Here is a 71,827-nt window from a genome sequence, read left to right as displayed (position 1 = left end):
CCCAGAGTTTTTACTTTTCATGCTTTTTAGCTGAATTGGGTTGTCATTATGTCACGGGCAATCTTTTCTGTGGCATCCTGAGACTAAGTGAAGTCTTGGTTCTCAATATTTCCATTTGTACAGCGAAATTTAAAATAAAGAACACATACATTAAAAAACTGGTCTCGAAATGATGGATTTTGACAATAAAAGTGAAACCACTCTATTACTAACATTTGAGAGATGGGATTAAGAACAATTCCAATGGTGGTTACTTTTCAAGTGAATTTCCTGTGGTTTTATTTACCTGAGTGCTGGAGGACCAACTTCTCAGGAGTCCCAGACTGTGGATATGCTACCACTGAATTAAGTCCTTCAGCTGGTTCACTTCCCCAGTCACCCAGAGGTCACGCCGCCTGGCAATCCATCAGTTACTGAATCATCAGTCCTTTTGTTGGCAATGAACTCATATTTGCTTTCTGTTTGATTGATTTCTTAGGCCAAGGCCATTGAGAAAACAAAACACTCTAAAACAGTAGATTCCCTGAAACACGCATAGGTGTGGCCAAAAGCCTCACTTCCTCTCTTTCCAGTTTATCTTTGATCATCTGTAAACAGTGGTGGAGCACATTATCTGTGATCTGAACTGTCCTATTAATAAATGACGCAAAGAAAGGCTGAGGCATGTTTTTTCTAGTCTGATGCCTCAGGTACCACAATAATGACAGGAGCAAACCTTCCTTCTGCCAACAGTCCATTTCTGTTCCAACTCTTCCTTACATGAGGTCCAAGCAGAAGATCACTGTCCTGTGATAGCCCGCAGGCTGAATATGAAAGAGGTCCTTAGGGAGAACCTTCCCAGACTCAGGGAAAAACCTGGGTTGGTGCAGAGCTCTCTCTGCAGTTTACCAGTTGCTGGAGTAGCTCTCCTCCCAAGGAGAAGCCAGTGGCTGGGGACAACCGATGTTTGTGTTCCCTGCCACAGTGTCACAGCCTTAACCTTTGGTGGTGTGCTGTCTGCCTCAAGTTCGCAGGTTTGTCCTCGCAAGGCTTGATTTTCTGAGGTTACCTGATTCATCCTAGATTTGAAGTCTACAATTCAGCCAAGTTATTGGCAGGCAAGGAGTGGTCTAGACCAGGAGTTAGCAAACTTCTTCTGTAAAGGACCTAATAGTAAATATTTTCAGCTTTGTGGAAATACAGCTTCTGTCACAACTCTTCAGTTCTGCAGTTGTAGTGTGTAAGTAGACACACACATCGAATGAGTGTAGCTGTGTTGCAATTAATTTTATTTGCAAAAATAGGCAGTGGGCTGGATTGGGCCCATGGGAGATGGTTTGCTAAGCCCTGCTCTATAGAAGTTGTCTCTAATGCTCTTGATTTTGTATGCTATCAGTTCAAACAATGCAAAACACACATTAAAACCCGAAACACTTTAAAATATATACCCACAGTAAATTTTTATTTATGTATAAATTATATACAAGGACAAATGTGCTAATATATTTTGTATATTATAAAACATATACAGGGGGTTTCCCTGGTGGTGCAGTGGTTAAGAATCTGCCTGCCAATGCAGGGGACACGGGTTTGAGTCCTGGTCTGGGAAGATCCCACATGCCGAGGAGCAACTAAGCCCGTGAGCAACAACTACTGAGCCTGAGCTCTAGAGCCCATGAGCCACAACTACTGAAGCCCATGCACCTAGAGCCCATGCTCCACAACAAGAGAAGCCACCACAATGAGAAGCCCTCGCACCGCAACAAAGAGTAGACCCCTCTCGCCACAACTAGAGAAAGCCTGCACGCAGCAACGAAGACCCAACACAGCCAAAAACAAATAAATAAGATAAATAAATTTATAAAACAAAACAAACAAACAAAAGCATACACAGGGACTTCCCTGGTGGTCTAGTGGGTAAGACTCTGTGCTCCCAATGTGGGGGGCCCGGGTTCAATCCCTGGTTGGGGAACTAGATCCCGCATGCATGCCTCAACTCAGAGTCCTCATGCTGCAGGTAAACAGCCTGCATGCTGGCGCAATGATCCCATGTACCGCAACTAAGACCTGGCACGGCCAGAATAAATAAATAAATAAATAATAAGTAAACAAATAAATATTTTTAAAAAATAAAACATATACAAAAATAGAACTTTGAAAAATGAGATATAGATACAATAGTGCTTTCAAGTATAATTTTAATTGTGATGACTTCATACTATCATTAGCTAAGATCTAAAAGTACACTATATACTGAGGGCTAGGTTCACAGTTAATGACAGTGGATTTAAATCCATAATTTAATTGGTCTTCCTGGTAATTTCAAGATTGTTTGGCTAACTTTTTATTAGACCCAAATAGATCTTTATTTATGTCTTGTAATGTTACTGGCAAAGAATTCAAACTATTTTTCATTTGAACAAGCTCATATTGTTTGCACTCTGCTAAGCGCTCTCCTAAGTGCTCCAGAAATGTTATTTAATTCTCATAAAAGCCCTGTGGGGTGAGTACCACCATTACCCATTTTTACACAGAGAGTTTAGGTAAATTGCCTAAAGCCACACATTTGCTAGGTGGCTGGCTCCAGAATCCTTGTTCTTATCCACTGAACTAGGCTGCCTCTCCCACTTTTTTGCTATTCCCTTAAACTTTCACTATTATAATTAAACTTCAGTCCACACTTTCTTTTTAGGAATATTTGAAAGATACTTGTCTATTTAGGGTATGGTGACCTTAGGTAAAACTAAGTAATATGGTCCAAAACTCCACTTAACTAGATGCATGCAATATACTAGAGTATATTGCCATCTGATGAATGGGACAAAGTGAATGAGGGCTACCCTGTTAAACCCCTCACCTTATGGAATTCCCACTTTCCTTCCAGGAAGCCAGAGAAATGTGTCCATTGACAGATGGACTAACCAAAGATGCCAGGGTCTATTTGCATATTAAGGATTAATTCTTTTTTTTTTTTTTTAAGATATGTAAGTCCTAACATATTCTTTCAGTCCCCGAATGGAAGATCTTGCACACCTCCAAGAATATGCCACCTCTGCTTGTCTAAAAGAATGGCTCTATGTCCTAATTACATTATACTATGTCCCTAATAAAATATTGACCTTGTTTATACTAATAAACGTGATAAAGGCTAATCTATAATAACGATGATTGCCATTATATTACAATAATTTGATAGACAAAGATACAGTTAGATGCTATTGCACTAATTTTCAGCTGTTATTAATCATTCTGTTAACTTAAAACTCTTCTTCTTTGTTCTGACTTAAAGAGAAAATAATCTTCAAAGCTCTGCACTTCACTTCTGGTCAAAAGCTTGTTGTGAAATGCCCCACTCAGTGATATTCCTCTAACCTTTAACTTCTCAGTTTGTGAACTGATGCTAAGCGCTCTCTACATCAGTGGTTCCCAAACTTTCATGCACATCAGGATCACCTGGAGGGCTTATTATAGCACAGATTGCTGGGCTTTGGCCTCAAATTTCTCATTCAGTTGGTCTGGGGTGGGGCCTGGGAATTTGCATTTCTAATACCTGGGACCAGCTGCTGCTGGCCCAGGAAATGACTGCTCTGGATAACTGTTGGTCTTGCTCTTTCCAGGAAGCAGAAATTGGCTTTCTGTTGTGCATGTGGTTGCCTATGCCATATGACTTTGCTATTACCCAGAAATCTTTTGTTTGTTGGTTTGTTTGTTTTTGTGTTACGCAGGCCTCTCACTGTTGTGGCCTCTCCCGTTGCGGAGCACAGGCTCCAGACGCGCAGGCTCAGCGGCCACGGCTCACGGGCCCAGCCGCTCCGCGGCATGTGGGATCTTCCCGGATCGGGGCACGAATCCGTGTCCCCTGCATCGGCAGGCGGACTCTCAACCACTGCGCCACCAGGGCAGCCCTACCCAGAAATCTTGATGCTGCAATCCAACCCCATATACCTAGCTAGACCACTTAGGGCTTATCCTTGGTGTCAGCTTTTATCCCACGCCAATTCTGCTTCAGTCCTTACTCAATAACTATGTACCACCAAACCCACCCTCAATAATTCTTGGCCTGTCCTGGAACAGAGGCTGGCATTAATTATGAGAAGAATTATACAGGGTTGTATCCTTTTCCTTCTTTTTACTCTATGTTCTTTCTCTGACCAATTTCATATGGTCACTCCCATGTCACCTTAAGACGATGATTTTTCAACCACACGTCTATAGCGCTGACCTCTCTCCTGAGCTGCAGACCAGCACCCCTCGGCTGCCCATTGGACATCTCTACCTTGATGGGACATAGGTATCTGAAACTCACTGTTGTAAGTTGAACTGAGTTCCCTAAAAAGATATGTTGAAGTCCTAACCTCCAGTATGTGTAAATGTGACCTTATTGGGAAATAGGGTCATTATAGATACCATTAGTTCAGATGAGACCATACTGGAGTAGGTTGGGCCCTCAATCCAATTGTCTGGTGTCCTTATAAGAGGAGAAGAGACATAGACACACAGGAAGAAGACAACTTTGTGATAATGGAAGTGAATATTGGAGTGATGAGGTTACAAGACCAGGTATGCCAAGGATTGCCAGCAAATGCCAAAAGCTAGAAGAATCAAGGAAGGGTTATCCCCAACAGGTGTCAGAGGGAGCACAGATCTGCTGACATTTGATTTCAGACTTCTAGTCTTCAGAACTATGAGATAATAAATTTCTGTTGTTTTTAAGCCACGTAATTTGTGGTACTTTGTTTCAGCAGCCCTAGGAAACGGATGCATTCATCACGTCCAAAACTGAACAGAATGCCCCCTTTCATCCCCAGTAACCCAAACTTGCTTCTTCTCCTAACTTCCTTTTTCAAATAATAGCATTACAGTCTACAGTCTTGCTCATCCAAACTAGAAAGTTGGATTCATTTTATGCTCTTCTTCACCCTTAACGTCCTATAAGCCACCATGTTTTGTTAACTCTATCCCTTATCTGACCTTTCCTTTAACAGTTTGGCCATTGCAACAACTTCCAAAAAAAAGTCTTTTTGTTTCCTTTACCTTTCCTGTATTTCTAATTAATATCTGCTATAATGATCTATCATATTAAAGTACTTATAATAATAATAGCTACCCTTTATTGAGAGCTTATATTACGTCTAGAAATGTACTAAGTTCTTTCACTTGCATTGATCTTCACAACTTTAGCTGGTAACTACTGTTATTACCTTCATTTTATGGATCAAAAAACTGTTGCTTGAGTGCACGAAGCTATCAAATATCAGAGTTACCCACTCTGCTAGTCTTACCCACTCTGCTAGTCTCCTTGTAGCCCATCACGGCACCTCCTTAAAATAGAAAGTATGGAATGGCACTCAGGCCCCAGAGCCATGTCTACAGCCTTGTTTCCCTATGTATTTCTCTACAACCCTCTGCTCCAGGCTACTCATCATTCCCTGGCTTTACTTTCCTGCCCTTATGGCTTTGGTCATGCAGTTCCCTCAATCTAAAAATCCAACAAATTTTCACCACCAAAAACCTTTCACATTGGACTTCCCTGGTGTTGCAGTGGTTAAGAATCTGCCTTCCAATGAAGGGAATATGGGTTTGAGCCCCAGTCTGGGAAGATCCCACATGCCACAGAGCAACTAAGCCCATGAGCCACAACTACCGAGCCTGCACTCTAGAGCTCGGGAGCCACAACTACTGAGCCCGTGCGTCACAACTACTGAAGCCCGTGCGCCTGGAGCCTGTGCTCCGCAGCAAGAGAAGCCACCACAATGAGAAGCCCGTGCACTGCAACGAAGAGTAGCCCCTGCTTGCCCCAACTAGAGAAAGCCTGCGTGTAGCAGCGAAGACCCAACGCAGCCAAAAATAAAAATAAATAAAATATAAATTAAAAACAAAAACCTTTCACATACCTCAGTACCAAGCTTAAGTATGGCCTCTTTCACCAGCACCCCAAGTCGGAATGACCTGTTCCTTCCTCTATGTGGCCTACTTAGAACTTAGGCCATTCCACCCTGCTTTCTTTCTAGCCATTTATATGTTTATTTCCACATGGTCATGCTGGCCTCCTAATTCAAGGGCCGGCCATGCCGTTTAATTTTTCCTTTATTTTCCTCCCATCTTTTCTAACAGTGTTTCAATGATTTGAATTGTTAATAGTAGCAATAGTAATCATGGTAGGAATGTTAGCAGACCTTTGCTATCATTAACACTCAACAGTTTCAGTACTATTTGAAAACTAAAGTCATATTTAAAAACATCGTATCAATTTTTCTTTTCCACAACTGAAATTTCTTAATCTATTAACCTATTTTGATATAATATGAGAACTTCCTTTGAAATACCTATTTCTATTCAATTTGATGTTTCACGTGATAGACTCGTTTATTGTGTGGTAACGTCAAAATCTGTCCATTACCCTTTAGAAATAAAACGCTTCCAAAGGAGGCCAGGGGTGGGGTCGGAGGGTGACCACTTTGTTTTCTACTCTCCAGAAGATATTCTCTTTGCTCCTTGATCTTGAAGCAGGTCTGCTTTGTTAGTGATTTTAGGTTATGTCCCGGCCAGTTCAGAGCTAACCTAGGACTCAATTAGATTTCATGATAGGGAATCAGTATGTGCGTCTTACTGCCCTCACCATTTATGAAGCTTAAACCCAGCCCTCATTTATTTTGCAGTCTCAGAGAACTGGCATAAGGTCAAATTCCACACTTCTGGGCAAGCAGAAGGAACCCCAAAGAGGAAAACAGAGAAGAAACTAACTGAGCTCCGTGGGACATCAAGCCGGGGTGGACATTCAGTCCAAGTGGCAGAATAACTTTCTGTTTAAATGAAAAACGATTTAGAAGTCAGTCACGTGCGAATGATGAACCAAAGTGGTTATAAATGGAGGTGCTTTGATAAGGAACTGAAGAATATTTAATAAAGACTTAAGAACACTTAATGAGGATGGAAGAAAACGATTAGGAAATAATTAAAAGGAAAACAATATATTCTACAAAGCAGAGAAATGGATTGAAAAATAAAGTGATCACTCTTCACCCTTGGGCTTTTAAATTTTTTTCCAAGCTGGAAAAATATTCCTGTTTCTGCCCTTTTTTTTTTTTGCGATACGCGGGCCTCTCACTCTTGGAGCCTCTCCTGTTGCGGAGCCCAGGCTCCGGATGCGCAGGCTCAGCGGCCATGGCTCACGGGCCCAGCAGCTCCGCGGCATGTGGGATCTTCCCGGACCGGGGCACGAACCCGTGTCCCCTGCATCGGCAGGTGGACTCTCAACCACTGCACCACCAGGGAAGCTCTTCTGGCCATATTTTGAAATATCTAGAACATTGAATTTATTGATGGAAAGTGTACTTACCATCTAATCAGAGAAATCCTAAAGGGAAAAGAGTGCTCTACACATCAGAGGTACCCTAGAGACTAGACTGTTCATAACTCTGCATGAACAGGGGGAAAAGTGCTATATTCCCATTAAAGAGCAACACAGTTGGTTAAAGAATGAACAAAAAGCAACATTTCTTCATTAGTGTCATTGCAGGAAGCTGATGCTCTGAAAGCTGGAGGCCATCAAATGGGATATTGCAACAATAAAACAGAATGAAAAAATGAAATGCTCCATTCTCTTGTCAATCTCATATGTTTGTCTCTTTCTTTTTAATATTCTTGGCACTACCCTGGTAAGCTAATGCATATTTGCAGTTTCGTTTTGTGCTTGGTAATTGTGCTATGGCCACTTATTCATTTGACAGACTTTGCTTTAAATGAAGGAAACTGGCAGGTTGGAAGAAAAAAACCAATGTTGCCAAATCACCAATTAAGGAAACTGCTGGAGGGAAAACTGGTCCTGAGACTGGTATCCATAAAAATGATATAGCGATGCTGCACTTCAAAAGACATTTTGAAGAGACACTTAATGAAGGACATAACAGAGGGGATTATAGGCTGGCTAACGTATATGACTGCCAAATTTAGACCATGAAGATAGATACAATGGGGTGCAATCATTTTTACAAACATCTGGACATCGAAACAACAAATATATCAAATTGTGATGCAGTTGACAGGTAGGCTGATTCTCCCTCCATGACTGGAGGAAGTCAGCCTCATGATCAATTCTGTTCAAAACCCCCTGTGAAGAGATGTCATCTTGGGAGGCAGTAGACATGAGAATGAAGAGGCCATAGTCCTGGCCCTCCTTCTTGGATCTCATAATCTAGCAAAGGAATAGGCAGACACATGGGCTAGCTGGATGTAGCTCCAAAGGCTGAAGCAGAGCATTCCTCTGCTTCTCCCACTGAGTCACCTGCCAGGATCAGGCTGACCGTTCTTCCTCCAGTCTCCCTCACTGTTCTTCCCTACAGCATCCTCGATTTTGTTCGATTTCTCCAATTTCCCCCAATACCCAGCTCCACCTGGAGAGACAGAATCAAATCCAGCATGTCTTGAAATTGCTGAAGAGGCTTTTATCCATTCCTTCCTTCACATTCTTAAATAAATACACCTTTCCTCTCTTGCTGATATGATTGCTTCTTATGGATTAATTTCAATGAACTATTATGACCCACATCCTTGTCTCTTCACTCTATTTTATCAAAGACCCTCTCCCAAAAAAGTGTGAAGGAGAAAAAGATGTGGGAAGAAAGCCCCATCTTGCCCCAGATAACAGGCACCAAAATCATGGTATGAACACAGTCCTGTGAAATGACTGAGAACCTGGAGGTGGCATCATGGGAGATTTCATGGAAGAGGCGAGGCTTGTTGAGTGGGATATTTGTGCTCAATACTGTGCTATATACAGTCAGGTTACCTAATGTAAGCTATGGCTGCCGTCCTGAAAATGTTCTGAATCTAGCCAAGGAGATAAGAGAAACATAAATAAAAAAGACAAGACAACCTATAGTTACATGTGTGATACAAATGCACTGACATTTTTGGAACTGAAATTTATTTTCCTGTTTCTGTGCTACGTAGGCCTGGGACTAGACAAAAGCAACTTAGCTACTTATTCCAGGAGAGACTGGTTTCTGGAAGTTAGTACTGAACAACTAAAATAGCTCACTTGGTGGATGGACCTAGAGACTGTCATACAGAGTGAAGTAAGTCAGAAAGAGAAAGACAAATACCATATGCTAACACATATATATGGAATCTAAAAAAAAAAAAAAATGGCTCTGAAGAACCTAGGGGCAGGACAGGAATAAAGACACAGACATAGAGAATGGACTTGAGGACATGGGGAGGGGGAAGGGTAACCTGGGACGAAGTGAGAGAGTGACATGGGCATATATATACACTACCAAATGTAAAATAGTTGGCTGGTGGGAAGCAGCCACATAGCACAGGGAGATCAGCTCGGTGCTTTGTGTCCACGCAGAGGGATGGGATAGGGAGGGTGGGAGGGAGACGCAAGAGGGAGGGGATATGGTGATATATGTACAGGTATAGCTGATTCACTTTGTTATACAGCAGAACTAACACACCACTGTAAAGCAATTATACTCCAATAAAGATGTTTAAACATAAATTAACTAACTAAATAACTAAATAAAATAGCTCACTTGTCAAGATTAACAGCTTGCCTGTTGATACTCTAAGACCCTTGACTTGTGGGGTCATCAGTCCAGAGCTCTCATGTCATTAACTCTGCTCAATCCAAACTAGTTCTCTGCCTTGCAAGACCGGCCGTAAATCATCCAGCCCTGGCCCTGAAACACTGAAAATATCCTTTCCCAATTTCCCCGCTCTGAGTTACGACTAAGACACTCAAGGTGGCACTCTCCTTTATTGCAGTGAGTTCAATAAACTTAGTTTTGCTTGATCGGAAGTTTTTTCCAGTCGTTTTTTTGGGGGATTGACAGAACAATTTAATAATTTTCCATAAAGACAGGTGTCTGGGCTACCTGGTCATTTCTGTAGCCACACAAATTTGTGTATAAATACTTCCTTTATCTCAGTGTGTCTGAGGATGAGGCCTAGAAATAAAGCAATAGCTGTGACTAAAATGCCATACATCTAAAACACTAATAAAGCATTGGATTGCAGGAAAGCATTCATCTCAGCAGTGGCCAGAGACTGGTGGGGGTGGTACTTTTGCTTCCTGGTGGCACTGAAGATGTGATGACCTGGAGCTGAGATTTGGACTACAGTTTTGGGTGAGGTTTAATTCGCTTATTTATTTATATTTTTTAATTTATGGTTGAGGTTTTCTTGCCTTATTCCCTAAGCTCTAATAGTCAAGGTTCCTCCTGGAAAAAAAAGGCCTAAATCATGTCAATGCCTGGGAATCAGATACACACTGAATTGTCTGACAAACTAGGGATGGAAGGACTCTCTAAGGGATCCAACTTCCAGATAAAGGTAGGGCACAGAATTCATTGTGAAAGCATGCACACATGCATAGCCCTTGGTTCTTGGACTTAGCCAGGCCCTGTCATCCTAGGAGTGCTCGTACACTCTTGGAAGTGCTTGTAACTACAAGCCATCTTACTGGACTCAGCAACACCTTGGGGCCCAAGCAACTCTGTTGTGGTGAAACAGACGGAGGGGATGTTTCTCCATCCCAGCTCTTGGCAGATCAGGGGGCTTGAGTCTCAGACAGCTGGGAGCAATGGGGGCTGAGCATCTTTACCTCAGCAGGGCAGAGGCCCACAGAGAGGGCACAAGTCAGAGCAAGAGAGGCTAGAGAGGCTGGCCCTAAAACATGAACACATGTAATACAACCCACTGCCACCCCCAAGTCTTTCAGAAGGGTTTTGGGGCTACGATCTGACAAAGAACCAGAATTACAGGGCTTCCCTGGTGGCGTAGTGGTTAAGAATCTGCCTGCCAATGCAGGAGACACGGGATCGAGCCCTGGGCCGGGAAGATCCCACATGCCGCGGAGCAACTAAGCCCGTGTGCCACAACTACTGAGCCTGTGCTCTAGAGCCCATGAGCCACAACTACTGAGCCCGTGTGCCACAATGACTGAAACCTGTGCGGCTAGAGCCCGTGCTCCACAACAAGAGAAGCCACCGCAATGAGAAGCCAGTGCTCCACAACGAAGAGTAGCCCCCGCTCACCGCAACTAGACAAAGCCTGCGTGCAGTAACAAAGACCCAATGCAGCCAAAAATAAATAAATAAATAAATTTATTTTAAAAACCCACCAGAATTACTTTTATGAGTCATCAAAGCCAAGAATTACAAGATTTATGTATGAAACCTAAGGAAAGCCAAGCTTGAGCCCACAGGCTGGTGATACTTGGAGAGATCTGAGTCACACTACACAACATCGCTGATTTCCTGTAGGCATCCCGGCAGGAGGCAGGTGGCTGATGGCTGTGTGCACCAATGCAGGAGATGGCCGAGCGGAATTGCTTCAATCTGGGTCTCTTTTGCCCATTGAATTCACACTCTCCACAGACTGATCGTATTGGGGAAGCCGGCAATCAAGAGCATGAGGTACTCCGGGCTAACGGAAGCCAGTGGAACAGGAATGGCCACAGAAAAACCTTTGTGGCAAAGGTAGCTAACCTGAGAAGGTGGGTAAAGACACTGTCTGATTCTCTATGTCCGCTCACATCCACTCTCGGGGGGCTGAGACCCCAGCAGGCAGAGCACTTATGACCTCAGAGTCTTTGTGCTTGAGAGTCAGGAAGGAAGGCAGAGGAGCTGGATACAGTTCTGTCACTAGCTAGCATTCACCCCGATGGCTGCATATATTGATGTTAATTACACACCCTAGCTTTTTGGGGCAGCGCTAATTTCAAATGATCTGTCCCACTGTCCTGGGAGAGCAGTAGGGATAAAGGAAAGAACTGAAGAGCCCAAAACTACCAATGCTATTGCTCCAGCGCTGCCTTTAACCAGTTGCGCGCCTTTGAGGAAGTTTCTCTCTCTCAATCTGTTTCCTCGTCTGTAGGAAAAGGAACTGGTACCAATCTTATGGAAGGATGACACAGCCTTCTGTCTTTCATTTCTCCCTTTTTACAGAGTAATGGAAGTGTAGCAAGGTACAAGGTTGAGCTGCTAGTTGGCCTTTCACCACCTTCTGTGCAGATGTGACTACGTTCTCTCCAGTAATGTGCGACAGGAGTGATGTGTCCCACTCCCAGCCACCATGGTGCCTTGAGACCAGACCAGGCGAGGTCGTATGCTTTCCCCTTTCCATTGGCTGCACCCCAGATAAGGTGCCCACTCAAAACTAGACAAAGAAACAAGATGGAGAGGACCCAGGGCCCAGAATAATTGCAGGGAGGCAAGCAGCCTGCTAAGCTGGTCTGTTTATGTGGGGAAGAAACAGGTGTCTCGCCTGAGCTATTGCATTTCTGGGATCCCTAAAGTTTAACCTTATCCAAGTTGTGTAGATCTCACAGAACTGTCAAAAGCCAAAGAAAATAGAGGATGTGACATCCCCTTGTGAACTCAAGTGATTTACAAACAGATTACAGTGGCCACATAATTGAATGAGCCATCAACAGAAGAATTCTGAAAAACTGAAAGTACTCCAAACTCAGAAAAACTGCCAAACTGGATTATCCAGTCTGATCTTCCTACACGGAGCAAGTTAAACAAGGGTAACAGACACAAGGTTGCTGTCTGGGTGTCGCATATCGGATCCTGTCTTCCTGTTAACACCAAATCTCTCTTGGAGTCTTGGAGGTAGTGGCCACAAAGCCTGAGGGGCCACATCCCCTCTTTCTGCTTCTGCGTACACTCAGCCTCATAGGAGGATGGCCAGAGTTCACGTCCATCCCTCTGCAAAATGGCCGCAGCAAACCAGACCTCACCTGGGCCTGCCCTTTACTGCCAAGAACCTGGGCTGATGCCCTGGGCAGTTGTCAGCTCTCCACACCAGAGCTTACTCACAGACACAATTTAAGCAATTAAACAATATCTATCTTGAGAATCTACCGGTTCCCTTCGTTACAACCCTTCACGAACCTTCCCAACATCCCTGAGAAAGTGGAAAGCAGGTGCGGCTTTCCTAACATGACAGCAAGCAGATGTTTGAGGACGGAATGAGCCAGCCCACAGGGGGACCTACGGGGAAAAAAACAGAACTTGCACAGCTGCCCTGGGCAACTGCATCTGACCAAGGGTGCTGGGCCCACTGTCTACCTAAAAAGAGTGTCTTTTCTGCCCAGTCTTGGGCCAAGGTACTTGGCATTTCAACTGTCAGAAATTAAAGACTCATTTCTTTGTACTTCTTAGGAATTCTCTTTTTGGAATATGCAACAAGCCCTGGGGGAGGGGCCCCATGTGTTTCATTATCACCTGAGCTGATGAATAACAATGGAGGCTTTGAGCCCTTGGAGGGGGGACACACAGAACTCCCAGCTACAAATGACGGAAATGGGAGTGGAACCCACTTCTCTCCCACCCTAAAGTCCAGGCAGGCTCTTGCCATCTTATCACACTTGGTCCCCAGAGCTGAGGAGGACACAAGTCAAGAACATTAATTGGGTCCAATTTCTGAAACCCCCTTTGTTAACTGCAACTTAACCTCCCGAGAAACGGAGTTTTGCTTCAGAGGCTTCTCTGTCTTATTTTCCCTGTTTCATTGTCTCTTCGTCAGGTCTTCCTGTTTGTCACCGAGCTGTACAAATGACAGACTCTTTTCCAGTAGCCCCAGCAATGTGAAAGAGCTAAAGAGAAAAAAGAATGCAGACCTCTGAATGCAGTAAAAGACCAGCATGTCTCTGATCCGGGCACTTCACCATTGTTGCTCCCTCTAAAAAACTTCACCTTTGATTCACATTCCATCTACCTACTGACAAATTTATACCAAACAAGGCACAGTCTGAATGCTTTAGACTGGTTTTGGAGGCAGAAATCTTTTTCTTTCCCTCCAACTTTCAATTTGACACACTCATGTTGGCTTCTGATCTTTCTTTAAATTCTCCCCCTGCTGTAGGCCTTGATTCTCCTAAAGACCAGTTTCTCCTCCTAGCCTATGATCACTTGACCTTTCTTTGAGGCAAAAGTTATTTACCTCTTTAGAGGGGAAAGGAAGATCTAAAAGCCTATTTCTACCTCATACTTTCACCTTATTCTATATCAAGATAGAAACTTCCTTATCAAAAGACCACACTAATCAGACAGGCTCCTGCTTTGACTTTAGGTAGGTGCCTTGAAGGAGAAATTCTGGGAAAGCAGAACCTGAAACAAGATCCACAGTAGATAGACCTGGGTCCGGAGCCAGGGCTTGGCCACTCACTAGCTGTGACAGCATGGGCTAATTACTTCATGATTCAGTTTCCTGCTATGTAAAATGGAGCTAAAAAGCCCTTTCTTGGGGGCTTGGTGTCATAATTAAAAGATATAACACGTGTTAAGTGTCCAGCACTCAATAATTATTAATTTCCCTCATCTTCCAACATCCTGTAGGTAAAGAATTTGGAGGGAGTAGTACCATTCAGACAAACAACACTGTGGTTTCTTGAATTATGGTCCAGGACTGCTTCCATTATAAAATACAAAGCGGCATTACAGGCAATTCCCTGGCGGTCCAGTGGTTAGGACTCCACGCTTTCACTGCTGAGGGCCTGCATTCGATCCCTGTTAGGGAACTAAGATTCCCACAAGCCATGTGGCGTGGGAAAAAAAAAAAAAAGGTGGCATTACAGAAGAGATCAAACTCTCTCCCACTTTCCCCTTCAGCACTGGGCTTCATGCAGTGAGATGTTGTAGTCTCAGTGGGGTCTGATCACATGAAAACAACATAGTGATAACAGGAGAAGAGATTCAAAGCATAGATGAGGTAGACTTGGTATTGACTGAAGGTGGTAGAGAGAGAAGGTGTCAAAAATGACTCTCAGGTTTCTGATATGAGCAGTGGATTCGACAGTGGTGGTAACCTGCCTCGAAGATGGCCCTGTTGATCCTTGTCTCCTGGTATGCACACCCTTGTGTAGTACCCTTCCACACTGAATCGTGGCTAGAATACTGAGAACCTGATGGTGTTTGCCTTATGAGGCTAAGTCATGATGGATATAACAGCTTTCTCCTTGTTCTCTTTTGGATCACCTTGCTCTGGAGGAAGCCAGCCTCTCTGTGGCGCCCAGAGGAAGGCCTGTGTGGGGAGGAACTGATGTCTCCCACCAAAAGACAGCATCAACTTGCCAGTCATATGAGTGAGCCATCTTGGAAGGGGATCTTCCATCCCCATTCAACCCTCGGATGACTGCTTCCCTGGCCAACATCTTGACTGCAAATTCATGAGAGACTTTGAGCCAGAATCACCCAGCTAAGCTAACCCCAAATCCTTGACCCATTGCAACTGTGAGCTCATCAGTGTTTATTGTTGTTTTAAGCCACTAGATTTTGCGGTAATCTTTTTCACAGCAGTAGATAACTAATTCAACATTAGTGCCCAGTTGGGGTTTTTTTGAAGGAAGGATGATAAGTTTGGTTTGGGCATATTTTGTTTAAGATGCCATCTAAGTGGAGATATTGACTAAACAACTATATATAAATGTCTGAAACTCAGAAGAGAGCTGGGCTGGAGATTTAAATTTGGGGGTCCTTAGCATAGGGATGGTATTTGAAACCAAGAAAGAATGTGAAGAAGACAAGAGAACAAGAAAGGCTTCTGGGAGGAAGGGATAGCTGAACTAAATGTTGGTATGGGACTGGGAGTTAGTCTGGAAAAGGAGCTGGGGATGTGAACTGAACTGGGCAGGGGGAGGAGGGAGGAATTCCAGGGACTTCAGGAATTTAGGGTGTAAATAAACTACTTGTGGAAACTGGTATCTGTTTGAATTGAGGCCATGTGTATTTCTAAGTATCTCCTGAGTGAATGATAACGTTATCAGTCCATACAGGCACCCCCTCCAAAGGCCATTCCTGGTATTAAAGGATAAATGAAATTGAAACATAAATATAAATAAAATGTGTGCGGTTAATAAAAGACACACATGCAACAAAGGAGTCTGTTTTGCAGAGGGGAAAAATTAGAATTATCGATAACAAAGGAATTGGTAACATATTCTGTACCTCCTCAAGCCCTTTTTCACAAGCCAAGTGGTTTGAAAATAGGTAGTCTACCCAGCTAACTCATTCATTTCTATGTGTCCTGGTTGCTACACTGAGTCTATACTAAAATAAAGTTTTGACATTTATATATGGAATGATATATAGAAAGTGGCATAGAAAATATCTAGAAAGATTTTAGATATGGGTTAGATAATAAGACTCAAGTGTGAAGTACAGAAGTAATAATCAGAAAAAAATGTATAGATATTTACAGGTACTCTATACTATTAGATTAGCCCAAATGACAAGGGTCTATGTACACAATCCCTGTGTTCAGTAGAAAAGAGGAACATGTTTTCTTCTCTGGCCATAAACATGTGAGAAAGGATTAACTCAGCTACCTGACTTTTGAAATTTAATGGATGTATTTATGGAAGAATATTAGAGGTGACTGGTCTTGGTTCAAAAACGCTAAATTTCCTGAACCTGGACTATGTTTTCTAAAATTCAAGATGCATTTAGCAAAGCAAGGAAAAATAAATTCAGGCTGCTAGCTTGGCAGCTGGTCTGGATGCAGTATTTTGCTCTGTTTACTCTGTCAGGAAGCCAGTTACATTTGATTAAATTTTGAAATTAGAATGCATGCATTCTGGAAGATACCAAGCAGTTTCATGCTTTTACCCGTATGGAAAATGTGATTAAGGAAATGAACTCAACGGCTGTAGCATCCGAAGAGATCAATGCAACAGCTGTATTCAACTAGGCTCAATGGGCTAGACCTTTACTTTATTAAAATGGATGGCGTTAGCATAGAAACTGTGTCCACATCACATAACTGCTGTATTGCTCTGAACTCAGGCCGAGAAAGGAGCCAAGTGGAACTGCCATCCAGTATTATGGCAGCAGTACAAAATGCAGAGCCACTCTCACACCACGAAGCTAAAATTAAGCCAAAAGGAGAGATAATTAAAGAATTTATATGCACAGTCTTCCCACATCAACATATTGGATTATTTTCAAAATTGCTGGTATGCCCTAATTTGGCAAGATTTACAGAATTCCCCCACAACAATCTGAAAATTCTTTGTGCTATGGCAACATCTTTTGCTTTACACGAAAGGAAGTAGGCTATGAATAATAATTTATATGTGAAATACTGTCAGAGGTCAGGTACAACCAGATAACCCAGGCAAAAAATACCTCGTTGTGTTCATTTACTCAGTTAATAAGAGGTAAATGGTAGGATTTTATTGGAATGTACTTAAATTGGCACCTGTGATTGCCAAGTCTTCGCTTTGGACATATAGGCTTGTTAATAGTTTGAAAAATGGAGATAGAATTGAGTATTATCTAATTGAAGCTGTGAAGCACAGAAGGGAGTGTGAAGGGACTGTGATCTAAGAGATGCTGACCCAGAGGAGTGTCTAGATAAGACTTCCTAGAAACAGCAGTACATTGATATGGACCTCACGTTCTAGGATCTAATCTTCAGCTTCATAATCAAGGAAATCTGTGTAAGGGTCTCCAAATGTAATTAGATTCTCTGGGCTGTTTCATGCTAACCAAACCCACAAAAAGTAAACGCGTAAAGCAGAGTGCCAATAATCACAGGACCTTGTAAAGCTCAGGTGAGCTGATGAATACATTCTCTTTCTAAAGACATGCTACATAGATGTTTGCTTGGTCAGCTTGGAGCCAGAGCAAGGAGAGCTAATGGATCTCACTTGTCAGTTTTATCTGGCTTCGTCTTCTTCTCTATGGATCAGATATTCATGTTCTTACATTGGCGGACACTCTTCCTTTCATAGGAGAAAGCGAAGCAACTTCTTACCTATTGAACTGCTTTTTTAGAAATACCACGTAGGCTATCCTTTCTGTTCACGCAATCTTTGTTTGATATGGTTTAAGACAAACGATTCAGCAGAGCTAATACAGTTGTTCATTACCCTGGAGTATCCCTTGTACCTGGTTATCATCCATGATTATGTTGAAATGATCTACCGGGAGAACAATGCAGGAATTGATTGATTGATGTCTTGTAGTTAAAAATATGAACATAACCTAATTGAAGTTAACATGATTAAACAATAAAGAGACTAATAATGTCTTTATTAAAATACTTTACAGATTATTTAAATTTAAGCAATTTTTTGATAAAAATTAACAACTATTTTGTAAATTCAGAAAAACAGAATCAGCATATATTATACAAAATGTCATCACCCAAAAATCACATTTTGGCACAATTATTCCTAGCCTTTTCTCTATAAATTTTGTTTATATAGGTTAGAGCATATCATATATACAATTTTACATCCAGCTTTTGTCATATATAACATAAATGTCATTACACAAATAAATTCCTATGTTATCTAAAACTTCATATTTGAACAGATAAATGGAATGCCATCTTAAATCAGAGGTTGCAAGCTCAAATGGTATAAGGGGCCAGGTAGGTAAGTAAAATATGTGAAATGTAAGGGTATAAGACATAGGGAGTAACTGAAAACATATATCCCACCAAAGGTATTCAAATTTAGTTTTATTTTTAAATATATGACAGCAAAATCAAGTGGAGAAAATAAGCAAGCCACAGAAGAATATGTACAGTATAATACCATTTATATTGTTTTAAAACAGGTAAAACAATTCTGTGTTACACTTAGAGATACACTAGACATGCACATGTGATGAAGGTAGTTCTAAAAAGTAAAGCAGGGAATGCAAAACGCGAAATTCAGGACAGTGATTATGGCAGGTGGGAGGAAGTGATGTGAGCACAAGGTTATCAAAGCGAGATAAACAGAAGAGATTTTTAAGAGCAGGGCAATATTTAAAGTTGAGTAGTAAGCACCCAGGTGTTGACTGAAAAAAATGCACATCCTAAAAGTTGAGAATTGTTTCATTTGGCAGACTTTCTGAGGACTTCAAGCCCCAGAGGCAGCCTCTCAGATAGCTCTGAGGGACTGCTCTGAAGAAGTAAGGGAGGAGCGAGGATATGTAGGAGTTTTGCAATAAAGACCAAGTAGTTAGAACATCAAAAGATTATTGTTAATTAAAGAAAACCAGGTATCTCAAGTTAGTGAATTTAGCGCTTTTCTATGTATAGGAAGATGTAAGAGTCTGGGCTCACTGAAAACATTCCTTTGATATGCACCTAGGCTATCTAGGGCCAGTATCCCGTGCTTTCCCATCCTGAGGCTCCTCTGGGTGCACCGTTAGGGGGCTGCAATGGCTAAAGACTTGGCAGTAGACAGCTGGGTTGTCCCCACCCTGAGTTCCCTTAGGGCTCACTGTTCAGTGTGGCTGCAGTGACCTGATGGCCGCAACATCCTTTGTTTACTGATATGATAGGCAACGTTTTTCATTCACATGGGTATTGGTTGCATTTTACTTACACTGTCTTGTACATATTATTGTATATTTTAAAGGAGAAAAAAGGCCCAAACTGCTAGCTAAAGAAAACTTCCCTCTGGATTTGGCCACCAGCTGCTAACTGACTACCTTAGCACAAGTAGTATAGCATAGTCACCAAGAGTATGGGCTGTGAGGCCAGGCTGCCTGGTCAAACTTGAATCTCCACTCTACCACTAAACAGTTTTGTGCCCTTGGGCGGTTACTAAAATTCTCTGCAAACTAAGGCTCAAAGATCAAACCCAGCCCTTTGCCAATTTTTATAGAACCTTCCAGCTAAGAATGGATTGTACATTTTTAAGTGGTTAGAAGAACTGCCCTAGACCACTGTTATCGAACTGTAAATGGCTTTGGAAATCAGCTTTTGCCACAGGCTTGATAATGTTTCTCAATGAATTAAACGTAAAGCTGTAAAGCCAAACAGCACTTCTACACCATACCTATACTGTGGTAGACTCATTTCAACAACTAACCTTGTTTGAATCACATGCAACCTCAAGCTGGTTTATATACTTTACTATGCTGTTAAGAAGTAAGATCTCCATATCCAAACAAATTTGCAGTAGATATATTTTCTGAGTTCAGACTACCGTTCAACAGTCCTTTGGGACCTAGATCTAAGTGCAAAGAAAACGCCCGTATTTCCAAATCCATTTAACTGTACAGCTGAGGAGCTTCCACCTAAACTTCAATTGAAAGCAGTTAATCTACAATGTAATGACGTGCTTAAAGGCAAACATCAGAAGAATTTAATACAATTGTATAAATGCCTTCCAAGCAATGAATATGCTCAATTAAAACCATATGTTCATGGACCGATATCAGTATTTGGCAGTACCCATGAAAAGAAAATTTCAAAGATAAAATACATAAAATTCATTAAAAATCAGCATTTTCAGATGAGCATTTGCTATTGATTTTGATGATAGGGAATACCAACTTTGAATTCCAGTTAAGCAAAAAGAATTCCATCTTCTCCCTCACCGTATTAGTGTTACTGAACCAAACTTGGGTCCACTCGCCAGTGCGCAGTAAAGCCAATCTACTGACGCTGGATTACGATGAAGGGAAGTGCAGCGTTTATCGTAAATGCGCTAATACAAGCAGGACGGTGGCTTGTGCTCTAAAACCCCAAACTCCCCAAAGGGTTTCAGCAAAGCATTTTTAAAGGCCAGGTGAGGGGCGGGGGGGTGATCACAGGGTATGTGGTCAGCTCATGCACCATGCTCTGATTGGTTGATGATGTGGTAACAGGGCTGTGTCACAGGGGTTAACGTTATCAATCCTTAGGTTCCAGTGGGTCTGGGGCTCAGGATCATCAAGTAGTTAATTTCTTCCATTTGTTGGTGGTTTTAGCATCTGTAAAACAACTCAGGAAGTGTGCATCAGTTACTATTATCTAGGTATTTCAGAGAGGATCTAAAGCAGAGGATATGGGGGAGGAGTCTGTCCTGGGAAGGCCCCATAGGGTCCTGCCCGGTTACATTAGCATTACAAAAAATTGTATCAATTATTATATTTTGAAATTCATCAATACAAATTTTGCAGAAATTTTTCTTGTTACATAAATACCTACATAATAGCCTCAATTTTTCCTCTTGGATTACAAAGTCTAAAATATTTACTACCTGGCTTTTTATAGAAAGTTTGCCAATCTCTGTCATAGAATGACTGTGAGGATTAAATAAAATAATCCTTGTGGAAATAATCAGTAGCAACCTGGCATGTAGTAAGCACTCTTTTTTTTTTTCTTTTTTTTCCTTTACCTGTCATCTATTTTGGACACGTAGTTTCCCTATTTTAAAAATTATAGGTAGGGGGGCTTCCCTGGTGGTGCAGTGGTTAAGAATCTGCCTGCCAGTGCAGGGGGACATGGGTTCGAGCCCTGGTCCAGGAAGATCCCACATGCCACGGAGCAACTAAGCCCGTGTGCCACAACTACTGAGCCCATGCGCCTAGAACCTGTGCTCCACAACAATAGAAGCCACTGCAATGAGAAGCCCACATGGCAACGAAGAGTAGTCCCCTGCTCGTAGCAACTAGAGAAAGCCCACATGCAGTAACGAAGACCCAACGCAGCCAAAAATAAATAAATTTTAAAATTAATTAATTAAAAAAATTATAGGTAGGGAAAAAATTTAATACATTAAATATTTATGTGCATAAATATTTGTCCACATCTTGGATCAGGTTATGTTCCTAGAGGCAGGTTGATTTCAAATCGAACACACTTTTAAACAAAACTTATTACTTTTTTACTTATAAACTGGGATGTTTAGTTAATATAGTGAAAAATTAGAACAATACTAAATACTCAGCTCTTGGAGAATGGTTAAATAAATGGTATAGTTATAGGTCAGAATAATATTCACATTTGGCCTCCAATTAAAATACAGAAAGTGAAAAGAGTGTAGTTCTCACTCTAACAAGAAAAAACCAGGTAAGCTACAAAGGCATGGCTTTTTTTTTTAATTGAAGAAAGCTTCTTTTATCTTATCACAATTACTCTTATTCCTGCACTTGCCTTCCTGGAATGTTCCATTTTGCGATTTTGATTCCAAGGAGAAATAGCCTATCTGTGAAGTGCATTCATTCATTTAACAGGCATTTATGAAATAGCTACTCTTTGGGCACTTAATAGGTACGAATAAATACAGAGATAAATTTAGGCAAGTTGTCTGCCCTCAGACAATGTAGTAGGGGAGGTAAGAAATAGATTATACCTCTATCCCTGGAGTTAGGTGTGAAGCCTCACCCCAAATACATGAACAGAGGATGAGGCAGAAGCTTCCAAGGAAAGGAAAAACCAAGGTGCTCCTATGGATGAAGGATAACTAGTTGTTAGGTAGACAGAATATCAGAAGTCACCACACTTTACCAGTTCTGTGAGTCAATACAGTCCATTTTTTGCCTAACCTGGTTAAAAAGGGTGTGTCCTTTGCAACAGTAAAAACTTTAACCAATCTGGATGCATAAAAATTTAACTGGCAGGAAATGAGAAGGACAAGCAACTTAGTTAAAAGGTCTAGGATAGGCATAGACACAGAGGCAGAAAAGAGCAGCAGCCACCCGGGGGAATTAAGAACATGAAAGAAGGCTGGCAATATAGCTTGGTCAGATTATGGAAAGTCTTAAAAGTCTGTTTATAGAGTGTATAGTTTTTAAAGCTGCACTGCTTCAGTTACTTTCAGGTCTCTGGGAAGATGAAGACAATTATTTTTCCCCTCTGATTCAGAAGAAGTGTATTTTGAAGTAGGGCTGCCTTCAGATATTCCAGTGAAATAAAAGCCAAGTAAACAATTATTTTTTTAACATTACACTATTAGCATATTTAATAACTGCACCTACCCGTATTCATCAGGGGAAGTTCCTAACGCCTTTCCTTAGTAACAAAGCCAGTCTTGATCCTCAGTGGCTGGGAATCTGCAGCTGCACGCTTGCCTCCATCCTCCCACCCAATCACCAAGGACATAGACAGGTACCAGAAACCATGTGGAATAAATATGGGGTTGAACTTTGTCAAATCATGAGTGAGGAAACCAACCCACTTGCATAACTCATAACATTCTGGAAACTTATTAAATTCTGCCACATCATATAAAAATCCATTTCTAATACCTGACGTGGGGAGCCAATGGAGCTTCTTAGGTATGCAGCATTTCTAATTGTTTCTGTAGAACTGAGGCTCCTCAGGAAGATAGGTAGTATGCAAAAAATTTTAATTTATGGACAAATACATTTGTGAATCATTGGTTAAAATGAAGTTACCCAGGTTTCCTTTTCTAAAGGAATTATCAGACCCTTTAACATGTTATTACACATTGTGGCACCCTAAGAAGGTGATAAAACATGCATTTGTCAATTTTATCGACCTCGTCTTTTTTCCAAAGAGTACCTTGTATTTCTAGTAGAGATTCTATGGAATATACTACGGGAAACACGGGAAGAGTTTATGGTACTATAAAGTTATAGTTTAACTATGCGATCAGAGAGATATGCTTTGGGCTTATTGATCTGGAGCTATAGATATTTAGGATGCAGAGAGACAGAAGCAAAAAAACGAGATAGATGTCCAGGTAAATACAGTCCAGGTGATGAAAGTATATATGGAAACATAACATAAATACATTGTGAACATAAAATGAGCAGGACTTTGCAATCGAATTGACACAGGCAATAAAGATAGGAAATAGGTGGTATGAAGTCGTAGATACTCAAACTTACACATTTGGTTGGCTAGGAAAATGAGAGTACTTTTCATGGAAATTAGGAAGACAAAAGCTGCACCTAAGTGGGCTCTAGATAGGTTCATCAAAGGGATAAAAGACACAATTTTGTTCGAAATACAGTTGAGCCTCACCATTAAGTCTACCTGCTCTTCCCTCCCATAGGACTTTCCTCCATTTCTTTCTTTTCTTCCTGCTGAGTTACCCCTCTTAGAATTAGCACCAAATCTGGCTATTAAGGGAAAATCTGCTTGGCCTCCTTTTTTTCTATACCCCAATGGGCATTCTTTTTAAGAGTTTTAGAGCTGATGAATAGAGGAAGTAAATATACTAATAGGACTTCCCTTTGACACATAATAGTCAGTTGCTTAGTATGATATAAAAAACAATGGCCAATTAGAACAAAAAGGAAGTTTCCATGGCTTTTTAAAAACTTATAGAAGTATTAATTTGGGGGACTATTTTTTGTCTTAGAAAATTCATCTATTTTAGAATGACAACATGCTATACTTAAGCAGTGATATTACATTAAAAGTAATTTTGTACACTAACATATGGATTTTTAATAACATGGACTACTCTTGGGAAAACTTAGTTGTTTCATTTAAAGAGGTTTATGTTGTTCCTTGCTTCCACAACAGTCTTTGTGACTCTAGGCAGATGCTGTAACTTGGACACCAGTGCAGATGTTAAGAACAAGGAGAATTTAGACATCCATCGGCTCAGATTTAAAATTATGGAGCATCGGGACTTCCCTGGCGGCCCAGTAGTTAAGATTTCGTACTCTCACTGTAGGGGGCGAGGGCTCGATCCCAGTCCAGGGCACTAAGATCCCACATGCCGCGTGGTGCAGCCAAAAAAAAATAAAATAATGGAGCATTAATGTGAACAAGGTTCTCCTCTTATCAAACATTTTTTTCATATCATTTTCTTTCTGGCACATATACACTGTTTATTATTCAATCAAAGCCCTACTCCTGATGACCCTATGTGAGAACAAACAGAAATCAAGTCACTCCCACTGGATCCTCTTCCTCTTGTGTGCTTTTGTGCACATTCATGCCAAACTTTTGCTCCTTTGTTTACAAATCTCAGCCTCCTTGCCCTGAAGCTAAGGAATATGGCTTCAAAGGTGTATTTAATGTTGCACCATCTCCTAGGGTGATACGATCCAACGTGGCTGCCCTATTTATGCCTATTGCCTAAGCATAATTAATTGATAGCCCCCCTTCCCCTCTCAAATGCCCTGGTTTACACAGTAAATATGGTCATCCTATGTATTGGATGTATACATCCTATACAAAAATGTATACCTCACTTTTCACTTCTCACCCCCTCCAATTCTCCATTTTCAATTTTAATCAAGTTCATGATTTAAAGTATAGAATTAAAGATTAAATGGGAAAGAACTGAAGAAGTCATTTATGACTTTTCATCTTATAAAATAAGTCTTATTTCATACTTGACAGAATTTAGCCTCTACGTGAACTTTGGAGAGTTAATTTATTACCCTGTGAGGTGGTATTTTCCACCATCAGGCATCTCTAAGTTTTATGAAAATTCTTCTTACCTTCAGCCTTAATTTTATTATTCTTTCCCAATCTAAAATTCTTAGCATGTAGGTTTGGGATTCTTTCTCAACCACACCCAGCCTAAGGAATCCATATATTATGAATTAACTTCTTTTCAGATATCTATTGATAGAATAGCATTAGTTAGCTACTATCTTTGCGAGAATTGAGAAAATAGTCACTCAAGTCATTTTTGGTGTTTCGTGATTCAAATGAGGAACCTGGGTTGAATGGCTACAAGGCTCTATCTAGCTGTATGACCTTGGAAAGTTTACCTCATCTCTTTGTGCCTTGGTTTCTTGGCAAAAAAATGAAAGCATAATACTTTTGTTATGGGCTGTTGTGAGAACTAGATGACATACATAAAGCTCCGTAAGAGCAGAGACCATATCCATCTTGTTCACCACTTTATTCTAAGTGCCTAACATAGTTACTAGCAGGCACAGTTACTAGCAGGCACAGAGTAAGTGCTCAATAAATATCTGAATAAACAATGAATAATCGCGTCTAGCACATTGCCTTGCACATATTACACATAGCTACTATCCTTTCAAACGATTTTCTTATGACCTGGTTTCCAGACCTCTCACTGTACTGATCACTCTTACAGAAGCTCTCTGGTTTGTCAATATTCTTCTTAAAATGTAGTTCTCACAATTCAGTTGTTTGGTGTGTGGTAATTTTGCTTTATCTGAACGTAATTACAGACCAGAGTCCGCTGGGAAAAAGTTACACTGCCTGCTTACATAAAGAGTTGCCACTTACAAAACCCACTAGATTTCTCCCAATACCACCCTTTAAACCTTGGAGAATGTCTGCTTAAGACAAAATTATGAGCAGATAAGGAGCGATCAGCCAGATAAGGGAAGAACCAGGATAGTGCAGTATTACGGAGAGCCATGGCAACCAAGGTTTATTTTCATCACTGCACCTAATGAACAGTCCAGTGTGGTGACTTATTAGCCTCTCCATCTTGAGTACACTCCTTGATCTCCTGGATAGCAGGGCTATGTAAAGTTCATCCACAGTGCTTAGCACTGAGAAGATCTTCAAATACTATTTAATAGTGGAATGGCCAAAGACAAACGAGAAAGTTTAAGGAAGATGCTAGACTGAACAGATGAGCAGCTTCCTAAGAGAAAACTGTAAGATGAAGGTTTCCAATTTTTGTATAGTTTGGGACAAGATTCAGATTAAGGAAGCTGGGATTGAATGTGAGCAATAAAGTGACAAATATAAGTGTAAAAATTCATTTGGAACTTTTGGCAAATAAAGAAATGTAAATTGGCTTATTAATTTGAGAGAGTAGCAAGGTTTAGGTTTTGCTTTTGTTGTTTTAGTAGAGACTGGTTTGTAGATATTCCTTAAGAAAAAGAGGAGGGGAATGGAAGAAGTCTTAAGGACAAGATGATAGAAGTGTTGGGCCATAGGTGGGAGGATACGCCACAGTAATAAACCAACAGAAGTAAAGGCAGAGGGAATAATCTGAGGTAGAAAGGTAGGCATGTAAGGAAACTCGGAATTTCAAAGTAGGAGAATCTGCCAGGGAGGAGGTGTAAGACTTGTGGAAAGCAAGACAAATTTGGATCCATTGTTGGGAGGATAAAAGGATTACTGACCTCTGGGAAGGATGATCCCATCCTTTGTGACTACCTCAAAAAAAATCTCTGCTGCTCCTCCCTTCCGATCTAATCATCATGGCTGTTTAAAACCATCTGAATCAAGTAGCTGTAAACATTTTACTTTGCGCTAGGCTAGAGTAACAGGACTACCACGCACTTTTATATTAAACTGAAAAGACGTCCCTCTAAAAATAAGACTTCGGTTGCACCAAGAAAGTATTTTAGAGAAGCCTTGTTCACAAGCTGAGGGGCGGAGAGAGGTATTCATTTTAAGCTGAAAGACGGGCTGCGCTAACACCTCTAAGTGCCACCAGACGCTGTTGCAGGACACTTCTTAGGAGGTCGAGTTTAACCGCACGGCCCGAGTAAGGTGAAAATCTGGCTTGGCGGCTTCGGCTCCGCGCCTCCTGCTCCCTTCCCTCTATAAAGCGGGTCGGGCTCCCGCCGCCACCAGGCGCCCAACGGCTCTCGGTCCGGAAGTTCAGCCGCACAGTGGACCGAAGAATAGGTTCTGGAAGAATCTCCTCGGGACTGGTAACGAGGAAGCCGTCTCCAGAGACCATCGCCAACGCTAAGGCCGACGAGCTGAGGTCGCCGTGGGAAGAGCGGTAGGCCACCAGGCCTCTTCGATCACCGGCAGACAGGGACACATAGTTCAGGGCCATCTTCAAACACTGCCCGCAGTATCTGTGTTACGTCCCACGGTCAAGGCAGACTCTTCGCGGCTCCACTGATCAGTCCAGCCGGTCTCGAACACTGAGACCGACTTCATCGGAAGCCATCACCTGAGCGTCTGCGGATCAAGGACCCACTTTAACCCAGCGCCCTCCTCCCGAGCATGCGCAGTCCGCCAGCGCACGTTGACGCCGCTGAGAGCCGACGTGATTGACGTTTACGTCTGTGACGCCTGGGAGCGCGAGGACGTGGGGTTTCTGAGAGTGCGCAGTGGGTGCGTCGGCGGCGACCCTTCGGCCTTTTTCGGGAGGGGGCGATGCTGAGATGGGGGCGGCGGCAGCGGAAGCGGATCGTACTCTCTTTGTGGGCAACCTTGAAACGAAAGTGACAGAGGAGCTCCTTTTCGAGCTTTTCCACCAGGTAAGCGGCTGGGATCAGCCTTTCCCTTTCGTTTTCCGGCCCGGGTAGGGCCCGGCCCAATGGCCATCCTCGCTTTCCTGGCTCAAGTGGCACGGTTCGTCCCGGCACCGGACAGGTGGGCGGGCTGGAGGTGGGGGTCGCGCTTAGAAAGGGAGGCGCTCGCTACGTGTCGCTTTATTAGAAGGATCCTGGTTAGTTCAGGCCGAAGTAACGACTAAAGGTGGTGGAGGGTCCTCTGTCGGGCATTCACGTGGTAAAGAGTCAGTGCTCTTAAGCGACCTCGTACGCGTGGGTCCTTCGTTGAGCTGTGCTTTTCCTCTTCCTGCTTTTCTCATCTTCCGCTTGTAAATTTTATTTCAATTTCTTTCTTAGTATCCGTTTTCCACTTAAGTTTCTTACGAAGTTGCAGCAAAGACAGACTCATAAATACTCTGTAGGAGAGCGGCACTGTAGTGTTTATGTATTAAAATCTGTATCAAGATGCGTTAAACCTGTTCCCTCCAGTTCTGTCTTTCAACAACTGGTAATGTTTGATTAGTCGATACAAAAGTGAATTTTTAGTCCAAGAAAACTACTTTCTCTTACTCTTGATAAAGGTTAATTTCCACGCAGTGGGATAATGATGGATGTTGGTAGCCTTGTTAAAGTCATAAAGTGCTGTGAAATGTAAATTCAGTCGGTGATTGGGTTTCCGGTTCCTTATGGGCTCCCTCCCTCCAAGTAAGTTAATCTAATTTTCGGTCATATCTATAGGATCTTTAACCGAGATGGAAATCCGAGTGTATCCATTTTAAAAATTAGAGTCCCTGCTTACATTTTTGAATTTTTTAAACTTTGTAAAATTTGATTATTTTCCTGAAACTGCCTTACTGAAATTCTAAAAACTTTTTTTGTCTGTAGGCTGGGCCAGTAATAAAAGTGAAAATTCCAAAAGATAAGGATGGTAAACCAAAGCAGTTTGCGTTTGTGAATTTCAAACATGAAGTATCTGTTCCTTATGCCATGAATCTGCTTAACGGAATCAAACTTTTTGGAAGGCCCATCAAAATTCAGTTTAGATCAGGTAACTATTCACTGATGATGTTTAGGAGAGAGATTGCCGCTTTGTTTTTAATTCTTTTATTTAAAGAACCTATTTTTGGATGAAAATGCTTTAAGCTTTATGAATAGTAAACTTTATATATCCCTGAAAATGGGTAACATTGACAGTATGGATTTTGCAAGCTTGTAATTTTAAAATGAGAGTTAAAATTTCAGTTTGGGTTTGTGAAAAGAACATAAACCTTATTATTAAAATGACTGAGTTTGGGTTCACACTCTAAAAGCACAAGGATTATTTCCTAAAAATACTTTTCCTGACTGCTTTGTAATTTACTTTTACAAATTTTGATGTGTGATCATGTAAGGATGAAACTTTCCTTGTAGTCATTCTTACAATTTAGTGTGGGGATCAGAATACTATGGCCAGATTGGGTATTTATACATTGGAAAGTACCTTATTTGGAACCCTTTGCTTTGGCTATATTTGGTATTAAACACTTAACAATTTTCACTCTGATGAACTATAAAGCAATTTACTGAAATTTGAGGTTTTCACTTTTAGCCTGTGTCTACCTTTTTCGGAGTGATTGGGCTGAGGGATACAAAATTTCAAATTAAGTTTTTTATCAATAAGAACTTCTCAAATTGTTTCATTTTAGGAAGTAGCCATGCCTCACAGGAGGTCAGTTCGTCATATCCCCAGCATCATGTTGGAAGTTCAAGCCCTACTTCCACATCTCCTAGCAGGTAATATTTCTCACCTATTTTTAAAATCATTTATCAGGAATTTTTTTAGGCAGTGACTTCAAAATGCATAATGAGTGATTGGTTTCTTTCTTTATGCTCCTACCTCTTTATCCTTCTGCTATATTTGCTATGTTGGATTATAGTTATATATGTATCTATTTTAAGGGGACTATAGGCCCATTATATATAGTTCCCTTAAAATAGATACGTACATAACTATATTTATGTTCATTTGTAAAGACATACCCACACCCACATACATGTATATAACTGAGACGAAATTTCTCAAAACATTACTTAGCCTTACTACTTGTAGTATCCTCTATTTTCTATTTTATTTTATTTTTCAAAAAATCACATTAGTTTTATGACCACTAAATGGTTGTTGCTTTCAGTTTAAAAATACCTGTTAGTAAACAGACTACTGGACTAAGAGTTCATAGAATCGGATTCTGGATCTGTCTCTACCAATTGTGTAATCTTGAGCTAGTCTATGTCCCTGTCTTTCCATTTGTAAGGAAAAGAAGTTGATTTGAATGATCTCTGAAATACCTCTTAGCTACTGAGGATTGGAAGAGGTACCATATTTATATTTACTAATCATTTTCTTCGGGGAGGCTGATATTTTGCCAGGGACGGTTTCTTCCCGGTATGTCCATAGAGCTATTTATCAATTTATGGCTTCATTCAAGAAAGAGTTAACAAATACCTGTCACCTATCAGGTTCTTCACCAAGTCCTTTGCACCTATGATCTCATTTATTCCTCACAGTAGATTTATGAGGCAAGGATTATTATTATCTCTACCTTATGTATGAAGAAAATGAAGGTTGGGGGTTAACTTGCTCAAGCGTGAACTGCTCATAAGAAGTGGGCTTGTTTTCAAACCCAGGCAGTGTGATTGAGCACACCCACCATGATACGAGTAGAAAGTTTCTAGAAAGTTTTAACAAGGAGAGGTAAGTGAATGAGGACTTGAAAGAGGGCAGTGTACCTAGATCATAATGAATAGAAAATGGAGAGTAGTAGATGATACTGTTGAAGTAGATAGAGGCAGATGATACAGGGTCTTTCTTATAGGCCATAATTAGGATTTTGGAATTTCGCCCTAAGAACAGTAGGAAGACACTGAAACGTTTTCAGTAGGGTAGTAAGAGGAACAGGTTTGTATTGTAATGAGTTAGTTGGTTGTACTGGGAGAGAATGGATTGAAGAGGACAAGGGTGACTAGGAAGCTGTTGGTAGCAAGGTATTGGTGTTAGTAGCAAGGAAGCCATGGGAGTGAGGTTGGGGCTTTGGATTAGGGTGGTGCCAGGAGCTGGAGAGAAGTGGGCGGATATGAAAAGAGTTTGGAAGGTGAAAATTGTAAGAGAGCAGTAACGTGGAAAGGGTACCCTCTTAGAGTCTTTTCTTGCCAGCTGAAGTTAATTGTGTTTAAATGCTTTTCAGTGTAGTTGGAATTTGAAGCATCTCTAACCACTTTTATGGACTCTTGAAAGGTATCTTAGGTGGAGGGAAAAAAAAGAGTTTTTAACCCTTCTTAGAAATTCTTGGGGAAAGAAATATGCAAGTAAATACTGTAGTTTTAATCAAACACTAGAGTGTACCTGATTTTTATACTCTCTGTAAGTAAAATTATACTTTTTACCCCCTTAGCATACAGGTACGTAATCCGATTTAAGAAAACCCAAAATATGGCACTTCCCTGGCGGTCCAGTGGTTAAGTCTCCGTACTTCTACTGCAGGGGGCACAGGTTTATTTTTATATATATATTTTTATATACATATATATAAAGAATAAAAGTTCTTTTTAAAAAAGGTAGCTTTCTTTACAGCATACAAATAAAATCAGTTCTGCTTAAAAAAAAGAAGAAAACCCAAAATAAAAAGATCTAAACTGTAAGATAAATCTTGGTGATTTGATTCTTGGTGATTTAATTCCAAATCTTGGTGATTTGCTTCCAAAGGCATATTTTAAAATAAAATTAAAACCTTTCTGAGTTTTTCTGTAGAGCAAGTTACCTCTATAGGAAGAGAGGAATAAGGTTTAAGTCCTTAAGATTAATATTCTTTTTATGTTACAGAACTCCTTACTCCCCCAAACCTATTATTCCTTCTTCATATCTCAGTAAAGGTCTACCTAATTGCTCAAGCCAATAATCTAGATTTTTATCTTTTAGTTCTTCTGGTTCCCTCACCTGTTATGTCTAATTGATTAAATCCTTTTCATTTTAGTTCCCAGTCTAGGCCTTTGCATTACTGGTCCAGGTATTGACAATTTTTTTTCTATAAATTGACACAATTTTTTTTTTTCTATAAAGGACTCGTTTCTTCTGCCATTGTAGCACCAGACAGATAATACCAAAACAAAAGAGCCTGGCTAAGTTCTAGTAAAACTTTGTTTACACAAACTGAGTTTGGCACACAGGCTATAGTTTGCTTCTCCCTGCATTAGTCCTTCCCTCAGCTGGAGTGTGTTGCCTCCAGGTAATCTTGTTCAGCTGTAACTTCAAATGTCTCCTTTTTAGGAAGGCCAGTCCTGACCAGTCAAGCTAAAATAGAACCGCCTATCTCTCTCACCTCAACTTGCTCTTTAGTCATTTATTACTATGTCTTTATAACCATGTGAAGTTGTCTTGTCTGAATCCTTACCCCAGCTCCATGAGAACAGATACCTTGTTGGTCTTGTTCATTCCTGTCTTTGAAGACTGTGTCTTGCTCAGGATTGGTATGTAGTAAACATTTACTGAATGAATGATTATATGTTGGTTTTCTTACTTTTCACAGGTACGAAAGGACAGTGGATAACATGACTCCATCAACACCAATAATTCAAAGATCTTTTTCTTCTTCAGAAAATTTTCAGAGACAAGCAGTGGTAAGCTGATTGTTCAACTCGAGTTGCTAAAAAACTCGTACTTAGTTAAAACATTCATTCTTAATTCTTAAGTTTATTTCTTAAATTTTAGTTAGACTAGCATGATCTTTGTAGATCACTCATTTTAGTTTTCACTGGGCTGAACTATATATTTAAAAGATTGAAGATAAAAAGAACTGCTTTGTCACATTTGTATTTTTCTTTAACCATTGTTGGTGTGATGTGTGTGTGTGTTGCAAATATTGGATACTCATTCTCTGATGTTCTTGCAACCTGTGCCGAGTAACTTCTCATCATGTACTGTCTTTAATACTTAATACGTTAATATACTACAATCTTCTAGACCACCTCCCTTGTGAACATGCCATTTTTTTCTGTAATAGTATCACCAATGATAAAATCTTAAGTATCTTTTGCTGTTGCATCTTTGTCTTTGATCAGTCTCAGATCCTTCATTCTTTTCTTTTCTTACGTTTGTTTCTTCCTTTTTATTTTCTTTGCCCAAATCACAATCTTGAATGGTGGTCCCTAGGCTTTTGTATTGCACAGGTCTGCAGAATAAAAATATAAGTGAAGTAAAATAAAATTGAGAGACCAATATAAAGAGATACCAACTTTTATAAACATATTATATATTTTTCTTATTTTGCTGTAGACCATTAAAAAAATAATCGTCATTAGCTAATGTCTGTCCACAGGCAGAATTTGGAAACCACTCGTCTAGTCACTTAGTACTTGTATCTATTTTCTTCCCACTAGTCCATCTCACACACCATTTCAAAATTACTATTATAACTCTTGTTTTGCTTATCTTCCTGGTGATTTTTTTAATATAAATTTCATATTTTATTTATTTATTTTTGGCTGCATTGGGTCTTCATTGCTGCGTGCAGTCTTTCTCTAGTTGCGGCTAGCGGGCTTCTCATTGCAGTGGCTTCTCTTGTTGCGGAGGACAGGCTCTAGAGTGAAGGCTCAGTAGTTATAGTGGCGCATGGGCTCAGTTGCTCCACAGTATGTGGGATCTTCCCGGACCAGGGCTCAAACCCGTGTCCCCTGCGTTGGAAGGCGGATTCTTAACCACTGCGCTACCAGGGAAGCCCTAGCCTTGTGTTTTTGCTCCCATTATCTGATTCCAGTAAACCTTTCTAGCTTTACCGTCCATTAGTCATGGCTCATGAGATCTATAACCTGTCTTAGCCAGAATTACTTGCTATTCTATGAACTATTCTGTGTTTCCCTGTTATTTTTGTTTGTGCAGTCTTCTTTCCTTGACATACCTCCCCCTTAAAATATTTTCCTCAAAAAACTCCATCCAGGGAATTCCCTGGTGGTCCAGTAGTTAGGACTACACGTTTTCACTGCCGAGGCTGTGAGTTTGATCCCTGGTTGGGGAACTAAGATCCTGCAAGCCGTGTGGCATGGCCAAAAAAAAAAAATTACATCCATACTTTTAATACTCAGATCATATGTCGCCTTCATTAAATCCTTCCTAAAGATACTGAGCTTTTGCTTTTAATGTGTTCATCATACAGTGATTTACATTATAGTCATTTTGTATTACTTCTTCCCTTCTAAATTATATTCTGGAGGACAAAGAGTAATAGTACAGATATCTTATAGGTATACATTGGAATGAATGAAGCTATTGTACTACTTTAGTTGTGTTTACCTTAAGATTCAGCTAGGCAAGAATGATTTTGCTTTTCCATTATTGTGTTCGTTTGACCATGGCTTGATATCTGTTGCCTTTGCTATCTAGAAATATTTGTGGTTAACACATTTCCTTCTTTTTCTCTTCGCTCAGATGAACAGTGTCTTGAGACAGATGTCATATGGAGGGAAATTTGGTTCTCCACATCTGGATCAATCAGGATTTTCCCCATCAGTTCAGTCACATAATCACACTTTTAACCGGTCTTCAACCTCCCAGTGGCGCCAAGATACACCATTATCGCAGCGAAAAGTCAGACAGAATTCTCATACCTATGTAGTGGATAGACATTATAGCCGTGAACAGCGTTACACTGATCATGGGTCCGACCATCATTACAGAGGAAGCAGAGATGATTTCTTCTATGAAGAGAGAAATCCCGATGGCTGGAGCCATGACTATGATAACAGAAGAGACAGTGGTAGAGATGGAAAATGGCGCTCACCTCGACACTAACAAGTGTTAAAAGGATGTTTTCATAGTGTCATTCTCGGCCCTTTTTGTTGTTTCTGGGAATGTTTTCTTTAAAAAAGTCTATAGAGCAGCTTTACAAGTTGGCACATTTCTTTATAAAATTTTTAAAACCTAATTGCAGTCCAATGCAGAAATGAGAATTGTGGTTCTAGTTTTATTACATTAATAACCTTTCACCTCAGGGTTTTAAGAAGAGGAAAGGGTTTTATGCTAAAGAAAGTGCACAATTCCTAATCATTTTAGACAACTGAGGAAGGGATGTATTATTTGGATTAGTTGTATTATGAAGCAAATATTTTAATTATCTGTTATCTTTTTGTATTACAAGAAATTTCTTGTTAGGGAATCAGATTTTTGGTGTATATAATGGAAAACATTCAAGTTGATAGTCTGAAATGACTCAGTATTTTGTTACTAAACGAGAAAATGTAAATTCAGTGATTCATTTTACTAATATTTGAGAAAACCTTTTGGTCAAGTTTGGGGATAAATCATATTATTTAACTTAGAGAACTTAAGTGTAAGTTCTGTGACATGACCTTGAGTTTTACTGTAAGTGAGCATACAAGTATACATCTACACATGCTATTTCATTGTAAAATTTTAGAATTTGCTCATTAAAACATGTTCGATGGGCTTCCCTGGTGGGGCAGTGGTTGAGAGTCCGCCTGCCTATGCAGGGGACACGGGTTCGTGCCCCGGTCCGGGAAGATCCCACATGCCGCAGAGCGGCTGGGCCCGTGAGCCATGGCCGCTGAGCCTGCACGTCCAGAGACTGTGCTCCGCAACAGGAGAGGCCGCAACAGTGAGAGGCCTGCGTACCACACACACAAAAAAAACAACAAACATGTTCGATGTATGACTGAAGTCACTCAGGAAGTTAAATATCTCTAAATGTATTTTTTTTTACAGTAAGAATACAGTGTTAATGTAAATCTTTTTCTGGAAGAACAAAAATGTAAATGCATAGTCAGATAAAATAGTAAAATGTTTTACTGAAAGTATTCTTTTTTGGGAAAAAAGGTTCATGAAACCTTTAAGTGCTGCCTCTATCACTCAAATTTCTAAACTTTTAACATTTTCAAAGTGCAAGGACACATTTTATTATGGAGATTGTACAGGGTTCTTTTTTGTTTGAACATTTGAAAGAATTTAGTCTAAAACTTTGATTTAAAATTTTTAAAATCTTGTTTAACAAAACTTTTATGTATCAATATGCTGTTTCCCTTTCGTTGTAGAACTTGTTTATAAAAATTAATTCCTTGAAAAATTTGGATCCTTTTTAATATTAACTACAACATTTGTACTATGTTGCTTTTTAATATATTGAAAACAAAAAGGAGGGGTGTGTCTTTTTTTTTGACATCACTAACATTGTACACAAGAAGCTAGCAGCATACTTTTATTCAGTGATTGCGTGGTGTTAGAGTATCCTGAAATATACCTTTTGAACATATCAAACTTATATTTTAGAATCAGATTTTCAGTAACACGTGGTTTATGTTTCTGAGCACTGTAAACTAGTTTAGTTACCCTCCCTAGTCTCTAGGAGTTTGTGCATTTGGTTTTCTCTGTTTCTAAATGCATGTAGCTTTTCTGAGTCCAGGTAAATGGAGCTAGCTATCCAATTACTCAGCACAGAGCGTTCAAATCAAGTTTCTGTTTGCTTAAGCAGTTTCATAGTAGAAGGATTTGTTTCCAACGAGCCTGTTATTTTCAGGTGTCTGACCTATATGAAAATTTACTCAGTAGCGTTTGTAGATATTAACAAAGATTAATACTGCTTTATTGCAACTTATCTGTGGCTCAGGTCTGTTCCTGTTGATTCACAGGTGACCCTGGTCCAGAATAATTTTTTTCTTTTTTAATGGTTTTTGGGACACCCCTTCTGAGGTTCCAGTGAATCTTTCACTTCACCCTCATCCAGTTGAAAGTAACCAAACTAAATATATGTACTGTGTAAAGAGAGAGAACAAGACAGCCACAAAGAATTGAATATAGCTGGTGAGACAATTCACCGAGCTATTGAGAGCTGCAAGAGTAGAAAGGAAGAGATTGTTTTTATGGAAAGCAGTTTCTCCCAGAGTGTGTTCCAGGAAACAGTACTCTCACAAGGTGTTCTGCAAAAATAACAGGGTTCTATAGTCAAATGTATGGTAAACATTATGTACTATCTAACACCGTGACTCTCTCTTAATGAGAAAGTGCCATAAAGCTGACAAGTGCTGCAGTAATGTTTATACCTAACAGTATTTTTTGAACTTACTTGACCCTTTCTTTACCCTTTTATACATAATACATTAAGATCCCCCCAAAGAATCTCTGACTCCACCCTTCTCCATCTAGTCAATCAGAAAATTTTATACCACTGTCTGATTACGTTGTGTAGGCCCATCTTATCTGTATCCACTGCCACCATCCTAGAATGGGCAATCATCATTGCAACAGGGTTATTCCAACAGCACCCTAATGTTTGCGTGCCAATTTATGTATTCCTATAGTATTCCCTGTATTTCTCTTACAGCCTTTTTATTGTATTAACATTTTATTTTTATTTGTATCTCTCTAGATGTCTCCATGAAGTCCAGGACCTCATTTTTTCACCACTGAATTCCTAGTATTCAGTGCCTGGCATATATATAATACATGGTAAATTTTTGCTGAATAAATGAAGGAACGTTTGTCAAATAATTGAAAAAAGGAGGCTTCAACACTGAAAACTTCTTTGGTATAGATTTCCGAACCCTGAACCGTCATTGCATCCTGTTATAAAAATTGTATCACAACATACTGTGCCTTTAATACGCTCTAGAATTCTGTTTGTTTTCAAGTTGTTAAGAAGTTATTGGATCTGTATTCATTAAGGTTTTCTTAAAATAATTGTTTACCTTAGTTGGGTTTTGGAATTGTGGTTCTGTTTTGTAGAACAAAAAATTTGTATCTTTTTTGTTTTTTTTGTTACAAAGGCATTTAGTTTATTCTCATCAGTATCACTGATAGTCTCATGGTTCACATTTCCCAGGGCGGCTCCTCTTACAGTAGTTAAAGTTTAATCTCACTTATGGGCCGGAGGAGGGGCTGGGCCCAGGGCAGGGAGGGTGTTGGCACTCCCCGCGGACGAGGCGGGTGATCTGTGCTTCGTGAAAGAGACATGGGTGAATGGGCGGCCGGGGGACGTGGAGGGGGTCCCCCAGAGTCTTTTTTGCGTTGGTCAGTGATTCTCCATTCATGTTCCATCCTGGCTGCCCGGGGGTGGGGGGGTCCATGCAGCTCAGGGCAGGGCAGGGCCAGGGGAAGGGAAAGCAGGAAAAACAGCAGGCCGCCCACGAGCGGGGAGGGCAGGGCGGGAGGGCGCAGGGGTGGCTCCTGGGGTAAGGCACAACCCTGTCTTTGGCTCTCCAGGTGAGGAGTTTCCTCCCCTGCGCCCCTGCCCCGCCCCTCTCCCCCGCCCCCTCCCCAGACCTATACACACAGTCCAGGGAGCCAGGGGCACCTTCTGGAGTCCCTGAAACAAGAGTGCTCTGCCACCCAACCCCGTGCGCAGGGGCTCGGAGGAGGGACGGGGCAAGCCCCACCCGAGGACAAGGCCAGGAGGGGCTGGACAGGGGCCTGCCCAGGACAAGGGGGTGGGGAGGGAGAAGACCCCAGTCCCACACAGCTGGCCCCCGCTGAAGCCTGGAAGGACGGGAGCGCCTGGGGACTCCTGCTTCCTTTGGGGGTCTGGCTGGAGCCCCAGCCCACCCCTGCTTGGTCGGCCAGGCAGCTTGCCAAGTGACCAGGATATTGTGCTTTGGGATCTACTCTGGGGTGGGGTGTCAAGGCCAGGATGAGGGGGCAGGGGAGGTGTGACTAAGGTGCTCGTGCTTTAGCTGGGGCTGTTGACCCCCACCCCCCCACCCCACGCACTCGGGCCGTCTGAGGGCTAAGGTACTGGGGCTGGGCCAGGAAAGCAGAGCGCCAGGGCCCCGCTGGACTGACCCTCCCCCTCGTAGCAAGCAGACGTCAGGAAGGACCCGCTCCCCGCAGGCTGGCAGGGGCTCCTGGGGGGGGGGGCGCAGGCCTCCAGGTCAGATCCCAGTGGTCCAGCCTGGCCCCCACCCCACCTCCTGTAATCCCCTTGCCTTTGGAGAGAGAGAGGCTGCTGGGAGCAATGGGCTAGTCAGACTGTTCGGAGACAGAGGCCTTGAGAACCAGGGCTGGAGACAAAAATGTGAACTGCAAAGAAATGACATCCAGCGTGTGTGGGGAGGGGTGCGGGGGGGGCGTTTAAAAACAAAAAGACCCCTCCAAGTTTACACGTAGAACTCAAAAAATCCACAAAACCACTCGCGGAGCTAGGCAAGGATAGAAAGAGAGGAATGGTAAAAGAAGATTCGGCAAACGATCTGTAACCATGAAGCGGACCCGGCCCTGCCAGGAGCTGGACTCAGCCAACCGGACCTTGCAATGTAGCCCTTGGGGGAAGGCCCTGGGGTTGAGTGGAAGCCGGCCAGACCCACGGGAGCCCAGGCAGAGCGGGGCCTGGGGGGCCCCCTCGGCAACGCGCGCCCCCCACTCCACACACACGCGCACATTCAGTCTGCCCCTGGCTCCCCACTCTGTCCTGCCTTCCACAGCCCCGAGGACCGAAGGGGACATCAGACACGGTCCCGTTGGTTTGAAAAATAATAGGAATCTTATACTTCAATATTTCATTAGCTAAAAACATGTTTTAAAAAGTATGTACAGGGGCTGGGGGCTGGGAGCCCTGCCTTGGGGGGGTCGGGGTGGGGTGGGGAAGGGAGGGAAAGGCAGCAGCTCCCCAGCCTGCTCCCCTGGGTTCTACCCCTGGTCCTACTGCCTCTCACGTCTTCAACCTGTTTAAAAGCAAAACTTCTACACACGCATGCCTGCACACACACACACACACGCACACCCTCACGCTTCTGCGAGCCCCAGAAACCTCTCCTTCTATCCTCAGAGACCCTCGGTCTGCCCCCAAGGGCCCCGCTCTCAGGACCTGCCCCTCTCAGGACCTGCCCCTCTCAGGCCCCAGGGGGCTGGTGGTGGCAAGAGAGGCTGAGCACAGGTGGGGGAAGAGAAGGGCGCTGGGCCTGCCACCGCCCGCCACCCTAGGTCGGTCATGGAGTTTCTCTGAGCCCCAGTTTCCTCAGCTGTAAAACGGGCAGTCCTCATGGCCGCGCCTACCCCAGCCCCCGGGCGCAGGGCCAGACGAGGGAGACAGGAAGGTGCTTTTGGAACGTGGAAGCACTGGGAGGTGGTGGCGGGAGGGGTCCTGAGAACCCGGGGCACCTGTGAGTCCCAAGGGGCTGCAGGGGGGCAGAGGCTGAGGAATGCTCCGGCTAGGTGGCCCAGCGCCTGGGAAGGGGGTCTTCCCAAGCCCCCCAGGCCAACCCCTCCCTGTGCCTGGCCTGGTGAGTGGGGAGACAGTTGCTCGGGGTTAGAAGAGGGGGAGCAAGAGCCCCTCGACTGTGCACGAGTGTGTGTGCTAGAGAAGGCAACGCAGATCTCGCACCACCTACCGTCCTCTCCCAGCCCGGATCCCTGATCGGACTGGGGTCAGGGGGTGGGACGGGGGTGGGGGGTGCGCAGAGGGGCCGGAGCATGCAGTCCCCCCCGCGGGTCCTGGGGAAGGACAGACAATAGCTCGTGCCCAAGATGGCGGGCGGGTGTGACAGGAGGGGGAGTGTGACGGCCCCGCGGGAGAGTCCGGTGGGGGGGTACTGGACGGCTTCCTTGGCCGAGGGGCCGGCCTCGCCGTCATGGCTGGCCGTCTCGAAGCCATGCTCCACACCCCTCATGTCCGGCTCTGTCTTGCCCGTGTAGCTGACGAAGGTGGTGTAGGCGTCACCCTCGGCCATAAGCAGCTTGACCTTGGGGGTCCAGCTCTTCCTCACACTCGGCGGGCGTTGGTGCACATGTCGGCTGCGATGGCGTTCATCTCGCTCTCGTTGAAGCTGGGAGCAAAGTTCTGGCAGTAGTACTTGACAGCGTGGAGGACGCGACCATCCAGCGGTTTGCTGCTGGAGCTGTTCCTGGAAGAGCGGACGCCGGTGCCACAGCTGTTGGCCAGCGTGTTCCGGTCAAAGAAGGAGGCCAGGAGGCGCCACAGCAGCACCTTGTGCCGCGTGCCCGCGCTGACGTGGCAGTTCATGAGCTGCGCCCGGGTGACGTACACGCTGGTGCCTGTTACCAGCTCCAGCTTCTCAGAGGGGTCACCCTCATCATAGAGCCTGGGGTGTGGCAGCGGCTGCCGATCTGGTTGATGAGCTCAGCAGGGAGAGACGCCAGGTCTTGCCGCACTCGGATGTGATTCCGGGACTCGGGGGCTACCTGCTCAGGGAGGGCCTCCTCCACCTTCTCGGAGGTCTGGCCTACATTCATCATGCGGTACATGGCGGACATATAGCACATCTGCCGGTACTGCTCGTCTGTGCCCTCCTCGCCCGCGTCCTCCTCCTCCTCCTCGTGGTAAGAGCCGCTGCTGTCGCTGGTGTAAGCGCTTGAGATACCCGGGCTGGTCCGCTCCGACGTGCTGGGCCCATCCACCACTCCGCCTGCCGCTGCCGCCACGCCCCCCGCCGGCTTCCCCCCAGCCCCCAGCCACTCTGGCGCGCTGTGCCGCCGCCACCGCCTGGGCCTGTTGGGGCGGCCGGTTGGCGACCAGGTCCGGCGCGGAGAACTTGGCCATCTTGCGGCTGCCGTTGCCACTGCAGCCATCGCCGGCCTCCTTCTGGCTGCTGTCCCACAGCCGCTTGGCCACGGGCGTGCACTGCACAGAGTCCGACTCCTGCTGCTCCGTCTTGACGCGAGACACGAGGGGCAGTGGGGTGCCGCAGGCCGGCCAGCTCGACGTCTGCGCCCCAGGGCTCTGGGGCTCGGACGAGGGGCCCTCCTCGGCGTGCAGGCCCTGGGAGTCACAGCGGGGTGAGCTCACCTTGAGGAAGAACTCTGTGCCCTGCTCCATGATCTCCTGGATCTGCAGGAAGCCCGATGTGTACATGAGCAGGAACTGGTCGCCCATGTTCATGCTCAGCCGGCCCGTGTAGCGGAAGCTGAGGCTCTGCTGGAAGGACTGGGGCTGCGCAGCCGCCGGCAGCTCCACCGCCGCACTCCGGCTGCTGTAGGACAGGCCCCGGAAGTGGGAACTGCTGGCGGCCCGCACGGCCCGGTGGGCCTTGAAGGCAGGGCCCTTGACCACCACCGAGACATCACAGTACGAGACCTGCAGCCGCTGCTCCTTGAGGCACTCCAGAATGCTGTGGCCGAAGTTCGGGATTTGCGTCTGCAGGGTCTGGGCCATGGCGGCGGCGGCTAAGCCGTGGCCTTGCTCCGGGGGCTCCCGGCCAGCTCCTCAGCGGCGGCTGGGGCCGGGCCTGGGCCCGGGGCGCGCCCCACTGCGCCGGAGCTGTGGTCCCCCGCGGCCGCCGCGGACCCCGCGGCCTCTGCTTCAGCAGCAGCGGCAGCCGCGGCGGCCATTCATTGTGGGCCAGCTGAATTTATATCTTTATTAAAAATCAACATTTCCTCTGTCTTTCCAAATTAATGGATATAGAGTTGTACCTAGTATTTCTCATAATTTTTGTAAACGTCTCTCTCGAGTTATAGTCCAGTTTTAGCGCCTGATATATTTTACCATCCCTCCCACACCCTGTTCAAGCTTGCTAGACTGTGCTGTTATACACTTTACATTTGTGTGTGTGTGTGTGTTTGTGTATGCACATACCCCACACAGAATTGTTTTTGTTTGTCCTTTGGGGTTTTTTTGTTGTTACTGTTGGTATTAAAACATAGATTTTCTTTTAAGAAGATTTAAATAAGAAAAAAAATCTTAATGTAATTTTCCAAAGTTACCATTTCTGGAGCTCTTCATCCTTTTGTGTAGCTCCATTTATCCATTTGGTATTCACCTGCTTGAAGAACCTGTTTTGATAGTTCTTATAGTACAGTCTTGCTGGTGATGAACTGTTTTAGCTTGTCTATGTCTGAAAAAGCCTCTTTCACATTTGTTTTTGAAATATAATTTGTCTGGGTATAGAATTCTAAGTTGACAGTTTTTTCTTTTCCCCTTTCAATACAGGCATGCCTTGGAGATATTGTGGGTTCAGTTCCAGGCCACCACTAGAAACTGAATATCACAGTAAGTGAGTGACAAAGGTTTTGGTTTCCCAATGCATACAAAAGTTATATTATACTGTATTCTATCGTGTACAATAGCATTATGTCTAAAAGACCCCAGTGTACATACCTTAATTTAAAAATCTTTTATTGCTAAAAAATGCTAATCATCTGAGCCTTCAGTGGTTTATAATCTTTTTGCAGGTGGAGGGTCTTGCTTCGATGCTGATGGCTGCTGACTGATCAGGGTGGTGGTTGCTGAAGGTTGGAATGGCTGTGACAGTTTCTAAAAATAAGACAACAATGAAGTTTTGCTGCACTGATTGACTCTTCCTTTCACTGATTTTTCTGCAATGTGCAATGCTGTTTGATAGCATTTTTACCCACAGTGAAATTTCTTTCAGAATTGGAGCCAATCCTTTGAAACCCTGCTCCTGCTTTATCAAATAATTTTATGTAATATTCTAAATCCTTTGTTGTCATTTCATTAATCTTCACAGCATCTTCACCTGGAGTAGATTCCATCTCAAGAAACCAGCTATACATATACATATGTTCCCATATGTCTTCCCTCTTGCGTCTCCCTCCCTCCCACTCTCCCCATCCCACCCTTCCAGGCTGTCACAAAGCACCGAGCTAATATCCCTCAGGCTCCACTTCTAATTCTAGTTCTCTTCCTATTTCCACCACATCTGCTGTTACTTCCTCCACTGAAGTCTTGAACCCCTCATTCATTCAGGTTGGAATCAGCTTCTTCCAAGCTCCTGTTAATGTTGATATTTTGACCTCTTCCTCTGAATCATGCATGTTCTTAATGGCATCTAGAATGATGAAGCTTTTCCAGGTTTTCAATTTACTTTGCCCAGATCCATCTGAGGAATCACGGTGTCTATGGCAGCTATAACCTTATGAAATGTATTTCTTTTTTGTTTGTTTGTTTTTGTTTTTTTGGCCGTGCCCTATGGCATGCGGGATCTCAGTTCCCCCACCAGGGATCGAAGTGGTGCCCCCTGCAGTGGAGTCTTAACTACTGGACCGCCAGGGAAGTCCCGAAACGTATTTCTTAAATAATAAGACTTGAAAGTCATAATTACTCCTTGATCCATGGGCTGCAGAATGGATATCGTGTTAAATGGATGTTGTGTTAGCAGGCATGAAAACAACATTAATCTGGTCCATCTCCATCAGAGCTCTTGGGTGACCAGTTGCGTTGTCAATGAGCAGTAACATTTTGAAAGAAATCTTTTTTTCCTGAACAGTAGGTCTCAACAGTGGGCTTGAAATATTCAGTGAGCCGTGTTGTAAATAGGTGAGCTGTCATCCGGGCTTTGTTGTTCCACTTATAGAGCACAGGCAGAGTAGATTTAGCATAATTCTTAAGGCCCTTAGGATTTTCAGAATGGTGAATAAGTATTGGCTTCAATTTCAGGTCACCAACTGCATTATTCCCTAACAAGAGAGTCAGCCTGTGTTTTGAAGTTTCAAAGCCAGGCATTGACATCTCTCTAGTTATGAAAGTCCTAGATGGCATCTTCTTCCAATATAAGGCTGTTTCATCTACATTGAAAATCTGTTGTTTCATGTAGTCACCTTTATTAATTAACTTAGCTAGATCCTCTGGATAACTGGCTGTAGCTTCCACATCAGCACTTGCTGCTTCACCTTGTAATTTTATATTATGGAGATGGCTTCTTTCCTTAAACCTCATGAACCAACCTCTACTGGCTTCAAACTTTTCTTCTGTAGCTTCCTCACCTCTCCTAGCCTTCATAGGCTTTGACTTAAGGGAATGTTGTGGCTGGTTTGAATCTTCTAATCAGACCACTAAAACTTTCTCCATATCAGCAATAAGGCTGTTTTGCTTTCTTGTCATTCATGTTTTCAGTGGAGGAGCACTTTTAATTTCCTTTAAGAACTTTTCCTTTGTATTCACAACTTGTTTAACTGTTTGGCACAAGAGGCCTTGCTTTCAGCCTGTCTCAGCTTTAGACATGCCTTCCTCACTAAGCTTTATCATTTGTAGCTTTTGGTTTAAAGTGAGAGATGTTTGACTCTTCCTTTCACTTGAACACTTAGAGGCCATCGTAGGGTTATAAATTGACCTAATTTCAATATTGTTATGTCTTGGGGAATAGGGAAGCCTGAGGGGGGAGAGAGAGAGAGAGGTTAGGGGACATTTGGAACCCACACACTTATCGGTTAAGTTTGCCATTTTATATAGGCACAATTTGTGGCACCCCAAAACAATGACAGTAGTAACATCAAAGATCACTAATTACAGATCATGATAACAAATATAATAATCATTTAAAAGTTTGAAGTCTTGCGAGAATTACCAAAATTTGACACAGAGTCATATGAAGTGAGCAACTGTTGGAAAAATGGTGCCAATAGACTTGCTTGACACGGTTGCCAGAAACCTTCTGTTTGTTTAAAAAAAAAAAAAAAAAGCAATATCTGTAAAGGGCAATAAAGTGAAGTGCAATAAGATGAAGTATGCCTATATTTTTAAAATGTCCTCTTGCATTTTTTCCTATAAGAAATCTGCTGTCATATATGAAAGAAGGACTCTTTCATAAGGGACTACTATGAACAACTGCATGCCAACAAATTAGATAACTTAGATGATGGGACAAGTTTTTAGAAAGATGCAAACTACTGAAACTGACTCAAGAGGAAATAGAAAATCCGAATAGACATAACAAAGAAATTGAATTAGTACTGAAAAACTACCCAAAAAAGAAAACCCATACCCAGCTGGCTTCACTGATAAATTCTACCAAATATTTAATAAAGAATACCAATTTTTCTCAAACTCTTCCAAAAAATAGAAGAGTAGGAAACACTTCACAACTCATTCTATGAGGCCAGTATTACTCTCATCACAAGAACCAGAAAAACATATAATAAGAAAATCAAACCACAGAGCAATATATCTTATAAATATAGACACAAAAATCCTTAATAAAATAGCAAACAAAACAACCAGAGGTATATAAATGGATTATATAACATGGCCTAGAAGGATTTATCTTAGCAATGTAAGATTGGATTAGCATCCTAAAATCAATTAATATACCACACCCTGACAACAGAATAAAAGATAAATAAAAACATCAGAAGCATCTCAATAGACACACAAAAAGCATTTGAAGAAATTCAGCACACTTCATGATAAAACAGTTAAGGTAATAATGAAAAGGAACTTTCTCAAACTGATAAATGTCATCTATAAAACACTCAAAGGATTTGCCTATTCTGGACATCTAAGCAGATTCATATTTGTCCTTTTGTGTCTGGCTTCTCACAGTTATCATGTTTTCAAGATTCATCCATGTTGTAGCATTTCAATCCTTTTTATGGCCAAATGATATTCCATTGTATTGCTATACACTAGATCTTCATTACTTGCGGCTTTATTTGTGAATTCCCCTACTCACTGAATTATATTTGTAACCCCAAAATCAAAAGACTGGTGGTGCTTTTGGAGTCATTTGTGAACATGCACACATTATATATACATAATGTGTCCATTTTCTCTAGCTGGTTTTGAGCCATTTGATTATAATGTGCCTTAATGTAGTTTTTTTTTCATGTTTCTTTTGCTTTGGGGTTCATTGAGCTGCATAGATCTGTGGGTTTACAGTTTTCATTAAATTTGGAAAAATCTTGGCCATTATTTAAAAAAATTTTTTTGTGTCCCCATTTTTTTCTTCTTTGGAAACTCTAATTAGGCTGCTTGATATAGTCCCATAGCTCACTGATATGCTGCTTCTTTTTTAGATTATTTTTTCTCTGTGTGTTTCATGTTGGATAGTTTCTATTGCTATGTCTTCAAGTCCACTAATCTTTTTTTCTTCAGTGTCTAATCAGCAATTAGTTCAAATATACTCTTCATCTTAGACATTGTAGTTTTTCTCTCTAGAAGTTTGATTTGGATCTCTATTTTTCTCATTTTTTTGTAAGCTTTATTGAGGTACAATTGATAAAACTATAAGATATTTAAAATGTACAACATGATTATACACACACACACACACACACACACACACACACACACACACACACACATTGTGAAAGGATTCTCCCCATGGAGTTAGTTAACACATGATTCGGATCTTTTAATATCTTCACTGTTTTTACTTAAAATTTTCAACATATGGAATAAAGTTATAGCAATTTTTAATATTCTTGTCTGCTAATTCTAATACCTTTTGATTTACTCTCTCCTTATTGGATGTATTTTCCTGCTTTGCTTGCCTTGTAATTTTGATTGAATGCTAGGCATTGGTGAAATTTACCATATTGCATGCTTGATATTTCGTATTTCTATAAAGATTCTTGAGTTTTATTCTGGGACACAGTTACTGGTTAACAGTTGCATCACTTCAGGACTTGCTTTTAAGATTTGTTAGGCAGGATTTGAGAAATATTACGTCTAGGGTTAATTCACCCCATTACTGAGGCAAGACGCTTTTTAATGCTCTACTAGGTACCTCATGAATTAGGAAGTTTTTCAGTCTGGCCAGTGATAGCAGATACCGTTCCTGGTCTTATGTGAGTGTTGGGTAGTATTACTTATAATTCTGTGGGACAATTCTTTCCCCAGGCTTGGGTACTTTCTTCAAACCTGTATGCTGGTCAGTACTCTCATGAATACTGGAGGAAACTTTCTGCAGATCACTAGTTTTCTCTCAGTACAACTTAATCCTCTTCAGTACTGTGTAATGGACATTCTAGTGACCTTAGTTTCCCTGAACACTCAGCTTTACCTCCTCAACTTGGAGTTTGCCAAGCTCTGCCTGTCTGCCCCTCTACTACACTGCAGCCTGAAAATTTTCTCAAGGCAGCAAGCTGCAGCCATCATAGAGCTCACCCCACTCATCTCCTGTTTCTCAGGGATCTCTGTCCTTTGTACCTGATGTCCATTGTCTTTGCTTGTGTATTGATTGTTTCTGGCAGAAAGGTAATTCTAATCTTTGTTACTCCCTCTTGACTGGAAGTGTAAGTTAATCCATGGGATTTGATATATAGTGCAGTGACCATTCTTCATTTTAAATGGTCTGTATTTTTATGTTTGGGTTTTTTTTCCCCTCTAACTTGAATTACTTAGATTCTATTTAGTTATTTCTAAATGACTTTTTTCTCCATGCTTCTATTGTGACCTCTATTTTATAGCCTTGTGAACAGAAAATGTGGCCTGTGTGATAAAAACTTGTAGAGAGACAAACCAGTTCACTAGCTGGATGATCACAGGATTTTTCTAGGTTGCCTGGCAGTGAGCTAGCAGGACTGAACCCACAGCCCAGGCACAGCTCTCCAGGGGCTGCTGAGAGAATCTGAAACCACATCCATCATTCCTGGCTGACCCTCCTGCCTGTCAGTTTCATCCTGCTCAAAGTGATGCCTGCTTGATGTTTCTTTTCCCAACTCTCATGATGGTTCCATAGATGTCTGAAAAACACTTGTGAAGTATTCAAGTTTTCTAGAATTCACATCCTTTTTTTTTTTTTTTTTACAGTTGTCTTGCACACACTTAATCTGACAGCAAATTTTTTTAATGATATATCCTTACTGGATCTTTTCAAAGTATTCAACTTAGTTTAGTTTTCTAGAAACAACTACTATTTTTCACATTCATATTTTATTGGTTTATATAATATTTAAATTAAGAACATATATTAATAAGAACTAGCATAGGACTTCCCTGGTGGTGCAGTGGTTAAGAATCCACCTGCCAATGCAGGGGACATGGGTTTGGGCCCTGGTCCAGGAAGATCCCACATGCCGAGGAGCAACTAAGCCTGTGAGCAACAACTACTGAGCCTGAGCTCTAGAGCCCATGAGCCACAACTACTGAAGCCCGTGCACCTAGAGCCCATGCTCCACAACAAGAGAAGCTACTGCAATGAGGAGCCTGCCACTGCAACGAAGAATAGCCTGTGCTCACTGCAACCAGAGGAAGCCCATGCACAGCAACGAAGACCCAACGCAGACAAAAAAAAAAAAAAAAAAAAAAAAAGCTAGCATAAGCAGGATTGGAACAACTCAGCAGATTGGAACAGCTCAATGCTGGAGAGGGTGTGGAGAAAAGGGAACACTCTTGCACTGTTGGTGGGAATGTAAATTGATACAGCCACTATGGAGAACAGTATGGAGGTTCCTTAAAAAACTAAAAATAGAACTACTACATGATCCAGCAATCCCACTACTGGGCATATACCCAGAGAAAACCATAATTCAAAACGACACATGCACCCTAATGTTCATTGCAGCACTATTTACAATAGCCAGGTTATGGAAGCAACCTAAATGCCCATCGACAGACGAATGGGTGAAGAAGATGTGGTACATATATACAATGGAATATTACTCAGCCATAAAAAAGAACAAGATTGGTTCATTTGTTGAGACGTGGATGTATCTAGAGACTGTTGTACAGGGTGAAGTAAGTCAGAAAGAAAAAAATACCATATATTAACACATATATGTGGAATCTAGAAAAATGCTACAGATGAACTGGTTTGCAAGGCAGAAATTGAGACACAGATGTAGAGAACAAATGTATGGACACCAAGGGGGGAAAGCGGCAGGGCTGTGGGGATGGTGGTGTGATGAATTGGGCGATTGGGATTGACATGTATACACTGATGTGTATAAAATTGATGACTAGTAAGAACCTGCTGTATAAAAAAATAAAATTCAAAAATTCAAAAAAAAAAAAAGAATACCAGACAGTGATGAAGTACCAGAGAGCAGGGAGGTAACACGATCTGATAAAAAAAAAGAACAAGCATGCGTGGACATACAGGAGTAGCTTACTAGCCTCCAGCCTTCAGCATGTCAGGGACTTTGATGTTTATTACAGGAAGAATAGAGAACATCAGTTGTGTAGGGTTAAAGTTAAACATGCTTCTAATATGGTAGGTAAGTCCTGTTAATTATGTTTTTCAAACCTTGTATGTTTTTTTTCTTCTTGATCTTTAAATTCTAAAAGAGATGATTTTAATTTGTTATTTTCTCTGAGTAGGTCTCCCAGTTTTTGTTTTATGTATTCTGAAGCTATGCCAGATAGAAAGAGAAACATGACATTTCTTTACACATACTATAACTTTTATCAATGTAAATATCCTTGATCCATTTTCATGCTATTAACTATGAATTCTATCTATTATATTACTATATCACATCTTTATTTTTGTTAACATTTGCCTGCTATGTCAGTCTATTAGTTAATTTATAATACTTCTTGATTTTAGGAGTGACTCTCGTATTATGTTTTGATTTATTTCTGTTATACTTCCTTGTGTGTGTGTAAGATTGATTACCTTTCCTTTGCTTTTTTTCTTCCTTCTAGTGCAGCATTTCATAACCCTGGATGCATACTAGGATCACCTAGGAACCTTTCAGAAAACAATTTAACATCTAAACTTTACCCCAGAATCTCTGGGGAGGAGAGTGGTATCAGCATTTTTTTTTTAAACATCTTTATTGGGGTATAATTGCTTTACAATGGTGTGTTAGTTTCTGCTTTACAACAAAGTGAATCAGCTATACATATACATATGTTCCCATATGTCTTCCCTCTTGCGTTTCCCTCCCTCCCACTCTCCCCATCCCACCCTTCCAGGCTGTCACAAAGCACCGATCTAATATCCCTGTGCCTTGCGGCTGCTTCCCCCCAGCTATCTACCTTACTACGTTTGTTAGTGTGTATATGTCCATGACTCTCTCTTGCCCTGTCAAAACTCACCCTTCCCCCTCCCCATATCCTTAAGTCCGTTCTCCAGTAGGTCTGCGTCTTTATTCCTATCTTACCCCTAGGTTCTTCATGACATTTTTTTCCCTTAAATTCCATATATATGTGTTAGCATACGGTATTTGTCTTTTTCTTTCTGACTTACTTCACTCTGTATGACAGATTCTAGGTCTATCCATCTCATTACAAATAGCTCAATTTCATTTCTTTTTAAGGCTGAGTAATATTCCATTGTGTATATGTGCCACATCTTCTTTATCCATTCATCTGATGATGGGCGCTTAGGTTGTTTCCATGTCCTGGCTATTGTAAATAGAGCTGCAATGAACATTTTGGTACATGACTCTCTTTGAATTTTGGTTTTCTCAGGGTATATGCCAAGTAGTGGGATTGCTGGGTCATATGGTAATTCTATTTGTAGTTTTTTAAGGAACCTCCATACTGTTCTCCACAGTGGCTGAACCAATTCACATTCCCACCAGCAGTGCAAGAGTGTCCCCTTTTCTCCACACCCTCGCCAGCATTTATTGTTTCTTGATTTTTTGATGATGGCCATTCTGACTGGTGTGAGATGATATCTCATTGTAGTTTTGATTTGCATTTCTCTAATGATTAATGATGTTGAGCATTCTTTCATGTGTTTGTTGGCATTCTGTATATCTTCTTTGGAGAAATGTCTATTTAGGTCTTCTGCCCATTTTTGGATGGGGTTGTTTGTTTTTTTGTTATTGAGCTGCATGAGCTGCTTGTAAATTTTGGAGATTAATCCTTTGTCAGTTGCTTCATTTGCAAATATTTTCTCCCATTCTGAGGGTTGTCTTTTGGTCTTGGTTATGGTTTCCTTTGCTGTGCAAAAGCTTTGAAGTTTCATTAGGTCCCATTTGTTTATTTTTGTTTTTATTTCCATTACTCTAGGAGGTGGGTCAGAAAGGATCTTGCTGTGATTTATGTCATAGAGTGTTCTTCCTATGTTTTCTTCTAAGAGTTTGATAGTTTCTGGCCTTACATTTAGGTCTTTAATCCATTTTGAGCTTATTTTTGTGTATGGTGTTAGGGAGTGATCTAATCTCATACTTTTACATGTACCTGTCCAGTTTTCCCAGCACCATTTATTGAAGAGGCTGTCCTTTCTCCACTGTACATTCCTGCCTCCTTTATCAAAGATAAGGTGTCCATATGTGCGTGGGTTTATCTCTGGGCTTTCTATCCTGTTCCACTGATCTATCTTTCTGTTTTTGTGCCAGTACCATACTGTCTTGATTACTGTTGCTTTGTAATATAGTCTGAAGTCAGGGAGCCTTATTCCTCCAGCATTTTTTTTTTTAAAGCTTGTAGCATGAAGTCAGGATTGACAACACTAGTGTTTCTATTCCTGTAGTGCTTCTTCTTAAGTTCTCAACAATCACATTTAAAATTATAATTTTCTATCAGTGGATAGACTGAAACAGCTGTGGCAGTCAAGGTAAAATCAGAGAGGCAGAAGTAAGAGCATTAATGAATAAGGAACTTATTATAGGGATTCAAGTTGACGCAATTGTGATTGCTGGTGGAACAATTTGTTGCCTGCCTCTGGTATTGGCCTGAAGTCATTATAAGTTAGCCAGCCCAGCAGTTGGGAAGGAAAGCTGAACAAGAACAGGAGCAGGGACAAACTGGAAACTGCTGGGGGGAGAAATAATGGAGCCTGTATCTGTCTGTCGTTCTCTACCTTAGATGACTTGTATGACCTGAAGCCTGCAGGCTGGGTGCTGCCCCACACCAACAAGGTAAGCCAGGAGATCAGCAACAACACGCACGAGGTACCACAGGGCCCGGCACCCTCCACCAAGCTTCCACAGTGTGGAATATATGGCTGCTGCTTCCCTTATGACTTCTGGATCTCCAGCAAATTTCTCTTGTTGTGAACTGCATTGTAATTCTGAGACTAACTTCTTGGAGTTAGGCTAACCTTCACAGGTTGAGGGCTTAGTCCTGTGTGAGACTGCCCTCACTTCAGACACAAGCTGCAACTCCTGGATTCCCAGGCCACCTGCACTTCTGAACAACTGGCTACAAATTTGGGGGTTCCCACTACGCCCTCAGGTTTGATAAGTCACTAGAATGACTCACAGAACTCAAGAAAGTGCTATACTTATGGCCACAGTCTTATTATAGCAAAAGGATGCAAGTCAAAACCAGAAAAAAAGGAGAGACACATAGGGTAGGCCTTGGGAGGGTCTCAAATGGGAAGTTTCTGTGTCCTCTCCCCAGGCAGTCAGGAAGCACCACACTCCTGGCGTATCAATGTGTATTACCAGCCAGGAGGCTTATCCAAGCTTCGAGCCCAGAGTTTTATTGGGATTCTATTACCCGAGCATGATTGCTTGAATTCTTGGCCATGTGATTGAAGTCAATCTCCAACCCCCAACCTTCACCCCCCACCCCATGGAGGTTGAATTGGTAGAATTGGTATTACTTGGCTCAGAGCCCTAACCCTCTAACTACATGGTTGATCTTTCCAGTATGGCCAGCCCCATCCGGGAACTATCTAGGGGCTCGACAGCCATGAATAACAAAGACACACTTATCACTTGGGAAATTCTGAGAATCTAGAGATTCCCTCCCAGAAACCAGGACCAAAGGCCAGTCAAATTCTTGACTGTACAATGCGAAAGCTAAATGGAAACTAGACATGTACCGGAATTCTGGGGACCATAGTTCCAGCTTAGATGACACTGTGAAACACCACCACAACAGTATTATCTCTGACTCCCCTGCACCCCACCAGGAAAGCACCCTTAATATACTGTCACTCTCCTTGATGCTTCTCTCTCACTACCAGCATACAGACCAACTGCAATGCTTTATCACAATCACTTGGATTTTAGTTTCGGATTGCCATTAATATTTTAAAATATTATCCCTTCTCTTTTTAAGGAGTTACTTCTTTTCCTTTTTTAATAAATTTATATATTTTATTTATTTATTTTTCGCTGTGTTGGGTCTTCATTGCTGCACATGGGCTTTCTCTAATTGCAGTAAGAGGGGGCTATTCTTCACTGTGGCGCGCGAGCTTCTTATTGTGGTGGCTTCTCTTGTTGTGCAGCATGGGCTCTAGGCACGCGGGCTTCAGTAGTTGCAGCACATGGGCTCAGTAGTTGCGGCTCGCAGGCTCTAGAGCACAGGCTCAGTAGTTGTGGCACATGGGCTTAGTTGCTCCACGGCATGTGGGATCTTCCCAGACCAGGGCTCGAACCTGTGTCCCCTGCATCGGCAGGCGGATTCTCAATGAAAAGCAAAGGTTAAAGTCAAAGAAACAGATCGAACATGGAGTCTGATTTAGCTCTTCCCTGTTACAGAAACAACAGTTTAGATGTGGCCAATACAAGTGAAAGTAATATATTAATTTTTTAGTCTATTTCTTTTCCTTTTAGAATGGAATGCAAAGGCTAGTTTAAGGTCAGTGCAAAATTAGTTGCTAGGAAATGGAAGATGTCTTTCTGTTTAGGATATTTGGGATTAGTAATCAAAGTGTTCTCTAATGTGAAGTACATACAGTACATATGTCTTATTATTTTTGTAGGAAGCAAAATAGATACAATAAATGCCAAGAACAAGATAGTACTGAGGAATTTGTAGAGATTGCAGTTAAAGTGTTTCGGAAAGAGGGATCCCTTCCACAGCCCAAGAGTGGGCTTTTGTCCAACACTCAGAAATGAATTGTCCAAGGAGACACATGTGCTGACAAAGCAAGAGGCTTTATTGGAAAGGGGCGTCCGGGCGGAGAGCAGCAGGGTCAGGGAACCCAGGAGAACTGCTCTGCCACGTTGCTCACAGTCTCGGGATTTATGGTAATGGGATTCGTTTCCAGGCTGTCTCTGGCCAATCATTCCACCTCAGGATCCTTCCTGGTGGTGCGCACATGGCTTAATCAAGATAGATTCCAGTGAGAAGGATTCTGGGAGGATGGTAGGACATACGGACTGGCGTCTCCTCTCTTTTTGACCTTTTCTGAATTCTTCTGGTTGGTGGTAGCTTGTTAGTTCCTCATTCCTTACCAGGACATCCTGTTGTAAGATGACTCATGCAAGTGGTTACTATTGTGCCTGGCCAGGGCAGGAGGTTTCAGTCAGTGGTTCCCCTAACAAAAGCAATGCTTAAATTTAGCAGTATCCCTTTGATAATTTTTGTAAAAGAAAAGCAAATGTGTGCAATTAGATGAAACAAATAGGTCATTAAAATTTTTAGTTGTGGCACAAGATGACTAAAATTCAGAAGTAAATGATAAGCTCTGAAGAGGGTCTGATTTCATGAACATACTTCTGATGTATTAGTTTATTTGTTGTTAATGACAATTTTAAGAAATGGAAGGGCCATTGATTTAAGCTAATGATGCAATATTCCCAACAATTGTATTTCCACATGAAGTTTTATTGTTATTGCAAGATTTCTCCCCTTTCAAAATTAAATACTGTGTTGTTATGGGTATTTAAAATTCAGTGCAAGAGTTTGAAGATGGTACTTAATTTACCATGTAGAAATAAAATTACTGTTGTCAGCACTTACGTTTGAAAAATCTTGTCAGGACAATTGAATTATTTTGAAAAACAGTGTGCATTCAAAGGAGAGGATTTCGTTTGTTAAAATGATCATTCTAAGGCTCATCTCAACAACTGTGCTTTTATGTTTTGTTCTCCCAGAATCTCTTGCCTGTATCCTTTTCTCAGCTTCACGCCTTTCTCCACCTCTTTCCCTTTAACTTCTTGACCTTTTCCCTATCAGCTTGTACTCTTTAAACAAACCCATTTTCTCCGTTACTACTTCTCTTCCATTCTCTACAAGATATCAAGAAAGGGCCTTTATTACCTACTTTCTCAACTTTCAGATTCTCTTATTTGTTTCTCAAGTTTGCAGCAGAATTTTGGGCTCTCATGACCAAATACAATGACATCTTGCAGACCTCATCCAGAGATTGATACCAATGACTTCACACCTTCATTCAAAAATTTCTTCCTTTATTTTCTGTGTCAATGAAAAAAATTGAATCAATAGTCATTCTAAGAAAGAAATAGTTTTATTTGAACCAACCTGAGCATTATAACCCAGGATACAGTCTTTCAGAAAGCTCTGAGGACTGTTCCACCTGTTAGAGGTCAAAGCACAGCCATATAAGTTTTTGAGACAAATGGATATACATCAAAGGGCTATATGTCAAAGTAATATATTGACAGTTTACATAGTCCAAAAAGGTGAGTAGTGATCATTGTGATCCCTTATAGGATTAAGGAAGGAATGTTATCACCTAAGGAGTTACTGTAACAGGGAAGAACAAAATCTGACTCCATGTTGGATCTGTTTCTTTTACTTTGACCTTTGCTTTCCATTGCTTTTATTCTGTCTATATCTATAGGCATACATAATGGCATGCCTCAGGGAACCCTGCCCCTCTGCCTGAATGTTAAACTAAAGTGCCTTTGTTCGACTTACAGAGAAACACCCTGACCCTGCTCACCTGTAAATGGCTGCAGAAAAGAAGAAATAACACATGCTGTCCCTGAGGCTGGCCAAAACCAGGAGTATTTTGCAAGACTTATGGCCTTTTTACTTTACTTCCTCACCTCCTCCCCATCTCTGCTCTATAAAAGAAACTAACATCCAGACCCTGATAAGATGGTGCTCTAGGACACTAGTCCACCATCTTCTTGGATGCCCGACTTGCCAAATAAAGTCGCTATTCCTTGCCTCAACAAGCTTTGATTCGGTAACCTTACCTTGCTGGCACTAATGAAACAGGAGGGAAGGGGGCAGGGCACAACCTTTGAAAGAATGACATAGTCTGAGGACATGACATAAACTGCTTAGAACCAAATGGGTCCAAGATGACAGACAAGTCAACTTCAACTAGACCTGGAGCCTCAGTACATGCTCATTGTAACACATCAGCAAGCTAAATGATACACCCACAGGTCCCATGACAGTTCTAAGGCCGACCATAAGGATAAAAAAGTGGGCAGTGGCTCAATTCCTGGAATTCCCTGCTCCTTCCTGAAATAGCTGGAATACTCCTCCCACTCATTAGCCTATGAAATTACCCACCCTTATGAAAACTGACAACCCCATACCCTGATGCCACTCTCACCTTCTGAGATGGACTACACTCTGTCTGTGGAGTGTTTCTCTCTAAATAAATTCACTTCTCACCTATCACTTTGTCTCTCGCTGAATTCCTTCTGTGATGAGACATCAGGAACCTGAGCTTCATTAAGTCCTGAAACCAAGTGTATGATATCAGTTGGAAGACCATGGGGTTTTGGCTGGGTTCAAGTCCTGGCCTCATCGGTTCAAGTCCCAGTCTGAGGTGCATGGTTTCACTAGGAGAAAATTGCTTCTTTCTTTTTTCTTTTTTTTTTTTTTTTTGGCTAGTAGACATTCCTGTGTCTTCTAAGGAGATCTGGTTAATGTATAATGCAGATGCATAGTGCATACTAAAGGGGCAGGGGTAATGGCTCAAATGGCAGAGAAAATTTTACATTAATCTTTTTTTTTTTTGGTCCTACCTTAAAATAATTTTATTCAGCATCTGTAATGCAGCATTTTCTTGAATCTCTTCCTATCATTTTGACCAACAGTTATCTGTCTTTCTAAAATTCCTTTCTTTACCCACCACTTCTTCTGTAAGAGTTGGGGATTACATTAGGTTACAAAAAAACAAAGGTTCAAAAATAGTGGCTTAACATAATAGGGGTTTTTCTTTCACCTATACCAAGTTTCTAGTTAGTATGGAAGTTCCCTTAAGTCACCATGCATAGAGAGACCAAGGTGGCTCCCATCTTTCTATTTCACCATCCTCACCACTAGTTCCATGCTCAAGATCACATCATGTTCCAAGAGAGAACCTGGGCCTTCACCACCACATCAAAATTCCAGGTAGCCAGGAAGGGTAAAATAACACCTCCAACTTATATCAATTCCCTTAAGAAGTCTTTTGGAAATTCCATAATATCATCTGCCAGAACTTAGTCACATGTCTATACCCAGCCACAAGGATGGCAAAGTGCCCTGTTAAAACCAAGAAACATGTTATTAATGAAGATGCTTCTAAAGGTAGCTGCATATTTGCTAGATAACGATCAGTCTCTGCCACAATCTGTTTTCTCAAACACTGCCTACATGATCAGAAATGATCCAGCTTATAAATGGTGAGTGGAGTGGGCTTATTAAGTAATAATAACAATGATTTATTTACACTATTAAGCACCCACCATGGGCAAGGCATTGTGCTACCTTTATGCATATTACCTCAAACTTTTGTAGTAATTCTTCAAATGAAGTCCTGCTATTACTATTTTAAGGAGGAAAATGAATCTCAGAGAGATTAGAGTCAACTTGTTTAAGGATGTATGGATAGAAATGAGCTGAGGTTGGGTTTGCATTCAGCTAGTATGGTTCCAAAGCCTATTCTCTTTTTCATTATACATGGCCCACACAGAATATTCATATTCATAGTCCTTTGTCCAGTAATGTGGCATTGACATTGGACTATTCAAAATTATAGAATTGTTTGTTTGGCTGCAATGACAATTACTACTTGATTTAAGCTTTTTATCAAGACAGAGATCACCAGGTAAACTGGTACCACAGGGAGGTGGTTAAATCTCAAGTGTTGTATGGGTGCAAATGAGGTCACACTGACAGAAGGAAACAACTTTCTGTTGCTCTCTGCCTTAGAAACACGGGACCTCAGCTCTCTGCAAAATCTCCTACCCAGGTATTTCAAGGCTTCCTAAACAGGTCCACCCACTCCCAAAATACTTCCTTTGTTGTGCTGGGTTGTGCATGTCTAACATCTGTCCTAAATCTTGAAATTTTACCCCACTTTTTATGGAGAAATAAGAGAGGCCAGGTACAAGAAGCCAGAAATGTTATGCCAGTGGTACTTCCTCCACATGGAAGGAAATATCAGGAGTGAGAAGAAACATTCCTCTCTGCTCCCCATCTCTATAACCGTCTTGCTTCAGTTTTGCTTTGTGTGTGTGTGTGTGTGTGCTAGCAGAGAACTCAAGTAGGGTTGTGTGATACTATTATTAAATGTGCTTTTCATTGAAAAAGCTATTTTAGAATAGCTCTCTGTTCTTTAGACATGAGTCAAGTAGGGAATGAGCCAGGAGGCAAACCTACTACTGATAGTTGCTGTTCTGTCAGAATTCTTCTTTTTCTTCCTGTTACTTTGTCAGCTTTTGTGCTGCACTCTGCTCTTTGTTTCTGGTTGCTTTTTCTGTTAGCTGACTTCTCGCCCAGGATACTCCTTACCCTTCCAAGAAACAAACTTCTGGTAGGTTTGCTACACCAGTTTATTCAATAGGTACAAACATATACAAATCAAGCTGAGGATCCTCTTTACATGCTAATTAGATGCTTAAATTTGCAAAAACTTAAAATCCTCAAGGTTGGCATGGGCCTAAAGTATTTTGCAGACAACTTGCAATCTCCTCTCCCCTAGCCTTCAGCTACTCCCTCTATGTAGATGACCTCCAAGTGCATGTCTCTATCCCTGACCTTGTCCCAGCAGCCTGCTAGATATCTCTACTTAGTTGTGTCCCTTGAATTGCAACTTGAACCTGTCCAAAGTGAAACTTCAACCTTTCCAGAATGGAACTCATCAACTCTTACTTGTTCTTTCTGTAATTTTTTCTCTTCAACTGGTTTCTCTCTTACTATAAAGGCTAACCATTCTAGTTGCTTAGATCCAAAATGTTCTATCTCTCTGGGATTTTCTTACCCATAATATGTGTTGTCAAAGTTCTCTTCTTTCAGGATCTAATCCAATTTCCATCCTGCACCTCTTTGGTCAAAATGAATCCTTTTCCCCTATATCCCAGTATGACTCCCTAATTCTTTAAAGCATTGGCATGATCTCTCTTGTATCAAATTTTGTATCTCCTGATTTTTGTACAAAAATACATTAAATGATCACCTACTATATAATGTATTAGCTATTCTCTATGTGTTTATTTAGTCTTCATACCATCCATTTTACAGATGGAAAAATTAAAGCTGTTTCCTTATCTGTAACAACAACAACAAAAACTAAAAAACAGGGACTTCCCTGGTGATGCAGTGGTTAAGAATCCACCTGCCAATGCAGGGGACACGGGTTCGAGCCCTGGTCCAGGAAGATCCCACAAGCCACGGAGCAACTAAGCCTGTGCTCTAGAGCCCGCAAGCCACAACTACTGAGCCCATGTGCCACAACTACTGAAGGCCACTCACCTAGAGCCCACGCTCCGCAACAAGAGAAGCCACTGCAGTGAGAAGCCCACGCACCATAACAAAGATTAGCCCCCGCTCGCTGCAACTAGAGAAAGCCCGTGCACAGGAATGAAGACCCAATGCAGCCAAAAATAAATAAATTTATTAAAACAACAACAAGAAAAATACAACTCTAAACCTAAAATGAACCATTAATATTTTAAATGCTTCTAGGTCTGGTATAATGTCAGCTTAATAAATGTATTTTTCCTTTGGCATTCTAGCACAGTGTTTGATACATACTAAGTATTCAGTATTAAATATCATGTATCATACAAAATGTTTATTGGACTACATTGAGGTAAGATGAACATCAAATTTCATGAAAACCTATAGAGTGTCCATTTTGTACAAGCCGTAATTTTTTTTTTATGAATTAATTTATTTTTGGCTGCGTTGGGTCTTTGTTGCTATGCAGGGGCTTTCTCTAGTTGCGGCGAGCGGGGGCTACTCTTTGTTGCGGTGCTTGGGCTTCTCATTGCGGTGGCTTCTCTTGTTGCGGAGCATGGCTGTAGGCACGCGGGCTTCAGTAGTTGTGGCTTGCGGCCTCTAGAGCACAGGCTCAGTAGTTGTGACGCATGGGCTTAGTTGTTCCGCGGAATGTGGAATCTTCCTGGACCAGGGCTCGAACCCGTGTCCCCTGTATTGACGGGCAGATTCTTAACCGCTGTGCCACCAGGGAAGACCTACAAGGCATATTTTATATTTGGCTTGAACTTTTTACAGTGATAGAGTGTAAAAGGCAAAAGATTTAGCATCCTTTATTCCTCCCCAATATCACCAGAAGGAAGTAAACAACAGTTATCAGTTATCAGCAGTGAACATGATGTCAACATTTCTCAAGACAAAGTATCACAAAGCAGGAAAAGAAGAGATACCATCACCAAACAGGTATTCATGAGGTATTTACTGCCTATTTAAAAATGCTTTATAGGACATTTAAAAACTGTAGGACAGTTTACAGGTTTGTTCTTTTTTTTTTTAGAGTTCAAGATATCTATGAAAAATCTATTAACTTTTATGGCACTTGGGAGGATGAGGCCAAAACATCTCAGAAGGTACTTTTCAGAGAGTGTGAGGAAATGCTAGATAACCAGCAAGGATCAGATTACTCATGCTAATCAGGAAGGGCTGGCTCAGGAGCAGGGTAAGGAGACTGGCCTTGGTGGGGGGACCACAGAGCACCCTCTTTGGTCCCCAGTTGTACTGCTCCTGGGCAACCAGCCAGGGCTGCCCGTAAGGATACCAGACCTTCCCTCACCTAAGAGTCTCTGTTGTCCAATAGCCTCCAGGACCCACTGCCTGCAAAGCTCATGGAGAAAACCAACCCCAAACCTGGAGAAACTGATAACATGAAATAGGAAGGGAGAAAGGCAAAAAGAAATAATGGTGGTGACGTTGGGTTTTGTTTAACCTTTGCTCGGATGCAAAGAGAAACAGCCAGAATGACTACTAACTAGTATTACTACCATTACTATATGGCTCTGTGCTAGTCCTCTACAAGTATAAAAATTATTGTATCCTGGAAATTAAAGTCAAGTTTAATAGGATGGTGATAAAGCATATCAGATAAAGCTCACTGGGGACATGGTTGTAACAACCTTAGGTTTATGAACTTGCTGTAACAATTAACATGAGGAACCAGGGGTCTCTTCTAAGAGGGAGTAGGGAAGGACTTTTAAAAATAGGACTTGGGGGCTTCCCTGGTGGCGCAGTGGTTAAGAATCCGCCTGCCAATGCAGGGGACACAGGTTCGAGCCCTGGTCCGGGAAGATCCCACATCCCACGGAGCAACTAAGCCCGTGCGCCACAACTACTGAGCCTGTGTTCTAGAGCCCACGTGCCACAACTACTGAACCCACCGCCACAACTACCAAAGCCCATGCGCCTAGAGCCCGTGCTCCACAACAAGAGAAGCCACCGCAATGAGAAGCCCACGCACCGCAACGAAGAGCAGACCCCGCTCGCCACAACTAGAAGAAAGCCCGTGCACAGCAACGAAGACCCAATGCAGCCAAAAATAAATAAAATACAATAAAATAAATAAAACATTAATAACTAACTAACTAAATAAATGAAAATAGGGCTTGGATGATTCTAAAGAAGAACCAGGGGAAGTAGGGGTTACCTCTGGTTTGATTATCAGAGTAATCTCTGCTCAGGAGGTGAGAGAATCAAAGCAGGGCTGGGGAAGTCCGGGTAAGAAAGCAGCAATAAAAAAATAAAATTAAAATCCATGTAAATATTCACAGTAGTCAAAGGTTGGAAGCAACCCAAGTGTCCATTGAGTGATGAGTGGATAAACAAGATGTGGTAAGTATATACAATGGAATATTGTTTGACCTTAAAAAGGAAGGACATTCTGACACATGCTACAACTTGGATGAATTTTCAGGACATTATGATAAGTGAAATAAGCCAGACACAGAAGGACAAATATTGTATGATTCCACTTATATGAGGTACCTAGAATAGTCAAATTAACAGAGGCAGAAAGTGAAATGGTGGTGGCCTGTGGCTGAGAGGGGCATGGGTGGAAACAGGGAATTAGTATTTAATGGTATGGAATTTTCAGTTTGGGAAGATGAAAAAGTTCTGGAGAAGGATGGTGGTGATGGTTGCACAACAGTATGAATGCATTTAATGCCACTGAACTGCAGACTTAAATATGGTTAAATGGGAAATTTTATGTACGTGTATTTTACCACACACACACAAAAAGTAAAAAAAAAACCAACACAAACGCTTAAAAAAGAAGTAGTGATCTTTAAATAAGCGGAGGGCTTGTGTAGCCTTGACCATGTCTTGTTAGAAACAGATCAGAACTGAGTTGTAGTCCCAACTCAGATCCTTACTAACAGCATGACCTTGAATGAGCTGAATCCTCTCTCACCCTGGGCCTCAGTTTTCTCCTTTATGGAATGTGGGGTAAGGCTGAATCATCCCCAGAGTCCCATCTAGCTCTAACAACCTGGGGCCCTTGAGGCTGGGCAAGTGGGGGTCTAGCGGAGCTGCTGTGTTCACCTCCACCCTTGTGACCTTAAGCCCAGAGGGACCAGAAACATCACAGTCTGACTACCAGCAGTGTTGAAAAGCTGACTCAGGTCCTGTTTCCTTAGAAACTATAAATTTAAGATAAATGTGGAATGCTGTGTCTAGAAACCTCTTATCTGAATCTCTGCCCCTGGGTTGGAAATCGAGGCAGTTTCTCTGTGTCAAAGTGACACACATGGCCCAGATTCTTTAAAAGGAGCTGTTCTCTCTGAAATGACTTCAAACAGCAAAGTTTCTCATAGCCTATGATTTTAGAGAACAAGATTTATCGGCATTTTACCCTTGTTAATTAACAAAAGCAGTTTTTATAGGTTCATGACAGAATTGAAAAAGCAAAGTCTCTGAACAGAGCGGTGTGGCTTTAAGATAAATTCTGTTGTGAAAGGAAAAGGGAACGAAATGAGTCCACCGTGGGACAAGGCTGCTTTCAGATTCTAGAGCCCCATGTTCTTCTGTCTGCCCTCCCTCTTTTCCTTTTGGCCACGCAGCTTGCAGGATCTCAGTTCCCTGCCCAGGGATTGAAACAGGGCCATGGCAGTGAGAGCCCAGAAACCTAACCAGGGAACTCCCTGCCCTCCCTCTTATTTACATGGTTTCGATTTGTGAATTTGATGCGTACATTGTTCTGCTTTGGGACAATAACCTTTAAGATTACCAATCAAATGTTATTATACACAAAATCCAATAAACTATAAATCTCCTTACATTATAATACCATTCATTTAAAGTGTGTCTTTATGTTAAAATGAAAGTACATTACTATGAAAACTTGTTTCAAAGAAGTCCACACATAATTTTAACTACCCAATATTTTTAAATTATGATCATGTTTTCAGGATACAAGTTCTTTAATGTAAATAGCATTTCCTAAGTTGTAAATTGTAATAAAACTGATCAATGTTCCAGTAGTAACTTTGAAAACAAAAGGTGTTCTTTCAAAATTTATCAATGCTTCCAGAGGATAAAAAGCACAATTGATAAAAGTTTATATACTTCAACTGATTCTACTTTCTATGAATCAAGTTTAAAACAAAGAAAAAACTACAGAAGAAATGTAGACTACTTTTTTAATTTTATTTTTTATTAATTTTTTTTTTTTTACTTTTTGTAGACTATTTCTTATAAAGTAGGCTACAAGTGAGTAAAAAGCTAAAGCAAAACAATGTGACTCATCAGGCAGTGCAGTTAGAATATACCATTGTGTGTGTGTGTGTGTGTGTGTGTGTGTGTGTGTATACATAAAACTGCACACGATTTGATGACACTTAGAAGAGATTTCCTCTGTGACCTGGAAGGTGGTGGGTTGGGTATACCTGAGAAGTAGAAGGTGAAATCCAGGACACTGCATTATTCTTACAGCTCTTACTAGGCAACAAAGTTTCTCTCTCACAAAACCAGCTCACGAGGTATGAATTACTATACGATGGACCACCAGCTCTGTAATTAGTGGCAATACGGCTTTCAGAAAAATACACAGAGGGTATAATTCCAGGCTAAGACCAAATGTTTGTGACAATGTCGCACTCAGCACCCCGACTTGCCACTGAATAGCCAAAGATTTAAGAGACTCAATGCAATTTGATACTCCAGGGTCGAAAGATCTTGTTGGTGGCCATCTCTACTCGTGGAAATAATGGAAACTATAGCTGTTAGTGGAGGAGATTAAAAATACTTTGATCAAAACCAAAGCAGATTGCAGAGCGAGCAAAGCTGTTTTTAGTTCATTTTAATTTAATTTGCTGCATAGATTCGTTATACACGGACGAGGTTTAACCTTGAGAACTTGTAAGGGTGGACTAGGAAGTCATTACCACTGACACCTAACAGCTGAACTGAAACACTGACCACGGCAAGCCCCTGTGTAAGGAATAAGAAGTAACCCTTTGCCTATGAAGGAAAGGGACTTTTAGTCAGCACCTACAGCGTGCTAAGTGATCTCTTGGATAAGATCTCATTTAAGGATTTCTAAAGGACTTGTTGATAGTGGAAATGGTCTTCTGGACTGAAAAAAAGCACACCGCCCTGCTGTTTCATGTAAATGAGAAAAATACCCAGTGTGTGGAGTTGCAAGTAATTAAAAAGAAGGGGGAAAAAAGGATACATTTAAAAAAAAACGGTAACCAGGTCTCTTTCGACTTAACAAACTAAGAGAGTTCTTCCTCAACTAGGCGATTTACAACTAATCCAAATTCAGGAAATAACTCCTGGAAACGAATAAACTTAGTTCTGAAAAACATGCGCGTCCAGTAACATCCGAAAACACGTGGCGGGGGCGGGGATATCAGGCGCAACAGCAGGCAAGACTCTAAGTCCCATCATCCCATTCGGCAGCTAAGCCGGACTGTTCAGGGCCAGCCGGCGCACTGGATGCTGGGACTTGATGTTTTTGCTCCTGCACCTCCCCGCGGGTTTGCGACGTTTAGTGACCATCGCGCCTGCGCCAGCGCCGGCTGAGAGGCTGGGGCCGTGGCGGCTTGTGCCGGGTGATGCTAGGCGGCTCCCTGGGTTCCAGGCTGTTGCGAGGTGTGGGTGGGACTCGAGGGCCGTTCGGGGCGTGGGGTGTCCGTGAAGCTGGCGCAGCCATGGCAGTGGGGGAGAGCATGGCTCAGCGGATGGTCTGGGTAGACCTGGAGGTAAGTCAGGGCAGTGGGGCGTGAGGGGAGGCGAGTGAGGTTTCGCGCGTGGGACAGAGTAGCCGAGCCTGTCCGGGGAGAGTGGCAGTGTCTGGGTCTCAGGTGTGGCAGGTGAGCGCCTCCCGGCTGTGGACGGCGCGGGGCAGGTCGGGGAGGGGGGCAGGAGTCCTGCGGGTGCTGGGGACTGTGTCGGACTGTGGGGTTTCTTTTCCAGAGGGTGGAGTCATCCATATGGCTTGCCCTAGCCCCCAATTCCGCCCGGATGTGGACCTCCCTAACCCTCTGATGGACTCAGGGTCACGGGGGTAGGGGTGCGCACAGCGGCTGTGCTAGACCCCAGTTCCCCAGTCTCCCAGGACCCTAGGTTGTTAGAGCTAGACGGGACCCCGGGGATGACTCAGCCTTACCCCACGTTCCCTAAAGGAGAAAACTGAGGCCCAGAGAGAGGACTCAGCTCATTCAAGGTCGCGCAGTTAGTGAAGGTCGGGGTTGGGACTACAACCCAGTTGTGAGCCCTTTAGGTTTTCCATACTCAGCCAAGGACTCCCCTCTCCCTTGAGCGTCAGTTTTCTCATATATGAAATGGGGATCATAACACTAGATTGTGATGAAGATCAAGTGGTGCAATTAACATAAAAACTTTGTAAACTCTGCAGAGATGTAGTAATGTTAGTTATCTAACTCTTCCAAAATTGAACGCTGTCAGCACTCAATTTTGCTTACTTTGCATCGGCCCCAGAGTAGGACTGTGACGCCTGGCATGTAGCAGGCCCTTGGTAAATGTTTATTGAATAAATAACTCATAATGAGTGCCTTGAGGACTTGCTCAAGGAGCATTATTGTCTCTTTTATCCTGGCTGTGGGATATAAATTGAATGTGATTGAGGGATGTCCTGTTAAATAAACTTGGATACAGTAGGCCAGAAAGACGGTTTTGTGTGTGTGATGTATTTTTTATTGCAGATGACAGGATTGGACATTGAGAAGGACCAGATTATTGAGATGGCCTGTCTGATAACTGACTCTGATCTCAACATTTTGGCTGAAGTAGGTTATGCCTTGTAATACAACCATACTGTTTAGAGTGTACTTTGGAAATCTAAAGATTGGTGCACCACCCCCCCATCTCTTTATTTAAAAAATAAGAAAACTGAGGTCCCTGTAGATTAAGGTCCAAAATAATGTTCTAGGTCATGGTGGGCTTGGTACTAGAACCAAAGTAATCCATCTCAGAGCCTAGTATTTTTCTATAGTACTGCCCAAAATTAGGAACTATAAATGCTATCATTTGCTAAGAGCTTACTGTGTGCCAGGCACAGTTCTAAGTGCTTTACATGTATTCACTGTTAATCCTCACAGCACCTATAAGGTAGGTACTGTTATACTCACTATGTATAGAGAGACGCTTTGGCAGACAGTTGTTGGGTAATTTGCCCAAGGCCACCTGGCTAGTTATTGGGAGAGCCAGGAGTTTGACCCAAGCAGTCTGAGCAAAGTGCTCCCAACCAATAAGACACTCGACTGTGGTCCCACCAGGATTGGTGACTCATGCCAAAGTTGACTTCTTTATATTATAATCTTAGCTTATACATAGCTTAGCTTATAGCTCCGTATATCCAGTTTCTACATTTTCAGCTAGGACCTGTGATTCGTCTAGATCTATATTAAGATTTTAGAATTTCTGTTGATACAGAATCATAAAATATCCTCCTGTTGACATATTGGGCATGATTAAGGTTTTAACATGCTGCTTTTAACTGAAACATTAAGCAAAACAAATAAAACACACCTGTTGCCTTTTGGCCACTCACAAAGCATTTAATAAGCATATGAGAACGTCTGATTGGTAGAGGGTGAAATCCTGGGCCCTGAATAACTCTGTCAGCAGTATTCGGAGGTGGTGAGAAACTCTAGAATAGGAACACAGTAGGGATGTTTTGGGGAAAGACAGTTTTGTTAAAATAAGTTTCCAGAGGGTCGGATTGATGTGCTACTGGCACTGGATAAATTTCACAAGTCTACAGTTAAGACTTCTACTTATTTTCCTGGTTAGGTAAGAGAGGGGAGGAACCATTTTAGATGAATTGCTACTTTCATGGAGTACCAGGCATACATCTTGGAGTACCTCCTGATACATCAGCTGGAGAGGAATCGTGAGACTTTGTATCTCACTGTAGCAACTACCTCTTTTTTTTCCAAAACAAAACAAACAAAATAACTTTTATATAAACCTTGAGTTTTAGGCTTGGTTGTTTTTTCCTGTCACTTGGAATTTCCTAGATACGAACAGTGAAGAGAAGTGTGTTTATTTACCAGCCCTGCTTACCCTTGTCTGAAGAGGAGTTTTTCCCTTAGACTGTTGATACAATGTGAAATACTGACAGTTTAATGGACCAGTTAGTTGATATGTACCCTGGAGGAAATTGGGGTCTGTAGTCACACAGCTGCACATGAGGTTGGCATTTGTAAGTAGACCCAGTCTAATGAAGATAAGGATTTTTTTTTTAACATCTTTATTGGAGAATAATTGCTTTACAATGGTGTGTTAGTTTCTGCTTTACAACAAAGTGAATCAGCTATACATATACATATATCCCCATATCTCCTCCCTCTTGCGTCTCCCTCCCACCCTCCCTCTCCCACCCCTCTAGATGGTCACAAAGCACCCTGTGCTTTGCGGCTGCTTCCCACTAGCTATCGATTTTACATTTCGTGGTGTATATATGTCCATGCCACTCTCTCAGCTCATGCCAGCTTACCCTTCCCCCTCCCCATGTCCTCAAGTCCATTCTCTATGTCTGCATCTTTATTCTTTTGAGGATGAGGATGTATAAAAAAAAAATTGCTTAGGGGCAGTTAGCACTGAAGTGTCAGTTCTGTGGAATATATGTTTTATTCTTGTATACGAGTCTGAGGAAAATGTTTTATGCTAGAAGAACAGACATCCCACCTGGAAATTTTTCTGTACGTAGCTTAGTGTGCCAAACTGGAATCTAGAGTAAGTTAAATAGCCTTAAGTTGATAGTCGTTGGCTTTTTCCATCATGGTTTGTTAGAAGTGTGTTTTGCAATATGAGGTTTTCGGTTTTTTAAAAAATATGTTATCAAAACAGCAAGGTCCTACTGTATTTCACGGGGAACCACATTCAATATCCTGAGATCAACCAGAATGGGAAAGAATATAAAAAAGAATGTATATGTATGTAAAACTGAATCACTCTGCTGTACAGCAGAAATGAACACAACATTGGAAATCAACTATACTTCAGTAAAAAACAAAAAACAAAAAACAACATAGGTTATCAGAGCAAATTTTTTCTTCTTCATGGAGATTGCCGTCACCAGTTTTCTTGTTTGGCTAAAACTCCTTGTTAGTTGTAGTTGTCAGGCATGTTTTAGTCAAATTCTTGCCATTCCTCTCACTAATTGCAAAGTACTTTTACCGCTTTAGTAGTAACCATACCTTGAATTTAGAGAATCTTTTTTCCCCAGAGAGTTCAAAGAACTTTCATATCTGTAATTTCTTTTATCCTGTTAACATCCCCGTGAGGGAAGGGGTTGGGGGGGCTGTTATCTCCATGGTACAGAAGGAAAAACTAAGCCAAAGGTGACTTGCTTTAATGCCACAAGTTGAGCTTCTGCTACTGCTGGGATTCTGTCTGACTCACATCACAGTTGAATGTTCTATTAAGTGGAGCTGAGAATTCCAGCATCACTTTTTTTTTTTTAATCTTTCACGTGTCACCAATTACTTTTTGAACTTTTTAATGTGAAAATACTGTTAAAAGTAAACAGTATAGCCTTATGCAAAATATTATGTATAGTAAGTTGTTTTTTTGTGCTGTTCTTCTCCTGTCTCATCCCACTTCCCAACTTTTATGTATTTTCTTAGTATTTTCTATGCATATACAAATGTGTTCTTTTTGGTTTGTTTTTTTTTTTGCGGTACGCAGGCCCCTCACTGTTGTGGCCTCTCCCGTTGCGGAGCACAGGCTCCGGACGCGCAGGCTCAGCGGCCTTGGCTCACGGGCCCAGCCGCTCCGCGGCATGTGGGATCTTCCCGTACCGGGGCACGAACCCGTGTCCCCTGCATCGGCAGGCGGACTCTCAACCACTGCGCCACCAGGGAAGCCCAATGTGTGTTGTTTTTAAAACAAGTATAAGTGAACTCGTAAGCATGCGTACACTGTTCTGCAATTTGCTTTTTTCACTTGGCAGTATAGACACGTCTTATAGTCAGGGGTTGGCAAGGCTTTTCTAAAAAACACCAAATATTAAATATTGTAGGCTTAGAGTGCCACGTACCTCTCTGCCCCATATTTGTTTGTTTTACAACCATTTACAAATGTAAAAATCATTCTTAGCTTGCTGGCAATTAAAAGAAAAAAAAAGCCACAGGCTGGGGCTATAGTTTGCTGACCCTTGGTGGATGCCTGTGTCCTCTGTTGATAGGCATTTCAGTTTTCGGTTGTGTTATGTGTGTGTTTGTTCATTATTTTTTGTTGTCATAAATAGTGCTGGAATGAATGAGGACCACTTTTAGAGTTAACAAAGTCCCTCATCTTTCTTCCCTTTTCTAGTATATATATGTAATTCTTAAAGCAGTTAAACTCAGAAACCAAGCTTATCCCCATTGATTCTGGATGACTAACAGCTTTTCCTATCCACAGGGTCCTAACCTGATTATAAAACAGCCAGATGAGTTACTGGACAGCATGTCAGACTGGTGTAAGGAGCATCATGGGAAGGTAACATTACCATAAAAGGGGTAGAGGAAGATTGCTTGGCAAGCCTGGGAAACTGCTTGCTTGTTCACTTTTCATCTCTGGGACCTCTCGAGACCATCTTCTCCTGAATGTCCTCTTTTTTCCTCTCCTGCATTCAGTCTGTCACGAGCACATTGCGGATTATCAAGTATTGCTCAAGTCAGTCTTTTGGATAAGGTTAGACATCAACTTTCAGAGAAGGGAGAATGCCGCTCTCCTGTTAAGTTGTTTCTTCCCAGAGGTTATATCCTTGGACTTTGAGCACCATCTTTTCTGACTGTGTGGAAATGCTATTAACAATCAGGACATAGCTTATTTGACTTGGATTCTTTAAGAAAAAAACCGGTGCCACGATGGCAGTTTCAGTGTGAACTGAGCTCTGTAAATGGTCCATCTGTGGTTATATCTGCCCATTTTAGAAGTGAAGTTTCATATCTGGATGCCTTTGAAAACTGACTTCATGTGTCTTGGTGGGGCTGGGGATTCTCTCTTGCAGTCTGGTCTAACCAAAGCAGTGAAGGAGAGTACAGTGACACTGCAGCAGGCAGAGTATGAATTTCTGTCCTTTGTACGACAGCAGACTCCTCCGGGGCTCTGTCCACTTGCAGGTAAAATCCAGTCCTATGTCTGCCTTGTAGATAGTCTTCCATCGTAGTGGTTCAAGAGACTGCGGTTCCAGAACGATCAGCCAGGATCATCGTGCCTTCCACTTAACCCTGATTGGGATTATCCATCTTACTTTTGTTGCTCAAATTTCCTTGGATAATTTATAATGAATATCGGGGAAAATGCCCCGAAACCTGACATGAGATCTGGGATACCCAGATTCACTCAATAAAAATTTTCCACCTATTTTTATTATGGAAAAATTTCAAATATACAGAAAAGTTGGATCTAGTAGTTGTTCACCTCGTGCCATGTTTATCTGTCTATTTTTTTGGACATTTGAAAGTAAATTGCAGGCATCATGACACTTCATCCCTAAATAGTTCACCCAGCATTTCCTAAGAATAAGGACATTTCCTTAAGTAACCACAATATCATTGTCACATTTAAGACGATTAAAAACAATTCAGTAACATCATCTGATATCTAGTCCACATCCGAAATGTCTATTTGTTTTTTAACCAGGATTCAGTCAAGACTCACGCATTTCATTTGGTTATTATGTCGCTTTAGTCTCTTAATCTAAAATGCGCACCTATCTTTTTTTCCCCTTGTGACATTGACTTTTTAAAGAAACTAGGCGAGTTCTGCTAGGATTTTGAAAGGACTGCCATTGTCAAAGGGAGGCTAATGTCCTGTGGTCATGTGTTTGTATTTGTATATGTAAGCTGGTATAATAACTAACATTTTCCTTAAATAGTCATTAAAAAGTTTTGACTTTAAGTACTATAGCATGTATTGTATAAATTTTCCCCCTAGCCAATGCAGCTCGTGTCTGTTTTAAAGTTCTTATTTAAAATTTAGTGTTTTTAATATAAATTACTGTGTGGAAACATGAATGTGGATATG

The 71,827-nt window shown here is 41.9% G+C and overlaps 3 protein-coding genes and 1 pseudogene across 4 annotated transcripts in view; 2 read left to right on the top strand and 2 right to left on the bottom strand.

The window, feature by feature from the left end:
- Nucleotides 1-26,967: 26,967 nt before the first annotated feature.
- Nucleotides 26,968-27,782, bottom strand: C8H11orf71 (chromosome 8 C11orf71 homolog). The gene has a single exon (XM_065882545.1). It carries the CDS (start codon nt 27,413-27,415, stop codon nt 27,020-27,022), a length of 396 nt encoding a protein of 131 aa, XP_065738617.1. The 5' UTR covers nt 27,416-27,782; the 3' UTR covers nt 26,968-27,019.
- On the top strand, nt 27,750-34,677 carry RBM7 (RNA binding motif protein 7). 2 transcript variants are annotated; one of them, XM_065882544.1, is made up of 5 exons: nt 27,750-27,845; nt 28,746-28,908; nt 29,546-29,633; nt 32,429-32,510; nt 34,315-34,677. In XM_065882544.1, exons 1-5 carry the CDS (start codon nt 27,750-27,752, stop codon nt 34,675-34,677), a joined length of 792 nt encoding a protein of 263 aa, XP_065738616.1. The 2 variants fall into 2 exon arrangements, with proteins under 2 accessions (XP_065738616.1, XP_065738615.1); XM_065882543.1 differs by having other exon boundaries at nt 32,420-32,510.
- Nucleotides 34,678-40,037: 5,360 nt separating this feature from the next.
- Nucleotides 40,038-41,998, bottom strand: LOC136126518 (nucleus accumbens-associated protein 1 pseudogene; annotated as a pseudogene).
- A 23,247-nt stretch (nt 41,999-65,245) lies between these two features.
- REXO2 (RNA exonuclease 2) overlaps nt 65,246-71,827 on the top strand; it is a 10,720-nt gene continuing 4,138 nt past the window's right edge. Inside the window, exons 1-4 of the mRNA XM_065882701.1 lie at nt 65,246-65,547; nt 66,511-66,594; nt 70,217-70,294; nt 70,809-70,920. Coding sequence (XP_065738773.1) covers nt 65,401-65,547; nt 66,511-66,594; nt 70,217-70,294; nt 70,809-70,920 — 421 coding nt within the window. The 5' untranslated portion in view covers nt 65,246-65,400. The remainder of the gene's footprint in view (nt 65,548-66,510; nt 66,595-70,216; nt 70,295-70,808; nt 70,921-71,827) is intronic.

The sequence above is a fragment of the Phocoena phocoena genome, chromosome 8 (genome assembly GCF_963924675.1).
Source record: "Phocoena phocoena chromosome 8, mPhoPho1.1, whole genome shotgun sequence".
Taxonomy (NCBI): domain Eukaryota; kingdom Metazoa; phylum Chordata; class Mammalia; order Artiodactyla; family Phocoenidae; genus Phocoena; species Phocoena phocoena.
The sequence above is the reverse complement of the archived record's forward strand: the minus strand, read 5'-3'. Positions and strand labels throughout refer to the sequence as shown.

What these genes read in the sequence shown, in the direction of transcription:
- RBM7 (XM_065882543.1), top strand. Translation starts at nt 27,750, where the DNA reads ATGGGGGCGGCGGCAGCGGAAGCGGATCGTACTCTCTTTGTGGGCAAC. An exon ending in TTTTCGAGCTTTTCCACCAG is followed by an intron (nt 27,846 to 28,745) that starts GTAAGCGGCTGG and finishes TTTTGTCTGTAG; the next exon opens with GCTGGGCCAGTAATAAAAGT. An exon ending in CAAAATTCAGTTTAGATCAG is followed by an intron (nt 28,909 to 29,545) that starts GTAACTATTCAC and finishes GTTTCATTTTAG; the next exon opens with GAAGTAGCCATGCCTCACAG.
- C8H11orf71 (XM_065882545.1), bottom strand. Translation starts at nt 27,415, where the DNA reads ATGGCCCTGAACTATGTGTCCCTGTCTGCCGGTGATCGAAGAGGCCTG.